At 45.5% G+C, this 67,484-nt stretch overlaps 2 protein-coding genes across 4 annotated transcripts in view; one reads left to right on the forward strand and one right to left on the reverse strand.

The window, feature by feature from the left end:
• Positions 1-2,542: 2,542 nt before the first annotated feature.
• DNAAF5 (dynein axonemal assembly factor 5) lies at positions 2,543-34,666 on the reverse strand. Its single transcript, XM_035131635.2, has 13 exons — positions 34,072-34,666; positions 29,297-29,481; positions 28,181-28,305; positions 25,343-25,458; positions 22,178-22,410; positions 19,517-19,729; positions 18,362-18,505; positions 15,103-15,271; positions 14,073-14,220; positions 9,119-9,269; positions 5,741-5,888; positions 4,169-4,360; positions 2,543-3,066 (listed from the first exon to the last, which is right to left on the reverse strand). Exons 1-13 carry the CDS (start codon positions 34,628-34,630, stop codon positions 2,921-2,923), a joined length of 2,529 nt encoding a protein of 842 aa, XP_034987526.2. The 5' UTR covers positions 34,631-34,666; the 3' UTR covers positions 2,543-2,920.
• Positions 34,667-44,554: 9,888 nt separating this feature from the next.
• The window catches only part of PRKAR1B (protein kinase cAMP-dependent type I regulatory subunit beta), a 152,572-nt gene continuing 129,642 nt past the window's right edge, over positions 44,555-67,484 (forward strand). For 2 of the 3 annotated variants that reach the window (XR_004693528.2, XM_035130525.2), the window contains exons 1-2: positions 44,555-44,778; positions 46,570-46,754. Coding sequence is in view for 2 of the 3 variants with exons in the window: in XM_035130525.2 (XP_034986416.1) it covers positions 46,578-46,754 (177 nt within the window). In the remaining variant the exon portion in view is untranslated. Of the gene's footprint in view, positions 44,779-46,550; positions 46,755-67,484 lie in introns of all 3 variants that reach the window. The other variant, XM_060282444.1, reaches the window with a different exon arrangement.

Here is a 67,484-nt window from a genome sequence, read left to right on the forward strand (position 1 = left end):
AATTCTTTCTGTAAGATTTTTATTTGATTCGCCAAATGTTTTTTTGATGGGTTTTGTGCTTGTTCTTTTTCCTTTTCTTCTATTCTCTTTTTGATTTCTTCTATCCTTGCCTTCTTCTCTCTTTGTTTCTTTCCTTTCTGTTGAATATATAGACCCCTTATGAAAGCTTTGCTAGCGTCCCAAATTGTTATTAATTTTGTCTCTCCGTTCATGTTAGACTCAAAAAATTCTTTCATCAATTGTTTCATTCTTTCTACAAATCCCTCATCTCTCAACAAATCCTCATCCAGCCTCCATCTCCTGGTACCCTCTTGTCCTTCCTCTATTCCCACCATCACTGGGTTATGGTCTGTTATCAGTTTAGGCATTATTTCACATTTTCTTATTTTTGGGACAGTACTCTTGGTCAACCATATCGCATCCAATCTCGCTGCTGATTTTTTAGCTAGGGAGTAATGTGTATATTTCTTCACCCCATTGTCTTATCTTAGAGGATAATGCACAATCATTAATCGATGCCTTGAATTGTTTAAAACTTATTTTGTACTTAAATACCCTGTTTCCCCTTTTTTAAGGCGTAGTCATAAAGTAAGACACGGCAGGATTTTTAACCTTTTGCAAAATATAAGACATACCCCAAAAATAAGACATACCCCCATGCCATGTGGAGCGAGACCGCCGAGCGCCCCAGCCATTCAGTGGGACATAGCATGCCAGCTGCGGCAGCAGCAGGACGAGGAGGCCTGCCGTCCCGCCGCCCGGAACCGGCTGCTGGAGCGGGCAGAGTGCCAGAGCCAGTGGCCTCGCCTCCGCCCGGCCAAGGAGGCCTGCCGTCCCGCCGCCCGGAAGTGGCTGCTGGAGCGTGCGGAATGCCCAGCAACGCCGGGTGGAGCGCCAGAGTCAGTGGCCTCGCTTCCACCCGGCCAAGGAGGCCTGCTGTCCCGCCACCTGAAAACGGCTGCTGGAGCACGTGGAGCGCCCAGCATCTCAAAGCACCCAGCAGTGCTGCGCGCAGTGCCCCGAACCAGCGGCCTGGCCCGGCCAAGGAGACCATAAGGTACCGTAAAAACCGTAATAACAAAATAAGACATCCCACCGAAAATAAGCCACCCTGTGGTTTTTTGAGGGGGGAAAAGTAAGACCGTGTCTTTAAAAAAGGGAAACACGGGTAGTAGATGCCACCTTCTTTTCTCCACTATTTTTAGACTTTGGCTCCTAGTGTCTGGTTTGAAATCCAGCTGCGTCACTGGCAAAGGCAGAAGCTAATATAACTGTAGAATGTTAAGCCTCTTTTCTGTTTTGCCAGTCACTTGACTCTTTTATATATATACTAGTGTTATTGAGCCCGTTAAATAAACGGGTGCTAGAACATATGTGAGAGGAGCAGCGGGGCCGCGGCCTTCCCTCCCTCTGCGCTCGGCCGCGGGGCGCACCAGGAACACAAGTAAACAAACTCGCTCTCCCGTCGTACCCCGCGGCCGAGTGTAGAGAGGGAGGGAAGGCCGCGGCCCCGCCACTCCTCTCACGGGCCAACGTGCGCTAGAACATACTCGGTATGTGAGAGGAGCGGTGGGGCCGCGGCATTCCCTCCCTCTCTGCGCTCGGCTGCGGGGCGTGCCGGGAATGAAAGTAAAGCCACTCCTCTCACGGGCCAGGGATGGTTGTGAGGAGGAGGCGGTGGCGGACCAAGATGGCGGCATTGGGCTGCAGCGGCTGCTGGAGCCGGATCGGCTCCTCGTCGTCGGGCGGGGCGCGTCATGGCTGGCTGTGTCGGCCGCGGCAGCCACCACCGCGGCATCCAAGTGTCTCTGCGTTCCAAGTCCCAACGGCTGTCCATGGGGCACATGCGCAGTAGCGCAAACCCAGGGACACAGGGACTGGACACAGAGACACTTGGACTTTGTTATATAGGATACACACACACACACACACAAAGAACAGGGACACATATGATGCATTTTATGGTAAAGTATCAAAAAACCCCAAATGACATACATTAAACATTTCATCAAAACTGCGCACTGTAAGCTAACATGAGACCAGTTATTTGCAATGGGAGTTCAGTTACTTGCAGCCCAACCAATGAAGAAAAAACAGTGGTTCATTTAATAAAGGCACTTAGACATGGAACAAAAGAAAAATGGCAACAAACCAAACTATAATGAATATCCAGAGATAAATGCAAATAATGTAATTATTATCTATAATTCATTCATTCCTTACCAAACCCCATCTATAGTTAAGACTCCCCAATTTACACACTCATCACATAGTAATCCAAAGCAATATAATGATACATGCCCAGGATATTGGGTATTTACATTACCAGAAATGTGGTAACATAAATTTAAGTGAAAGGCGATTGCACTTTCCTGCTCTTCCTGCAATGTATGCATGTTGTCATAGCCAGACACATTCAGTCTTAATTCATATGAAGACAGCCACTCCTGCTTGCAGTGATGAGTGTCTAGGTTGGGGTCTAAATGCTTCACACTTGAGAGGTCAAATAGCAATACTTTCAAAGAACTTATCAAGGTTAAAAAAATATGAATTCTATTGCTTGGTAAACCTTTAAATGTCTCCAGATCTTCATTTTGTGTCATACAGATCTTACAAACTGCATGGTAACTTGTATAATACACAGCTGAGTGACACATTGTAACATCATTCAGTAGTCTAAGGTTCACTGCAGAGATGTTAGATGTGGGATTTGCAACAATATGAAAAACAAAGCAGCTATTATTCACACATTTGTCTTTTCAAGGTTTTTTTCTGTTAAAAAAGTTTGAAATATATTGCCTGTAAGTGTTTTTATTTATATCTGTGCATGAATGTCAGTATTTGGCAGCTGAAACTTCTCCATTTATTGATGTGTCAACATTGTATGGTACAAATGAGAAGTCACAACCCACAAAGGCATTTATGATTCTGAGTATCTCCACCCCGTTGATTCAATGTGCAGCAGCAACTGATCACAGTAGGCTGGAGAGCGATGTTTGTGCACAACTGCTTCAATTTCTTTTGCCAAGCTATCTGGATAGAGAACACCTCCTTCTTTCAAAATATCTGCAAAACACAAGTTTATATACAGTTACCAAAAACAGCTTGTCCTTCACTTCCTACTGTTTGCCAAAACACAGGAGCATTCTTAGCTTAAAAAGCATGCATTTTTTCAGAAAAAATATGAAGCTGATCATACCAAATATAAATACAGTACAAAACTTTTAAAAGCACATGAACTTGAAGTACTTTCATTGTTTCTCCCTGTGTTGCAAAAATAACCCAAAATCCTCCTGAAGTTTTTTCAGGGGAAAAAAAAGATGCCTCCATGGATTCCTGTTTATTTTTATGCAGCCGACACAAGAGCCCCATATACACACCAATTTGAATATTTTGTGCAAAAAAGCTGCTTCCTCCACTGAAATGGAGGAAAGTCTTGCTGTATTAATACATTGGCGCACCTGCAAGAAGAGCTCAGTGCAATTTGAGCCTAAGGTTGCATGCTTCAGTTACAGACACAGTGCTTGGTAAAACCTATAGTCAGTGTCAAGCAAGTTAAAATGACATTTTGCACAGGTCTTAATAAGATAAACCAATCATTTGGTGGGTAGATTATGAAAGACAAAGATTGCAAGTGTGGAAAATTTATTTCCCCAACAACAGTAATAAAACCCTCCACAACAATTGGTGAAGCTATTCCTAACACAGACAAGTCAAACAAATAAAAAGGGACATTAGACAGTTTAGTCCAAATTTACAAGGAAAGTGTAAACTCATATTTTGTAGGGTTCTTCACACCTACCTCAGGCATCCATGTGTACATTTATTCAGAAATTACTTATAATTAGTATAAGCAGGACTCTTATATCTGTGCCTTTGGAAAGACAGCCTCCTTCATCCCTTCCTCTCCAGTTCCTTCCAAGTCCCTTCCTTTGATACTTGCTGCCCTAGCAAACACCTTACCTTCTCAAAGCTGACCACCTTTCACACAGAACATGATTTCCCACAAGCACTTAAGATACTTCACATTGCCAAGAGCACTCTCCTCCACCCAACCCTCTCTTTTCTGATCCTCATTTGGTGTCAAAGCTACTACTGCCCCAGAAAATAGGTGCTTAATCCAACTTTTTAAAAAACCATCAAAGCGACAACTCATTCAAAGGGTTACCTAAGACAGCAGACTGGATATTCTGGTCAGGGTCATCCAGGTGAACTAACAGTTCTTGATATAGGAACTCAATGCTGGTTTTTAATAGGACTTTCTTTTCATCATTGTTTATACATTTGAACCAGCTGAGCAAGGCATTGGCAGCTGCTAGTCGGACCTCATGCGACGAATCATCCAAACGCTTTAGGAGTTCTGAAAAATGATACAACAGCACCAAAAGTTTACTATATGGACACTATGCCATATTAAGTAACAAATGGAAATTATGTTGCAAAGAGATGGGGAACTTATTTTGTTCCTAAAATTTACACTCTGCTGACTAGGATCTACCGTAGTAGTCTCTCTCTCTCTCTCTCTCTCTCTCTCTCACACACACACACACACACACACACACACACACACACACACACAATTAAAAACATTCCATCCAATAAAATTAACACAATAAAGCAACGTGAAAATGTCTTTATTTTCTTCAACTGACTTCCTGAATAAAAACGAAAAGGTAAGGAGATTCTATGCCAGGTCTGGGCACCTGTTGTGCATCTCCAGGTTCTGTTGGGCTCGCATCCTCAACTGCTGGCCATGCTGCCTGTGGCTGATGACAAACGGAGCTTAACAATATTTGAGGGAGCACAGGTTTCCCAATTGCTCCTCTTCATACTGATCTGTCCTTCCCAGCAAAACCATGATTGTTGCCTGTGGTTAGCAGATTACATTGCGGCCCCCCCTTTTTCTTGGCTCAGTTATGTTCAAAAATATAACCCAACAGAGTCATTGCTTTAAAAAGGCACCTTCACATGTTGTGAACCACTTGTTTCTGTTCTCCATACAAGTTTGCACAGAGATCACGTTTTACACCATTTCAACCTGCAATGGTCAGCAGCAGTACTTGCTCCGACTCTCATCAAACTGCAAGTGGCTCAGGGCATAGCCACACGATGCAAAAACCTTGCTGGAGCTAATCAGCCCAGGCCTGGTCAGTGCCTATGGGAGAAACCATAGAGGAACCCCGCCTGTGCTATGTTCAGCTTCCCCAAAAGTAAGATGAGCTGTTAATGTAAGAAATCAGTGTTCTTGTGTCAGCTGTCACTGTGTAAATTTGAAATTAGTTTTAACCCTGTGAGTATTCATTTTTTAAAAAAAGAAACACACCATGTAAACTAGATGGGCAAACTGTGACATGGGTGGTACAAGTAGCAGAGGGTAAGAGGGCCTCTTCACACCTGTACATGCCCATGGGTCTGGCTATGGTAACCAGTCAGGTCCACTCTCCACTCAGACTGTCCTGCACTCTCCTGCTCCACAGTTTAGCAGGCTAGAAGCTAAAACAGGCATCCCCAAACCTCGGCCCTCCAGATGTTTTGGACTACAATCCCCATCATCCCTGACCACTGGTCCTGTTAGCTAGGGATCATGGGAGTTGTAGGCCAAAACATCTGGAGGGCCGCAGTTTGGGGATGCCTGAGCTAAAACATACCAAGGCACATACCTGTGAACTTGAGGGGCACATTCTCAAACAACAGAAGTCAGAAAGTCACCACCAGATGTCACCACCAATGGCTATCATACCTGGATAAATTTTGCTGAGTTCAAATTGTTTTATGCAACCATCTAGAAAAATGTTGATTATTCGACAAGACATTAAGCGTGTCATTTTGGAATCTTCTTCCAGTGTGGCAACTATTTTGGGCATCAGCACATCTTCAACTTTCAGCATCTAAAAACCAAGGAAAGGAACCGCCAGCTTAAGAAAAGGGGACTGCAGTTACAACCAGTTCTATTTCTGTTATTGTCTGCTATTATATTCACTGACGTCTGCAGGACGCAGGCAAATGCCAAGGACAGGGACAGATGACAATAAAGTAAATCTCTTAAGAGGAGCATTGTCTTCTTGGCTCACTGTAAACAGCTCGGCTTGTGGGGAGAGAACATGCATTCACATAGCTTGTTCTCAATTGCTTTACCCTTTTGGCTTGTTTAATTAAATTTATGGCAGATATAATAAAAATGGCCAGGTGAAAATATGAACTGCCCGGCCCTAAGAGGAGGTTATGATGAGTTTGTGTTTCCTATACAGAAGCAGACACACACAGAGAACTCATCAAACTATGATGTGGCAAACTGCTTTTGAAACTATCAAAAGCAGTTTGTGATATGGCACTGGCATCAGAGAAAGGTAGTGGGGGAAGTCCCCCTGGGCACATGCACACCTGTTTGCTGTGCCTAACCCTCTGGATCCCAGCCATGTCCTCATGGCTTTTTCATTTTCTTTGTATCTGCCGTATCAGCTCTGTGGGGTTTTTGAAAACACAATTCAAATATTTCAGGGAATTAGGCACCTATTTCAGGGAATTAGGCATCTATTTTGAAAGCTAGAGAAGCAACTCCAATGAACATATGACATGGCTGCCGCCCCCAGCACACTTTTGGAGTGAGAGATGAATTATTTAAAGTTAGCATTTCTTTAGTATTCCAGAAGATGGTGCTCATGTTCAAATTTAAGCTCTTAAACCAACAGTCTTCAACCCAAGAGCACCTTAACCCCATCTTGCAAACAATATACCCTCTACCTTTAAGCTTTTCAATTTCTAAAAAATCTTAAGACAAAAGCAGAAAGAGGACCATGGCTATAGTACTGGTGTGACACATATTCTACCAGGGTGCAAACCATGCTCTACACAACACAGCCTGCTTTTGGGTAAAGTATGCAGAAGAACATTTGCATTCTAACAAATGCAAGGATGTACATGTCTTGCATTCACCCTAGAGGGATCTTCTGAGCTATCTTCCAAACTGTTTAGTCTCTCAGTCAAGTGAGTTTTATTGTCTTGGCCATAAGCAGCCACAATATCCAAATATAGACAAACAGTAAAAGTCAAACTACATTTGTAACAGACCACCCAAATCTCGAAAGAAAAATATAGATTGTTAGGGTTCGTGCACAAGCTCTACATCAGAGATAAGGTCAGAGAATACCGTGTTTCTCATATTATAAGACATGTCTTATATTATTTTTTTCCTCCAAAAAACACGACATGGCTTATTTTCAAGGGATGTCTTATTTTTTAATAAAGTGCACGCGGGCGCTGTTTGCCGGGCTTGTCAAGCCCAGCCAACAGCGCCCGCCAATCTTCGGTGACAGGCGGGGGTGGGGGGAGAGCGGAGAACGATCTCCGCTTCCCCCCCCACCCCCGCCTGTCACACAGCACAGGTCCGAAGATCGGCGGGCGCTGTTTCCCGGGCTTGTCAAGCCCAGCAAGGAGCGCCCGCCGATCTTCGGCTCTGTCCCCCGATGCGCTACGGCTCGGGGAAGCAGGCACGGAGCTCCTGCTGGGTCCCGCGGCTTCGCCTCTCACTCGGTCGGGGCTTTGCGATAGTGCTTATTTTCGGAGTATGTCTTATTTTTCACCAACCCTTTGAAATCCTGTCATGGCTTATTTTTGGGGGATGCCTTAAAATATGAGAAACACGGTACTTGGTGTTACTCCTTTCCCAAGTTGTAGCAAACCTTTGAACAGCCATTGCCTACTTTCACCTGCCTCCTTTCTTGTTGCATAGCATCTTCTCATTCTCCAGATCTTCCACACAAACCTCTGTTACCATGTGTGGTTCCCAATTAATAACTCTCCTTGCACTTTGTTCAGTTCAGGGGTTTCCTCCATACCCTTTCATGCTCCTATATCATGTTTCTATTTCATTCTGCTACAGGGCAGTTAAGATATGTACCAGCTGGCAGCAAGCATGTAGGACAAGGATCAGGTCAGTGTCAGATCATGCAAATGGCGAAAGAATATAAGGAAAGTCCTGCTGATAAAAATTCTCTATCTAGTCTAACATATTGCTTTCTTGGTGGCCAAGCAGAAGTCTCCTGGGAGCCCACAAGAAGGGCCATAAGGCAATAGACTTCTGATGTTGTCTAACAGCAACTGATATTCAGCAGCATAGCTTCTCAAAAACTATGCTGCTGAATAAAACTCAAAACTTTTATTGAGCTATTTGGGCAATAGCTGCTGAATTTACCCCTTGAATTTGTCTAATCCTCTTTTAAAGCCCACTTTAAAAGAAACTGATCTAAGTGTCGGGCATTTTTTTTCTTTGAAAACTATGGGCTGGATCCAGACTATGTTAGTGGCACCAAGTTCCCATTAAAATCAGTATCATTTGTTAATTATTACTCACTTTTCACATTCATTTCAATGGGACCTAGGGGTGACTAACTTATTCCAGCTCCAACCCTTTATTTTTATTGTAAAACCTAAGGCCACCTTTTAAAATTATTTCATCAATACTATTTGTGAAGCAGATAGACCTGTGGGGGTAGGACAGGGGGAAAGGAACTACCCTGAAGGGGGACTTTGGAAATCAGTGGGACACAGCAAGGATCTAAATACAGGTAGCAATGCATTTAAAGTCACTTGCTAAAGGATTTGAATAAAATTAAAGATAAGGGCCAATTACTTGCCACTTAGCCAAGTGCCTTTGCTCTCTCATTTGACAGAATGCTGGAAGGTGCAAGCACATTTCCTTATTACTGAGCAATCGGACAGAATATTGCCTGCATGTGACTTCCAAGCACATGGAAAGAGGCTAGAAATTTACATATTTTAAAATAAAGCCTTCGACATTCAAAGAAGGGGTCAGCTCCCTAATAATACTTCCCCACCCCTGCAAATAGTTGCTGCCCTGTTTGCAAGTGAAGAGTTTCAGAATTTCTGCCATTTTTATTGCAGATCCCTCCCCCGCCATCAAAAATATTTATGTTAGGAGTGACCCTATGAGAAAACGCTTGCTACCCAAGTATCAATTTTCAGGCTGAACCCATATTCTAAACTTGTCTTCTTATGCTGTATTTTGGCAAGAGCTTTGATTTATAGAAAGACAGAGATGATTTGCATTTCTGGATGACAATATTCAGAATGGCTGTCAGGGGAGGAGGGGGACGTTTACCTCTTCTGGTGAAAGCAGTTCACTGTAAATAAGAGCCCAGAGGCATGATACAGCAGTCGTGCGGATGGCAGCTGCTGTTCTTCCAGCTTGCCACTGCAGATTAGGAGCCAGGATGTCTTTTATCAGGATCTCAAGGTAGTTACAAAACTGCCTGAAGCCAAGAACAAAGAGCAGCAAAATAAGAAGCTTTGCGTGAACGTGATGGAATGACTGGGAGGGTGAAAAAGCACATTTTCAGTCTTGAAAACAAGATAGCCAAAACAGGAAGAACGAAGCATGAAAAAGAAAAAGAATGAGTCTAATATGATGACAGTGTATGTTAACAATACTTCATTACTCAGATTTCTTTTGAAGGAAAGTAAGTGGACTTTGTATAAACATTTCAGGAGGAGGAGAGGCAGAAATCTTTCTCAGCTTCAGGCTCTGCAAGCTATGTTCCTTGTCATCCCAATAGGCCCCTTACTCTAGTGTCTCAGAAACAAACCACTCCAAGTTGACTTGAAGAGGCTTTAATGTTTCTCTATATAATAAAAATTTAAGAATGTTGTTGTGTAGCCCACATTGGAGGATTTGCAGTGCTGCATCACGATCCTGGATTTCCATGAAGTCAGGGCAGGGAAGGGGAGCAAAAGTGAAGATCGCTTGCACTACAGCAGTGGCTATGGCTTGAGAGCAGCACTGAGAGGGCAAAGTAGTTTTTGTTTGTTTTTTACAAAAATGACAGAAGTTTAAGGAAAACAAGGATGGAGGCACTCTGAGAGGCAATGGCAGGGGGGTTGGCAAGTGCGGCAAGCAAGGCCACAGCCCTAGTATACAAGAAGTTACCATTGTTACAAATTCATCTTGTCAATCTCAAACAATGAACTAACCATGGAGCATTTACCTGTCTCAGAACTTAATCTCAAGCATCAACATTCCTCCGTGATACAGGCCAGAATCAGGACCAACTTTTCAGATATGTTTCTATGGCAGCAGAATGGGGACATGCCATGTTTCTATGGCAGCAGATAAGGGCCAACCTCTACTGGTCAATACCTTTGGTGCAGCACTTGGGGAACTTTCAAAGTACAAAAACGGCAAAAGCTTTTAATATTAAATGCTCATTTATGCAACCATATGCCTACGTGTTGACTTCTTGCCTATCACCCAGTGGTCATGCTCAAGTGATGCCCTATGCATGATCAAATCTTGTGTGTTCCTTGGCAAATACTGGGAAAGCATTTTTGCAGTGATGTGTAAAATAACTGATTATGCACATGGTACCGGCTGCATAAACTTCATTACCCAAGGGGTGGGAGCCTACATTTTCAAGCAGCTACTGGCTACCAACTGTTATTAGTTGGCTCCCACAAGACAGATTTCCCAATCTTATGTATTGTTTTTCCTCCAGCAGGTGGCATTTAAGAATTAGTAGTGAAGACAGCAAACAGCTCTAAGCTCAAATAAAAGCCAACAGCTCAACATGCTTTCATCCCATTCTAACATTAGCTCTTTTAAAAGGGCATTTAGATGTGCCTAGTTGAGCCAGAATGAGGATTCACATTCAAATGCGCATGATACCGAAAACAATGCAATGCGGATGAATTGCAAACGACATGTGGATACACAATCTAACGCATACTGGATTTCCACCAGCAAATGAGATTTGCACACGTCTCCCAAGCACGATTTACATCTTCAAATCAAAACCAACTCAAGGTCCAAATGGGCGTACAGAAATTGCTTGAAGTTAATGTGCACACCAGCTGCCTGGAGGGAAATGGCCAACTGTGTGCCTCACATAGCTGCCAAGTTATCCCTTTTTTTAAGGGAAATTCCCTTATGCTGAATAGGCTTCCTCGTGAGAAAAGGGAAAACTTGGCAGCTATGGTGCCTCATGGCAATATTCAGGATTGTTTTTTGCATGCTACCAAGACTCCACAATGCATTGATTGTATTGTGTTAGTTGTATTTTATTTTGTGGTACAATGGCCCTGTGACTGTTGTGACAAAGGGCCACATAAAAAGACCTTAATTATATTTTTCTACGGGCTACATTAAAAAAAAAATACATACACATGACACAGCTGTGTAACATCTAGCCAGCTTGCCATTGGAGAGAGACCCACAATGCCCTACAATTTCTATAAACGCCAACAAACATGGTGGTCATGTGACCATGCCTGAATGCCCCTCTATTTTCAAAAATGTATTACTGATTGCATTTATGACAACATTACATTGTATTATTAAAAGCTATACTGTATAGCCGTTTCCTCCATCAAGTCATTTCAAACCAGTGTTTAGCTCTGAGGTGGTCTATGCTAAATGACCCCTGAGAACCTTCACGTTTTTGGTAATGGCTTCTTTTAATCCCTTAAATAAAATGTGTCAAAAACACAAAAGATGGGTTTTAGCAGAGCCACTTATTCACTGGCAAAGGAATGCTCTCTGCGAAGACGAATGTATTTAGAAATGTGTTATATTTACCGGTAATATCTTTCGAGGCAAAAGAGGAATGGCACTGCCAAATTGTTCGGCAAAATGAGATATCTGCCCAAGAGCTTTAACAAGGTACATTGCAACCTGTCAATTTGAACCATTCACACACACAGTTGCCAGAAAATAAAGTCTATTGCATGGTTAAAAGAAAGTGTACCCCTGCCTATAAAGATGTGGTAGCTGTTCCAACATGGGAATGTGCCAGGCTTTTGCTCAAAATGAGACCTAAATTGAACCCTTCTCTCCCTACTGGGGACCTGAATTGCTCTCAATATTAGTAATTATCAATAAAGCACTATTACTGTGATTGTAACAGTGGAAACATGAAGAAATCATGCCCCTTCCCCCGTGAATTGCTTACCCATAATGGATGAAGAGAACCCCCAGAAGAGCAAAGGGTAAGACAGGCCTCAAGATAGTGCTTGAAAACAGCAAATCTTGTGGATTTAAGCAGGATACTAGAACAAGAGACATGAAGTCTCTGTAACTCCACCCCCCCCCCCCGAGAAAGAAGTTGAAATGCAGCCTTCAAATACTTCATTTTTAAATTAAGCTCTCATAAAATCGATAGATTGGCTCCTATAGCTGTTCCTTTCATGCAGATCCTCTGAATGACTTTAAAAAAATGTTTCATGAAAACAAGGTTGCAAAGAAAGGTTTTTTTCCATAGAGGCACTGCAGTTACAATAACTTCAACATGGAAAATCAACAGGTGCAGCTTTTCCCAGTATGGAGATCGTAGTGTGTGTAGCTATGCCTAATTATTTTTTGCCTGTCCTACAGCTGTTGAAAGCACAGAACCACTGTCAACCCTACATAAAAATGCTGCTATATTTGGCTTATGGAATGTTCTTAAAGTAAGCAGTTCTGTTTTTGTTTCTAAATGTTCTGAAAGAGAAGGGTGGGGAGATTCTGACCATTTCTAATACAGTTAATACAGTTAATAATAATTAACTGGATAGTTTAATACAGTTTTAAGATTTCCTAGCCTCCACTTTACCAGATTAACAACAGCCCTGGGGATTTTTCTATGTGTGCCTGAAGAAGTCCAATTTAAACTATTTTTGTCTTTGGGCCAGCTTGGTTACTAAGACTGATGTACAATCGCTGACATCACTTTATTCTGGAGTGTCTCAGAATTCCTCCTTCCCTTCTCCCGCCCACCCCACAAAAAAAAAAAACTCCACCTGAGGCTGCAAAATGTCAAGGGTTACAATGCAAAAAATGGCTGCTTGCCAGGAGATTAGGCAGGTGTTGGGACTTGCAGGCTGGCTCCAGTCCAAGCACTTGAAGACTCAGAGGATGTCCAATGTGTGGCATAAGGCCGGGAGTAGCAGAAGCAGCATCTGAAAATGCCTCCTGCCTTTTCCCCAAAGCCAACCCCACCCCTTTAATCCTTATCTACCTCAGGGGTTTCCCCTAATTTCCCCATCATACATCCAGCACATGTCTACATTCGCTGCCAGAAATAAATCAAATCTCGCTATGCAATAATATTTCAACATGTTATTGCCATACATTGTGGGAATTCATAGATCAGGTGGGGGACAGCATTCTTCAGTCAAATCCACTCTGCAGTACATATGCTTTCTACAATATAAGCAAGTGTCTAGAGACACAAGGAAGGTCTCTTACTGGAAAATTCCCATCCAAGGACCTGTAAACTTAGGAAGTCCCTTTTCTACACAACAAGCTTCTAGGCATGAGTACAGTTCTAAAATCATAATGTAAGTTGGATTTACTATGGTCATAACTGGAGATGTGTTTACAGTAAGCTTTTAATTGTACCTTTGTTTTTTTTCCATTTCTGGACTTGGCCTATTGGAACATCTCATATTGTTTTTACACAATTTGTGCCAGTGCGCTATAACAACGTCCTTTGACTGGGACCATATATGAGACAGATTGAGAATAGAAACATCTGAGAGCAGGTGTTATTGTGAAGGAACCAAAGAACTGCAGAGTTGGAAGAGACCCTAAGGATCATCTAGTCAACCCCCCCCTGCAATGCAGGAATGTGCAGCTGTCCCATATGGGGATCAAACCTGCAACCTTGGCATTATCAACATTATCACGCACTACCCGCATCTTCTCTTTAAGCAGCAACTGGAAAGCACAACAGGCAATGCTAGAGTTCTCATGTCATGGTCAACCACAGTTAATAGTTTGTTATAAATGCACAAATGGCAGCCATTTCACTCCCCTCCACCCCCAAATGCAAACCAGAGCAACAAACTCTGGGCTTTTGGTTTGTCTCTCTCTGAACAAATCATGAATTGAAACTAACTTTGTTTTTGGCCTACCAATCATGGTTTGAGTTAAGCAAGCCACAATCCTGTTTTGGACATAATGCTAAGCCAAGGATCATGGTTTGTTGCCCATGCTAGGATATAAACAAAGTGAGTGAAATCAGCTAATAGCTTACTGTGAACATAATGCTTTACGCCATTATGTGCAACTGAATGGTGCTTACCCTTGAGAATTGACGGTCTCCTTTGGTTTCTGAAGCAAATGGGATAAGCTACTGAATAGTTTCAGACGCATCCTGGGATCTCTAGATGTCTGAAGACATGTTTTAAGAATGAGAATAAAATCCTGAAGAACTTTGCCTATCATGGGGCCTAAAAAATAAAAGTGGAAACACTGTGTTTTGTACTAGCAGGAATTAGTAGTATAGTACGGTATACCTTGGGACGCGGGTGGCGCTGTGGGGTAAACCACTGAGCCTAGGGCTTGCCGATCAGAAGGTTGGCGGTTCGAATCCCCGCGACGGGGTGAGCTCCCGTTGCTTGGCCCCAGCTCCTGCCAACCTAGCAGTTCGAAAGCACATCAAAGTGCAAGTAGATAAATAGGTACTGCTACAGCGGAAAGGTAAACGGCGTTTCCGTGTGCTGCTCTGGTTCACCAGAAGCAGCTTTGTCATGCTGGCCACATGACCTGGAAGCTGTACGCCGGTTCCCTCGGCCAATAATGTGTGATGAGCGCCGCAACCTGAGTCAGTCACGACTGGGCCTAATGGTCAGTGATCCCTTTACCTTTACGGTATACCTTGCATCAAAAGGCTTAGCTCTGAAGACAAACAAAAGCTGTAAAAAAAATCTCTTGAAATGGAAGAAAGCCAAAAAGAGCACAACACTTTTTCTTTTGGATTTTGGAAAGACAAGGCCTGGGAAACATACACAAACTCCAATGTGCCAGAATTTGTGAACCTACTTCAACATGAGGTTGCAAACACCAGTTTGAAGCAAACCAAGGTTAGCATGAACATTGGTCCTGATGCAATACTGCCCCATGGAAAAAATTCAAAAGAAAAGATAGAGGGAAATATGCACAATCAAAGGGAGCTGCTAGTGATCTCTTAATCATGGTTAAAAGGTGGGGAAATCTGTATTTGCATTAAGCCTATGTTATCCCTGTCACTTTAGAGGCTTCAATCCTTTTGGAATTATTGTGTTCTCCCATGATCATTGACATTCATACCAACTCTGCCAAGTCCACATTACCTGAATGAGTGGCAATCACATCAAACTGTAGTAATTCTGGAGAGAAGCAGGTCCAACGATCATGAGTTAAGGATACCCATTCCATAAGTTGAGATATATGTTGTTGATAAAGGCCAACAGCACCCTCCAAGTGCTGCACCTGAGCCAATGCATCCATTGCCTCTTCTAACTGGGGGGAGGGGGGAAGGGGGAGAGAGACAAAAAAAGTTTAGGAAGTGTTGGTTTTAACCAGCTCACTGTGTGAATCCTCATGCAACGGGCTGTTAAAAACAATGACGCCTTGAAAATATGATTTATTTATTTTTAACCAGCTGACTACAAAGAGCGTTTAGCTATGTTTTTCAGATCATGCCACACATGAAATGGTCCTTTAAACAGCCACCTTTTTATTGATCAGTTTGTCTGCCTTCAAGACACAACTGTTTAATTTTTTTAATCTAACATTCTGCAGCCCATTTATATGCTCTGATATCTCATCTTGACTCTGGTGTGCCTAAATTGTTGTAACCTGCCTTGGGACCTGCTGACGAAGGGCAGGTAAGAAATATAATTTGTTTAGTCGTTTAGTCGTGTCTGACTCTTCGTGACCCCATGGAAAAGAGCACGCCAGGCACTCCTGTCTTCCACTGCCTCCCGCAGTTTGGTCAGACTCATGTTCGTAGCTTTGAGAACACTGTCCAACCATCTCGTCCTCTGTCGTCCCCTCTCCTTGTGCCCTCAATCTTTCCCAACATCAGGGTCTATTCCAGGGAGTCTTCTCTTCTCATGAGGTGGCCAAAGTATTGGAGCCTCAGCTTCCTTCCAGTGAGCACTCAGGGCTGATTTCCTTCAGAATGGATAGGTTTGATCTTCTTGCAGTCCACGGGACTCTCAAGAGTCTCCTCCAGCACCATAATTCAAAAGCATCAATTCTTCGGCGATCAGCCTTCTTTATGGTCCAGCTCTCACTTCCGTACATCACTACTGGGAAAACCATAGCTTTAACTATACGGACCTTTGTCGCCAAGGACAATATAATATAATAAATATTATATTATAATAGTAACAACAAAAGAAAATTCCATATCCAACTGCCTGCTTAATCACTCTGTCAATTCTTCTTAGACTGCTGCTCCAGCTTTGAACACTTCTTAGATTCCTCTTCTCCTCAGTTCAACTGCCACTTTGACCTCTTTCTTCCAGCTTCTTTAGAAAGTCAGTTCCAACACCCCTGCAACAACCAGGACCTCTCTTCCCTGCACTGGTCTTGCACTGGGAACATTAAGCAAACTGAGCACATCTGCCTATCTCTGGGAGCCTTGGCTTCAGGCTGCAAAAGCAACTATATCTGGGGAGCACTGCTTGGATAATAAAGTATGCATCATCCATTTTCAGGATTTTCTCAACAACAAAAAAAGATATTAAGCAGAAAGGTGAGGTCCTTAAGGTTCAATGAATGTATCGTTCACCAGGACAAAGTCTCAATTTTCTCAAAGGACATCTATTTGGATGCTATCAGCACTGATCATTTTCTTCAAACTTGTCTAGACAACCCATTTTTCTTCAAAATCACGTTGTTCAGGAATTTATTCTTTTAAAATAAATCCAAACAGCCCCCCCCCACTGCAAAACGATATTCCTGTGACTTTGTACAAGCGTCGTGACTCCATACCTCTAAGTATTCTTTCTAGCTTTTGTGTATAAAGGTAATGCAAAATTATTACATTTACAGTTTTGAAACTAACTTTCAAAATTATGACTTTTTTTGGAAGTTGCTTGTCAGTGACAAGGGCCATAAATACCAGCTGAGATTATCATGCCTAGAGCAACAGCACAGGAAGTAAAACAGTCATTATGAAGAAGTGAAGAAGTAAATGAAGAAGCAAGTCTGGCAACAAAGCTTGCTTGGGCCACCAAAGAGCTACTATGAAAAGATGGCCGCCTGATTTATTTGGCATCCGACTTGGGAAGAAAGTGATTTATGGTTCGGAGATAGCCATCAGGAGGAAAAAAGGCCAGCCTTTATCAAAGGCATCTTTGGCTGTTGCCTCCGATTTTAAATAATGACTGAAACATTTTTAAACTTAGGATGGGTGTGGAGGTGAAAAGGGCAGCTACTGAAAAGACATTGCTGTATCCTTTGACTAAGTACAGAAAGAAAACTTTTTTTAAAAAAAACCCATATTCTGAGTTATCGCAATTGGCACAAAAAAGACTAGTATCATTAGCAGCTTATTTCTTTACGGTTTTGAGAGAATGCATAACCTTAGGCTGAAGAATACCTAGACCAACATATTCCCTGTACAAAATATATTTTGGGTTTGCTCTGACTTGCAGGTTCGTGGTTGCTTCCCCCCCCCTCTTATTTTTTAGCTAAGATCACCCCTTCTGCAGCAGTTTTGCAAAAAAAAAAAAAAAACCCATACGCTTGGGTCTTTTTTCCACAATGCTAGCTCCAAGAGATTAAAACAAATCCACCCTTTGAGACCACTTCTTTATGGATAATCTTTTCCCTTCGGGGAAGTTCCAAATAAAGGTTTTATAATGAAGCTCAGATAGTACTCTGAAATCCTGCCGTGAAACATGGTACACTGCGTAATTAGTGAGGGTAATTAAAAAGGTCTTGGTTTTCAGCTTTTTGTCTGGCGGCTTATAAGAACGGACACAGCTTGGTGATAGAGCACACGATTCGCATGCAGAACGTTCCCCAATTCAATCCCTGAAACCTCCACTACAAGGATTTTAGGTGTCCAGTTTGGGAAAGGCCCTGCTGAGGATCTTGGAGAGCTGCCATCAGGTAGACAAAACCAAATTGTACCACCGACAGAATTTGGTGCAAGGCAGCTCTGCCTTTTCTGTTTTATCATCACTTGGGGACACTACAAAGCTTCATGGGCTAAAGCAGGGAAGCCTGTGTAGACCCTTCCAAATGGTGCTGGTGCATGACCATTCACTATGCTGGTAGGTGCTGCTGGTAGGTAGAATCCAACAACACCTGGATGATGACAGGTTCAATGTCCTGATGATAAAGGACCAGCTCTGGCAGGCCAAATATGGTGCACAGGCTTAACCATGCTGAACCCGTACTTAGTACCTTTTCAGGCAGTAATTTTTATTTTTCTATTTTTCAGACTGCTTTATTTTTAGTCTTTTCTGCTCACTTGCGAGAGTCTGAAGATGCCACACCTGGAAAGAACCAGTAAGTTCAATGGCATTTGACTTAAGGAACCAAACAAAAACAAAACACAGGACCATACAGCAGTGGTTCTGTCAAGGTTACCTTCACATGCAAGGGTCCAGAAGTTGGTATTGCCGTTATCGTTACCAAAACCTTCGTTAGCTGAAGGCTTACTTCTTTACAGTCCTCTTGGCATACATCAATGAGCGCTTCCACACAGCAAAGCAGCTGCTCCATGTAAAAGACCTACCAAATATGAAGAGAAAGGAAATGCTTCCACAAGGCAATTGTTGACATTCTCGCGTTGCTCCGCCTTAAGTCACATGGCCATATCCATGCTATTTCATGATGGTGATGAAAGCCTGTTTTCTCCCATAGTTACAACTATGCTAATCACTGTGGCCAATGGCCATGAAAACACAACAGGAAACAATCATTATGTGAAAAAGACATCGGAGTCTTAGTGGACCACAAGCTTAACATGAATCATGAGTGTGATGCAGCAGCAAAAAAAGCTAATGCTATTCTAGGCTGCATCAACACAAGTATAGTTTCCCAATCATGGGAAGTAATAGTCAAGCTCTGTTCTTCCTTGGTCAGACCGCACCTGGAGCCTGCAGTTCTAGATGCCACAGTTTAAGAAAGATATTGACAAGCTGAATGTGTGCAAGGAGGGGCAACTAAGATTATCAAGGGTCTGGAAACCAAGCCTTATGAGGAACGGTTGAAGGAGCTGGGTATGTTTAGCCTGGGAAAGAGGAGGCTGAGAGGAGATATGATAGCCATCTTCTGATATCTAAAGGGCTGTCAAATGAAAGAAGGAACCAGTTTGCTTTCTCCTGCTCCAGAGGCTAGGACCTAAACCAATGGATTCAAGTTACAAGTTCCACTTAAACATCAGGAATAACTTTCAGACAGTAAGAGCTCTTTGACAGTGCAACAAACTCCCTTGGGATGTTGTGGTCTCTCCTTCATTGGAGGTTTTTAAGCAGAGGTTGGATAGCCATCTGTCATGGATGCTTTAGCTGAGAATGGACTGGGGTTGGACTAGATGACCCTAGGGGTCCCTTCCACCTTGATGATTCTGATTACTGTTACCAAAGCTGCCCTAAAAATGGTTGCGGATGAAGGGCGCTATGTAATGTAATGTAATGTAATGTAATGTAATGCAATGCATCAAACCTAAGGAACTATCTGAGACAAGACTTACAAAGACTTACAGGATCTGGACACTGTCTATAATTGCATTCTCCTTACCTCTTCAGACCGCTGTCTTATTTCAGGGCAGGCCAGTGTGCTAGCAAGGTACACCAAATGAGGCTGCAAGACTTTCCTTGGCGAACCCCTTATAACTGCCGCTAGAACCATGAGGTAGGATGGCATAGGCGCTTTTTCAAGGTCAGACGTGATTAACTTCAGAGATACCGCTGGGCTGACAAAGGCGCCAATCAGCTCTGCTGCATTCACACACTATGAAAGGGAACACAAACACGTTGCCCAGATTATGAGAGGCAAAGGACCAAACAATTTCAACGTGGCCATTTTAAAAACAAAAAACCGAGGGTGCCAGCTTGCTTGCCTTTGCTCATTTTTAAAAAAATGCTTCAGAAATTGCCTTGTAGGCCTTTCCACTCTTTCACTCACAATTTTATGGATGACAAAGTTTTCTTGACATGTATCAAAGAAGCTCAAAACGAGTGCTCAGATGCCTTCTTTCAGCACCAACCTCTCAAACAGGCATCATGGCAAATAGCATAACCACGATCTGTCAATTCAGATACCATGCCAGACCATAGTAAGCTTCCTTAACCATGGTTTGGAGCGATGCCTCAAATTGAGCCCAACTTTTTACTTTTCAGCGAGGAAGAATGGCAAGTCCTAAGAATGAAAGAAGAAGCCTACTAGATCAGACCAGAATCCCAACCAGCTGGAATCTTGTCTCCCCACAGAGGCCAAAGTGATGCCTTGGGGAAGCCCTTGGGCAGAACACAAAAAGAGTTGCCTTCTGCTGCTGCTCCCAGCAACTGATACTGACAGACATACTGCTTCTGAATCCCAGAGGTTCAATATAGCCATTGTGACTAGCAGCCATTGATAGACTTTTTCTCCATGCCATTCCTGCACATGCGAGCTTTGGATCACTACAAATGAGTAGCCATTCAAATCCAATTTGATTATTAATTTTTCAGAAATGGACAAAAATGCAATATTCTCTTCACCAACATTACCATTTGTAGTTTTGCTTGCAAGTTTTACTAACATTATGAAACGGGAAAGAAGATCCTTAAGCATTATTTTTACCCATAGGAGTGTCTTTTTTACTGTTCACATGCTGTGCTGCTAAATAAGCATGCAAGCTTTCTTAAGGTTGGGTTTTAAATGGCACCTATTGCAAATAATGTAGGGACCCAGGTGGCGCTGTGGTTAAACCACTGAGCCTAGGGCTTGCTGATCAGAAGGTCGGCGGTTCGAATCCCTGTGACGGGGTGAGCTCCCGTTGCTTGGTCCCAGCTCCTGGCAACCTAGCAGTTCGAAAGCATGTCAAAATGCAAGTAGATAAATAGGAACCGCTAAAGCGGGAAGGTAAACGGTGTTTCCATGTGCTGCTCTGGTTTGCCAGAAGCGGCTTTGTCATGCTGGCCACATGACCTGGAAGCTATACACCGGCTCCCTCGGCGAATAATGCGAGATGAGCGCGCAACCCCAGAGTCGGTCACGACTGGACCTAATGGTCAGGTGTCCCTTTACCTTTATTGCAAATAATAAAGTGGATTAATTATTGCTTCCACAAAGACAAAGGAAAACAGCAGGAAGGAAGCACAAACTTGCCATGTCTGAACACCGATTAAAGGTATCACATGGAACACACATACTTTAATATTCTGGGAGGATTATGCAGCAGAAAGAGGGAGAAAAAGATAACTTGAAATTAACTAGAAAGGGCATGAACTGCACATAGTTTTAAAATGGAATTTATCCCCCCCAAGCATTTACACTTTAATCTCCTGCTTATGATTTTTAAGAGGCTGTTAATGCTTCACTTGGCCAGCACCACAGGTGATACTTTGAACAATCTCACCATTGATCTGTATAATCGAAGAGATATACATTTAGTTCAAGAGTGCCTGTTTAAGTTTCCTATCTGCCCTGATCTAGCAAGGATGATCCACAAGTGCTTCCTGGACTGTCTTCCCACACATTCAATGCAGGAAGAAAACTATCTAGGACTTGGTTGTGCTAGGTTTACTATGGTTAACAACCATGGAGCACAATTATGTGTGGTGGAAAGGTCTCTGCAGAGAATTTACTAAAATGAAGGGGGGAAACCATTTCCAAAAAATTTCCAGCTGGATTTCTCCACGGAATTTTTTTTCACCTTTATTATTCATATCATAAAAACAAATCAATAACTAAATGAATGGACACAATCAAATCAAATTTGAATGGATACAGTATGAGTCAAATCTAAAATAAAAATTATAATTAATTTCTTTTCCTAGGAAACAAATATATTTATGCACTGCAGCATTTCAGGAATGCTAAAATTCGTATAAATAGTCCTCCCCTCCCTCTTATAATCTAAACAATGCAAGGGAAATCTGTGCTACTGAGTTATCTCTTAAAATATTTACAAATGTTCCAAGAAACGCATGTTCCAAGAAACAAATGTTGCAATAAATGTTCCAAGTAAAGCTTTGAATTTGTTTGAACCTAACATTTAAACCACACACAGTTATTTAGCTATTAGGAAAACTTTTAGTATATTTATGAAGCGTGTAACATTAAATCAACTTTTTAGTTTTACCAAAGACAAGTCAATTAATGTGCTAAACCAGGTCTCTGTCAGCCCAGAGGAGCAGAAATCTTTCTGGAAAGCGTGTTTCACAAAAGGGGTGAATTTGAAATGTGCAGACTTACATTCCTAGTCACATTACTTTCCTCATCTGAGCACACCCGGTACAGAGTTCTAAGGAGGAGTTCCATGTGCTGTGTGATGTGGTCCTCTACATGTTGCAATAAGATAACCAGAAGCTGTGACGCCTTTATTCTGGTGCCCTCAACCCAGTCAGTTATATCATGGCAGAGACCTGGGAGTATTTTGAAGATGTTTCTGACCACCAGCTCCCGACATCCCAGATCTGGACGAGTCACTAGAGTGAAATAAAAAATTAGAGAAAGAAGAGAGAGTGAGAATTCAGGGTTAGGGAAAGGCTTGTGAAACAGCTGTATGTTTTTAAGTTCTTGAGTCACAACAGATATGCCTACAATGAAACCAGAGTACGCAAGCTATACCCAAGGCACTATGCACATTTTGTTTGCGAATGCATCAAAAGGAAACGAAATAATCTCACAAAAAGAAAGGGCCAGCTCACATAGGTGGTGTTGTTACCAAACCTTCTACCTGCACACCCAACTATTTGCATGGACAAAGTAATATTGAAAAGTAGTGGTACATAGAAACGAGATGACCTGCGACTGCAGACTTTTAAATTTTAAGATACCAGGTCCTTTTTAATCTGCCCAAGCTTTTAAGAAACAACACTTTGTTATTTGATCGGCAAAGAACACTTACATAGGCCATTTTATTCATTTCAGGCTATTTTCTCATTTATTTATTTTCACTGCTCTATGCTTGCTTCTTTTTTTCAGCTTTGCAGCTTTGAGTTTTTAAATAAATTGTATTTCAAAAGGCCTTCTCGTTTTTTATTAGTATGTATTGTGCACCACTTTGAACATTTTATTTTTTAAAAAAGAAAACATAGAGGCAGGACATGCAGTTCTGAAATAAAGATAAATGAAGACAATGCTAATAGAAGGAGGGTTGTTGGCAAAATGGAATTGACTGAAGAAGCGGACTCTCACAAAAGAAAGCCCTCAAGCATACTGCAGTTTTGCATGAGGCCCTCTACTTGTGTGGCTATACAAATAATAAAAAAAACCTGATGTAAATCTTAAACAGGATGCAGAACACAGAAGTGTTTGTGAAGCACCTACTTAAAGGGAAGGATCTTCAAAGGCGCTCTGAACTACGGCTTCTTTTTGTCATGGAAGAGAGCATTTGGATTATGGAAATTGACAGCAGAAAAACAAAGAGGTCAAATTCAGAAATCCTGCCTGAGAAGACAAAGATAGAGAGTGGCATCCCATTTGACCAGAGGCATCTCCCCCCCCCCCCAAATGATTTTGACTGGTCCTTTTCAACAGTTCCCTTCATTTCTGATGCACAAATGCAGCTATTTCATCCGCATATCTCACTCCTGTCAAAGCCTTCTCAGCTGCCCCCTACCTTTTCCTAACCTGTCTGCACCCCTATCCTAAGGCAATGCTTTCTTCTTCTCAGTGGAAAGTCGCCCTATTGTCAGGGTGGCTTTCAGTTCCTTCTTTGCTTTTCACCCTGACCTGCAATCTCTGTCAACGGGAGATCAAAGCACACTGAGGCAGAGGTGTCAGGTTCATTAGCTTGCAGCTAGAAAAACTGGGGTTAGAGAGAAAAAACCAGGGGCAGGGGAGGAAGGAAACGGGTGGTCTCCATTTTGCAGGTGAAGTTCTTCAAAAACCATTTAGGCGTATCTGAAGAAGTGTGCATGCACACGAAAGCTCATACCAATGACAAACGTAGTTGGTCTCTAACGTGCTACCGGAAGGAACTTTTTTTTATTTTTTGTTTCAACTACGGCAGACCAACACGGCTACCTACCTGTAACATTTAGGTTCTGTTAGAGAGAGAAGCAGATACTGAAATATACCGGTTACATGGATGTTGGAAATTAAACTTGGTGCCTTTATAATGTTTATACTGTGTTGGCATTGGCATGATTAAGCTGTATGTCTAGCCTGGATCTAACTAACACTGTGATGTGTACATAAACCCCCATCTTGTACCCCTGCATAAATGGGGAGTTGCCTGTACTTTATGTAACTTGGTAAAGGGATTTGTTTTTGTATTATTATTATTATTTCGGAATTTTCTAATCAATTGTGCTTTACAACTTGGATAAAAAAGGGAAAAGGGGGCATAAACTGTGTCAAATATTTCCCCAACAGGTTGTTTACAGAAAACACCAAAATAAACTTTAATGAATTTCACCAGGTCCAGGAGTTCTGAAAATGCCCCAAATGTAAAATGAGGAAGCATTTGCTACTACCACTGATCACATCTGTTAAACATGTTAAATCATCAGCCGTCAGCCTGTAGCACAGGCACCACACGTTGCACAAGCTGCAGTCATTTGGGGCAAAGGTAGGAGGACCTGTAGCCCTGGCTATTGGTGTCCCAGGTGTGCTAGTCCCCAGCTCAATAAACTAAAATTACACCAGAGCACAGAAACCTCTCATGTACTGCGGTGTGCATGAAAGCAGCAATCTCTCATACTTTGGCCTCATCTTACATCACAAAAGGCTTGCCAAAAAGACTGGCCACTGTTAAGTTGTGCACAGCCAGGTAAGAGCTTGTCTCATACAATTCTGCAGTAATGGGAGAGAACAAGAACCATTCCAAAAACCAATTTTGAACTTCTTAAAAGATACAGTGAAACATTATCAGGTCAATTGTCTAAAAAGGTCCATAAATCTTTCCACAGGAGATGCAATTACAAGATGCTAGAAGGCACGATGCATGAAAAATCTCAGCTCAGCTAGGCAGTTGGGGGGTTGCCCAACCTTGTGATCTACACTTGTTTTGCAAAGAACATTGTCTCACACAGATCCCTTAATACTTGTTACCGTATTACTCACCAGCTATCTCTGCTGCATAACAACTTATCCTCCAGCACCCACTTGGCTGTTATGCCTCAAATTATTACAGTAGTCTTACCAAAGCTACTAAGCTCTAAGTATCATCACATGACCCCTAACTACAAAGAGATTATCTAATAGACAAACATTTTGTTTTTAATAATATTTCAAATTTTAAAATAACACGTTAAATTTCCAAATATTTCAAAAGGTTTGCATTTTACTTTCTCATTAAGGAACGATACTTTGTACCTGCCATATCAAATATCTGCTCATTACAGGCTTGTGGAGATACCGTAATAACGGGACAAGGAATTTGCACCCTGAACATTTTTTCATTATACTCACATCCTGGAGGATAATAAGGTGGCACAATATAGAAGTCAAGTTTATCTTTAATATCGTGCTCGTTTTCTTTTTCCCATTGCGAGCCTACTTTCTTCCAATAAGTTAGAGCCAGTTCCCTGAGTGTAAAACAAAGGCATCAAAAACACGCATTATATATATATATATCATACACAAAGTTTTTAAAAAGGTGTCACCTAAAACAACAAAATCCCTTTTCAGCACATCTGAAAAGTGCTGGTTTTATTTTAAATCATACCCTGAGGCAATCTCCACAGCTGCATTTCTGAGGTCCCGGGAATGTCACACATGTGCCACAGTCACTGAATGTAGTGTCAAAATACAATCTGCACGGGCAAATGAGCCATCACAGATTCATCATAATAGACTGACCTTTCATACTGCCTATGCCCAGTGCTTTTTTCCCCATGGGGACGCAGGGGTACGCATACCCCTAAACATTTTGTGAATCTAAGTTTGGCCTCATTGAGGGGCAGTATTTCAATATGAGTAGGAAAATGAGAGTACGCCTAACATTTTTTAAGAAAAAAAGCACTGCCTATGTCAACTCAAAGGAAATACTTTTCAGTGCAGGGACCAAAACATTCAGCTGAGAGTCATCAAGTAATGAGAGATCCTTAGGTACTTGGATGTGTAAACTAGCTTGACATGTGAAGCAGGTCCCATCAGAGAAGTGTGAACAACTGTAAGGATTGGGGCAAGCCCCTCTCTGAGCCCCCAAGGGCTACTTCTTCTGCCTTCCCTGGGTACACTGAATCAGCATCCATCTGTTTGGAAGAGTGCACCTTTGGGGATAAAGCCAAACCATTGGAGAGTTACAGAGTCTGCAATGGATGTAGAGACCAACAAGGAGAGACATGTTTTGATGCAGCTGGGGCAGATAAAAGCGTCCAGTTTTGTGGCTGGATATTCACCACGGCGTTTCTTCTCTCTGCTCTCCTCCCAGTGGTCATTCCTCCCCTGGCCACTGCTGTGGATACACAACCTGATTGTCTCCTCGTCTGCAAGGAATTCCCACAGCGCAGTGTTAATGCTGCCAGCCTTCATGTCACATCTGCCAACATCTTTGTAATGCAAAGCTGGTAGAGCACGTCTTTGGGGATCCTGTCATCTTCCATCGAATCTATCAAGCCAGCGTAGATGTCTTTGAGACAGGAGTGTGACATGATGGAAATGTGGGCTTGGGATAGTCTCTTTGCTTGAGACTCTGTCCTGCCATGTGATGCCCCAAATCCTCCTGACACAGCACATAAGGAGGGCATTGAGGTGTCACTCCTGGAAGGTGTAAGTTGCCCATGACTCATTTCCATCCAGCAGCATGCTCAACATGAAGGACCTTCATCTTGGATTTTTTGAATAGTCAAGTTAGAGCTGGTCTAATGTAAATACTGTCTGTTTAAGAGAAACAGGTGCTGGTGATTTCTGTTAATTGCCCACAGGCGTGGGCTCTGCTCCTTGTATATAAGGCTCTGCCAGAAAGCCTTCTGTATCTCTTAGTTAGATCTTTCAGTTTGATTCATCTCGTAGTAGATCACTCTCTCAGTTGTTCTCAGTTTAAGAGATTCCTTAGTTGAATCTTAGTATGATTGCTTAGTTATAATGCTGTTGTTGTTTAGTCGTTTAGTCGTGTCCGACTCTTCGTGACCCCATGGACCAGAGCACGCCAGGCACTCCTGTCTTGCACTGCCTCCCGCAGTTTGGTCAAACTCATGTTTGGTCAAACTCATGTTGGACAGGTCATAGTGGAGAGTTTTGACTAAACGTGATCCACCTGGAGAAGGAACTGGCAAGCCACTCCAGTATCCCTGCCAAGAAAACTCCATGGACAAAGACAACAGTTATAATGCTAGAATGCTGTTAATTCTCGGGTAGTTTAATGGGAGGTTTGGAATGTGGGAGAAAGCATTTATCTTTAGTTTAAAGTCTATTTAGATTCAGTTTGTTTTTCAGTTAAAGAAACCCAACCATTTGTATTTTCATCTGCATACTTTTACAAGTGTGCAGCTAGTAAGGGGTTTCACATAAGGGAGATAATACCCTACGCTCTTGGTGGTGTTTTCTTAGCCAGGTCGACTTCTGACTGCGTATACTCTGCGTGAAGCGTACTTTAAAGGGCCACTGAAAACTGGGATATATGATTTAGGTTAAGCAAGTTTCAATACACAGTTTTCTCCAATATTATTCTTATCATATATATATTATTATCCAATAATCTTGGTATTGGTCATTAGCGTCACATTCTTCCACACCCTTTTGGAGAGGCGAACCATTGCCCTAGAGGCCTTGCCAATACACCTGTCCAGCTCAGAAGTGATGGAAAGGTTATGGTGGAGCCCAGGTAGACAAAACTGCCTGCCACCTCAAGCGTGTGGTCACGAGTGCCGATGCATGGAATGCTGGCTATTTCCTGACCCAAGATGTTGGTCTTAATTTGGCTAATGCTTGAGAGACAGAGGGAAAGCAAGTATTCTGAGCCTTCATTCTCTTTTGCATAGAGCAGTAAATGTTACTGTACTTTCTGACTGGAAGCCTTTATGCATACAGCTGTATAGGTGAAGGCTTCCACCTTCTTTCATTTCAATGCACATACATTAGTGATAGATGAACACACCATTTCAGTAGTAGAGCTAGACAACATGGCACCGCTCTCTACTTTAATACATGAGCTGCAACATCCACATAGAACCATAGCTGCCAGGTTTTCCCTTTTCTCGTGAGGAAGCCTATTCAACATAAGGGAATTTCCCTTAAAAAAAGGGAGAACTTGGCAGCTATGCATAGAACATAAATTATATAAACTGGATTCTGAGTTCTGCTTACTTGTTTTCATGTATTTCGTCAGTAAGGCCACTGAGTAACAGAGGAATTAACTTGTGAAAATAAGAATATCTATCCCGCAGGTGCAATAGCCACTCTCCAGTGACACTGGTAACAGCCTCTCTAACCTAGAAATGTTTGAGAGAAAAGCAATGTATCACACATTTACATCCGTCAAATGTCAAAACATACCATTGTACTACAATTTTTTTTATAAAAAAAAACCTTAACTCATGCAATCTGATGTTTTGGTTAAACTTCTTTTAAAATTAAAGGTTCAGCTTAAGGGAAGTGGCAGTACAAAGAGGCTGAAGAAGCATTTAGAAATAGTAAGAAGGGACTAAGTTTAAATGTAAAATAATTACCAAGATTTCTAGATCCAAATGATACATTGTAATATCGGGAATGCGTGCTTAAAACGGATCAAGAAAATTTTTTATAATGAGTGCTTTAGAAGAAGAAAGGGTTTAAGAAGTAGAGAGTGCTGTATTAGTAATTAACAGAAACGTTGGAGGAGGGGGGAGGAGGAAGTCGTCAGATTAAGAATTATATATGATATTGGTAAAAAAATGTTTTTCTTTTTTCTGATGTTTTTTGTCTTGTGTTTTTTCTTTGTATTTTGTATCTCCATTTTTATACATCTTTTTTCTGTACATGTTACAAAAATTAATAAAAATATATTTTAAAAAATTAAATTAAATTAAAGGTTCAGCTTTCTTCATACATCCCTGCAAGTTCTTTGAGATGGGGGCGGGGAGAGGTTTGTTATTATGTTATGTATTTTTGTGGTTTTATACTGTAAACCACCCTGTGATTTTTGAATGAAGGGTAGTATATAAATTTAATAAATAAAAAAGAAATAAAAGGATATATAACCCAGGCAGGCTTTCACTTTATCCTTCATCATAACATGCAAAGTGGTGTTCCATAAATTTAGTTTTAAAAGCCTCATTTCAAACAGGAAAATCTTAAAACAGTCTTAGAAATCTGACAGTAAATTAACCTAAAGAGAAAAGCTGTTCAAGATTGCTGTGCTAAAATTGAATATTAAATATGGTCTCTCACATGTATCTTCAAGAAAGAACTGCCTGGATTAAAATTTAGCCAGAAGAAAGTTACCTGTGGGATCTCATCAAAACACCGCTGGGCTAGGTGAGAAAGCACATCGTCCAGAGACTTCGCATTGCCAAACTGAATCACTGCTCCTGTAGCCTGAATGACAGCAACACGGACTCTATAGTGCTGATGGGAAATTGCTTGCATTAAGGGATTGATCAAACTTTCTGACTGCATGTGAAAGGTATCTGTCAGGGGAAAATAGAGAAAAATTATGTTACTCCTGGTGAAGTAGTGTAGTTAGCTGTGTGCACTGTTTTATAATAGCACACAGAATGCTGAGCAAAGGCTTGGACACTAGATGTAGTTCTCTTTCAAAAATGTATGATAAAGCTCACCTTGGCCCCAGATTCAATGAATCTGTAATGGTGCTTTGGAATGGTAGAACAGCAATCTTAATCTTACTGAAAGATTTCATTTCAGCTGCCATTTTCTGCAGGGGGCGGCGGAAATGGGAGGTCACAGAAAGGCCAAAGTGGGGCCAAGGTGAGCTTTATCATACATTTTTGAAAGAGAACTACATATTCCGGCGTAGAAGACGACTTTTCCAGTTAAAATAGAGTTTGGGATATACTCGCCGTATAAGAAATATGACCTGGCGTATAACACGACCCCTGACTTTTGAGAACATTTTCCTGGTTTAAAAAGTAGTCTTATACGCAGGAATATACAGTATTTCACATTAATGTTCTTGTCTTAAACATGTTTCTTATGAATAAATGTTATTGATTTAAATGGCGTTTAACCTTCAAGGAAGCATAGATGAGTGCATTATTTTAATTTCCAATTTATGTGTGCAAATTGCCTTCAGATAGGGTCCAGCATACTGGTCTAGCCATTGGGGGGGGGAATTATGTCTCCTGGGGGTGACTGCCCATCCTCTTCTGACACCACCTATGACTTGGCTTCTTCAGTCTGCTGCTCTTAAAAGTCAAAAGCAACCCAGGCTGTGAAGTTTTCACTTCTCCTGTGGTCTTTTTAATAAGATGTAGTTGCCTTATTTATATACAGAAGCAGTCCTCTAGCTCAGTATTATTTGCCACACCAGGGGTCACTAACATATGCCCACAGAGGCCTTCTCTGGCACTCACAGGGTCCTCCCCACGCCCGGGGCACATATACAAATTTTTTTTTTTTTTTATGGGGCAGTGTTGTAGATTTATTATTAGGGAATTTTTTTATAAAAAAAAATATTTTTATTAATTTTCCAATTAAAACCAATTATATCACATTCAATATTTCAAATTATACACATATATATATCAATCAAACCGAATGTTATGCCAAATCATCTAAAGAATTTTTTATTTGGGTTCCCATGCTTCAAGAAATTGGGAATTCCTCGCAACTGTCCACTGCCGTCTTTTTTCTAAAGTTCAAATCGTCCTCCAAGTTCATAATAATCCAGATCTTCCCCTTACAGTCACATAGATATTTTCCACTTTCATCCGATTGTTTCCCAGCTGCTGAGATAAATATCAAACAAAGTTTCACAGATGTTCTTTCTCCTGTGTGAGTTAATCAGTCCAGCCTCCCCATAAATCTTCTTAATGGAGCTCCCTGTTGCGTCGAAGCAGCACGAAGCAGCACCATCTTAAAAAACTCAAATCACTTTCGTTTCCTCTCATAGCCATGAAGATTTACGATCATTATAGAATTTACAGCTTTTCCAGGCAGGAGACCCAAACATCAAACCATAAACTCTTGGTAAATTAATGGATCTCCTTGCCCTATAGCTGAACTTAGCTTCAGGTCGCTGCTCCAATTTAAAGTGCGTCACAGCTCATAAATCCTCCGAACGCGTCCAGAACTCCTTCCGTCCGACTAGGGGGGGGCTTTTCTCATCGGCAACTCCACATCTTTAAAAAATATGCTCAGTAACAACAGTTATAAAGTTCAACTCACACAGTCTTTTGCTTCTCTTTCACTCCAAACAAGCCAGGACATCGCGTCCGGGAAGGTACGAGGCAACAATATGAAAAATAAAAATAAAAACTCACTTCCCTTATCGCTCCGTCCCCATCAATCCTTCTTCCAGATGCTGTACAATCTTTGACTCCTCTCCCTCAGCAGCATAAATTTCTCAGCAGTAAACAGCGCTTCTTCCCCTCCTTCTGAAGTATGTCCATAGATTTAAGCCTAATTATCTTCTTTAACCATGGAAATCCCCGCCATGCAGATTAGCGTCCGGGAGTCCTGGCCCTCGTAAGTGCTCAGCCCAAGCTCCCCCCACTCCAAAAACAGTCGGAGTGGGTCTGGGGGCATCGCGGGCCAGCGGCCCCTCTCCGTAACCCCCGGAGAGGGTAGGGGGTTGCCATTTACTCCCCTAGCAACCGCCAAATTCCTTACGAAGGTCAGAGAGATGGAAAACAGGTCCGCCATTCCTGCAGGCGGAAACCGGAACCTCCGGGGCACATATACAAAATTAGGTTCGACAGCAGGTTTTAGTTGTAGATGTACTTGGTTCCAAGGTGCATATGTGGTGCCCACAGGAGTTTCTTGTTTCCAAATGTGTCCCCCAAAGTTGGGAACCCCTGGCCTATACACTGACTGGCAGCAATTCTCCAGGGTTCTAGGCTGGGTTCTTTCCCAGCCCTACCAGGAGATACCAGGGGTTGAACTTGGGACCTTCTACATGCAGAGCAGATGCTCTACCACGGAGCTGCGGCCCTTCCCCAAAGTGCATAGGTGGCTAGGAGGATCACATCCACACCATATTAATTTAAAGCACATGGCTTCCCTGAAATAGAACTACAGTGCTTTTCCAGCTGCACTGGCTCCCGGTGGAGTACAGGGTCAGGTTTAAGGTGCTGGTTTTGACCTTTAAATCCCTTTGCTGCCTAGGACCCTCGTACCTATGGGACCGCTTCTCCTGGTATGCCCTGCGGAGGACCTTAAGGTCCATAAATAGCAACTCTAGAGGTCCCAGGCCCTAAGGAAGTCAGATTAGCCTCAACCAGGGCCAGCGCCTTTTCAACACTGGCTCCAGCCTGGTGGAACGCTCTGTCTCATGAGACCAGGGCCCTGCGGGATCGGATTTCTTTCCGCAGGCCCTGTAAGACAGAGTTGTTCCACCTGGCCTTTGGCTTGGAATCAGCCTGATCCCCCCCTTTCCTTTTCCTTCTGTGATGGAACCCCTATTTGGGGACTTCCCTGGCTTTTTTCTGGCCCACATACGACCAGTCTGGATAGTTGGCCTTGGTGAAGATTTGATGTCTCCCCCCGCCCCGACAGTTTTGATTCTGGGTTTCCACTGAAATGAGGCTGCATTTTAAGTTGTATTTTAATCCTGTTTTTAAGTTGTATTTTAATCAATTGTTTTTATACCTGATGTTAGCTGCCCTGAGCCCGGTCTTGGCCGGGGAGGGCAGGTTATAAATAAATTTTTTTATTATTATTATTATTATTATTATTACAATCCCAACACCCTGAACCAACCAGAGTTCCCAGGATTCTTTTCAGAGGAGAAGCCATGTGCTTTAAACATATGGCATGGATGTGGCCAAAAACAGGGCTCCTGTTGATGAGCAGGGCTTCCTTCACACTTGATCCAGAAGCTGCAGTTAGTCTAGAATGCTGCAGCATGATTGCTGACAGGAGTAAGACCTTATCAGCATATAACACCTGTGCTCAGACAGCTGCACTGGTTGCTGATTTGCTGCTGGGCCAAGTTCAAGGTGTTACTATCAGTATATGAAGCCCCTATCGACTTGTGACCAGTTTACCTACAAGATCGCCTTACCCTGTATGTGCTCACTTGACTGCTTCAATCGAAACTGGCACTTTCACAGGTGCCATATACCAGTAATACCACAAATTCAATCACTTTGTGTGGCAGCGTCTGCACTTGGGAACTGCACTTGGGAGATCAAGCAGGTCTTGCCTTCGCTACACTCTTTTCTGGCACCTGCTATAAGCATTCCCCCTGTGGTCAAGCATACCCCGATACTTAGAAATTCGAGGCAATTCCAATCTGTTTTAGCTGGTTAACTTCTGCAGGTTTTAAAGCAGGGCTGAGATTTATTTTCTCTTGATTTTACAGTTTTACCTTTTGGTAAACCGATTTGAGATTTATTTAAAATGAAACAGGATAGCTCAGTCAGTAGAGCACGAGACTTTTCATCTCAGGGTTGTGAGTTTGGAGTCCCATGTTGGGTGAAAGATTCCTGCATGGCAGGGGTTGGATGTGCAACCCCCGCCCCCCGTGGCCCCTCCCAACTCTACAAATCTGTGATTCTGTGAATGAATTCGCGCTGTGGTCTAAACCACGGAGCCTACTGGGCTTGCTGATCAGAAGTTTGGCGTTCGAATCTCCGCGATGGGGTGAGCTCCCGTTGATCTGTCCCAACTCCTGCCAACATAGCAGTTCGAAAGCACGCCAGTGCAAGTAGATGCTGTGGCGGGAAGGTAAATGGCATTTCCGTGCGCTCTGGTTTCCGCCACAGTGTCCTGTTGCACCAGAAGTCCTGCTGGCCACATGACCCGGAAAGTTGTCTGTGGACAAACGGCAGCTCCCTCGGCCTGAAAGCGAGATGAGCACCGCAACCCCATAGTCACCTTTGACTAGACTTAACCGTCCAGGGGTCCTTTACCTTTTTTACCTTTTTTCTGTACCCTATAGCAACCCAACTCCAGCTGGAAAAAAACCCTTTTCTCCACTGCTCTTCAAAGTGCCCTGGCCCCATTTCAATCTCCCCCTGCCCCAAGCCAGGCTTCTTCTCTGCACCCTCCCCACTCGCCAGTCCACCAGGCAGCCCCTTCCCCAACCCTGCGCGCACCTGGCATGGCCTTGGCGCAGGCGGCGGCTCCCGCGCAGCCCTCTCGCTTGGCCTGCGGATACGGGTCGAGGAGGGCGCTGCGCAGGGCGCGCACCAGCTCGGGCAGGTAAGGCGCCAGGGCGTCTCCTCGGCACGCCTGCAGCAGGAGGCTGAGCAGCTGCAGGAGGCCCAGGCGCAGCTCCTCGCACGGCTCGCCTTCGCCCGGCGGGAGGCCCAGGCGCTGCGTCAGCGCCGGCACCAGGAAGGGCAGCGCCTGCTCCGGCCGGCTGCTCTGGCTCACGCCGTGGCGGGTCAGCTCCAGCGCCAGCTCCCGGCAGCGCTCGGCCGGGTCGGCCACCAGGCAGCGCGCCAGCGGCCGGACCATCGCCTTCGCGAACACCTCCTGGAGCACCGGCGACGGCAGCGGCCGCTCCAGGACCGCCGCGCGGAGGCCGGCCAGCGCCTGCAAGCGACACTGCCGGGACCCGTCCTGCAGGCGGTCGAGGTGCCGAGACACCGCTTGGTTGACCTCGGACACCCGAGGGTGGTGGTCTCCGATTGCCCCTGGCTCGTCGGCCATGCTGCCGCGTGCCCGTTGCTAAGGGAAGGCGGCGGCTAGGCCCGTTGCTAAGGGCCCCGACGCGGCTTCGCGGCGCCGGCTGGGTTTGTTTACGGCGCCTGGCGACGTGCTTTACGGCAGGGGCCGGAAAGCGAGGACGCGGCTTTGCTTTAAGAGGAGGGTGGATGGTGGGGAGGAGGGTGGATGTGTTAAAGCAGCGCTAACTATACTCAAGAAGCGAGGGTCGCTGCCTGAGCTCTTACGCTTTTCTGCTGCTAAGTTGCCGCGAAGCAGCTTACGAGAGAACCTTAAAGCAACACAATAAAATGCACTGCAATTCATAACAATTGCAAGTCAAACAATAAAAAGCACTGCAATTCATAATGTTGTCGTCGTTGTTGCTTTTTGTCTGTCTCAAGCGACAGTGCACCTCTGAGGGTGAAGGCAAACCCACCCCAAGGACTTCTGCTATTTTAGCCTGTTTCCTGGAAACAGACTAATTCATTTCTGGTTCCACCCGAGGAGAGCCCAGGGGAGTTCACCCAGTGCCAATGGTCACTGAATTCTTGTTGACATCCGGCTGTCTTGAGAGACAATGGAGTGTGCCGCTGGGGGTGAAGCCAATCCTCTGTGTTAAAGGCAGCGAAGTGACCTCCTTGGGACACAAGCTTTGGCAGTGTGTCTGGAGGTCCTGGGCCACACCAACCACAAGACCCTCAGTCTCACTGATGTGGTCCAAAGGAAAGCAGAGCAATACGTTTGGCACCGGTTTGGCTGTAGGAGTTGCTGGAAGGAGGCGTACAAGGCTCCATGCAAGGTCTTGGGACAGCAAAGCAAGCGTGTGCCTTCGCACAGCGTTTTGTGCGCCCAAGTGGGAGTGTGGTTAATGTGAGCAGCAAGTGGAACCTCAGCATTCTTACTAGTAAAGCAGAGATTCTACTAGCAAATAATAGGAGAATAACTTTACATTCAAATGACAGATGCTAAGAAAGCACTTTCCCTTGATTTTTTCACTCATTTGTTCATGATTTTATTTGCCGTTTTTCCACACACACTGACAAAAATCACCCCCCAAAGCTGCTTATGACAGAGAAAGCAGGAAGGTGTTTCAAAATCAAAACAGTGCAAAAGCAACTTCATAATGAGCAAATGTAACAACATACCAAAACACACACAAATGTAACAACATACCAAAAGCAAATGTAACAACATACCAAAACACACACACACACACACAAAATTTAAGTTCTATAAATATAACAAGATTACATTAACAACATTCCTCCACCTTTAAATTTGCAAAAGTTTTTTGCAGATAAAGTCGCTCAGATTCGGAGGGAGGTAGACTCCACCGTGGGAGCAGGGCCGGGGTGGGAGAGTGCTGGAGCCCTGTCTAGTCATGTTTCATGGGATCAATTTCAATCTGTTACCTCCGAGGATGTGGACAGGCTGCTTGGACGAGTGAAACCAACCACCTGTCTCCTTGACCCTTGCCCATCCTGGCTAATAAAAGCGAGCCGGGAAGGGCTGGGCGATGGGCTCCGCGGGGTGTTAAATGCTTCCCTCTATGAGGGAGTATTCCCAGACCCACTGAAAGAGGCGGTCATTAAACCGCTTCTTAAAAAACCATCTTTAGATGCGGCTAATATGGCCAACTATCGCCCAGTCTCAAATCTTCCATTCTTGGGCAAGGTGATTGAGCGAGTGGTTGCTGAACAACTCCAGGCACGCCTGGAAGAAGCAGACCATTTGGATCCCTTCCAGTCGGGATTCAGGCCTCATCATGGGACTGAAACTGCCCTGGTCGCAATGGTTGATGATCTCTGGCGGGCTAGGGACAAAGGTGAGAGCTGTTTCCTAGTCCTGCTGGATCTCTCAGCGGCTTTTGACACCATCGACCATAACATCCTTCTGGACCATCTAGAGGGGTTAGGACAGGGGTCCCCAGACTTACCGCGCAGTGGGCCGGAGGGCAGGGGAGTGCGCGCGCAGCGGGCCGGAGGGCGGGGGAGTGTGCGCCCGTGCGCATGCGCACACGCACACGGGCGGGGGAAAAAATCGCCGAAAATCGCTTGTGCGCATGCGTATGGGCCTCCCCCGACCCGGAAGTGCACCAGAAATGACCTCTTCCGGGTCGGGGGAGGCCCATACGCATGCGCACAAAGGATTTTCGGCGGTTTTTTTTGCCGATTTTTTAGATCGTCGCTGCGCCGCGCGCTGTGAGAGCGGGCGGCGGCAGCGGGCGGCGGGGGTCGTCGCGGGCCGGATTGGAAGGCCGATTGGGCCGCATCCAGCCCGGGGGCCGTAGTTTGGGGACCCCTGGGTTAGGAGCTGGGGGCACTGTTATACAGTGGTTTCGCTCCTTCCTCCTGAGCCGTGTTCAGAAAGTGGTGGTGGGGGATGAGTGTTCAGACCCCTGGGCTCTCACTTGTGGGGTGCCTCAGGGTTCTGTCTTCTCCCCCATGCTTTTTAACATCTACATGCAGCCCCTGGGAGAGATCATCAGGGGGGTTGGGCTGGGTGTTCATCAGTATGCGGATGATACCCAGCTCTACCTCTCTTTCAAATCAGAACCAGTGAAGGCAGTGAAGGTCCTGTGTGAGTGCCTGGAGGCGGTTGGAAGATGGATGGCAGCTAACAGATTGAGGTTGAATCCTGACAAGACAGAAGTACTGTTTGTGGGGGACAGGAGGCAGGCAGGTGTGGAGGATTCCCTGGTTCTGAATGGGGTAACTGTGCCCCTGAAGGACCAGGTGCACAGCCTGGGAGTCATTTTGGACTCACAGCTGTCCATGGAGGCGCAGGTCAATTCTGTGTCCAGGGCAGCTGTCTTATCAGCTCCATCTGGTATGCAGGCTGAGACCCTACCTGCCTGCGGACTGTCTTGCCAGAGTGGTGCATGCTCTAGTTATCTCCCGCTTGGACTACTGCAATGCACTCTACGTGGGGCTACCTTTGAAGGTGACTCGGTAACTACAACTAATCCAGAATGCGGCAGCTAGACTGGTGACTGGGAGCAGCCACCGAGACCACATAACACCAGTCTTGAAAGATCTACATTGGCTCCCAGTACGTTTCCAAGCACAATTCAAAGTGTTGGTGCTGACCTTTAAAGCCCTAAATGGCCTCGGTCTAGTATACCTGAAGGAGCGTCTCCACCTCCATCATTCTGCCCGGACATTGAGGTCCAGCACCAAGGGCCTTCTGGTGGTTCCCTCGTTGCGAGAAGCCAAGTTGCAGGGAACTAGGCAGAGGGCCTTCTCGGTGGTGGCGCCTGCCCTGTGGAACGCCCTCCCAACAGATGGCAAAGAGGAAAACAACTACCAGACTTTAAGAAGACATCTGAAGGCAGCCCTGTTCAGGGAGGCTTTTAATGTTTAATAGATTACTGTGTTTTATTTTTCTGTTGGAAGCCGCCCAGAGTGGCTGGGGAAACCCAGCCAGATGGGCGGGGTATAAATAATATATTATTATTATTATTATTATTATTATTATTATTATTATTATTATAAATAGCAAAAAAAACAAGGGAGCGGGACGGTTTCCCCTTCGTCCTAAAAACACCCATTGGTCCTAAAAACAGACCCTCTCCTGTAGCAACTTGCAAGGCTTCATAAAGGCAAGGAGTGAGATAGCTGGAAACACCTCTCCCACGCTGTCGCTTTCATGTTTAATTGCCACAACATTAGGGGTGGACAAATCCGGACACAGAAAGGGCCAACAAAGATGGGTTACTCCAGATGTTGGGCTCCAGCTGCTATTTGCCTCTGCCAGCATAGTCAGTGATGATGGGAGCTGTAGTGCAGCAATAGCTGGGAGGGTCACAGGCTCCCCATCTCTGGCTTAAAATATCAGGTATGTTGATTTGATGTACGCATTGACCATCTTTGTAAGTGAAGAAGAAGGTTGTCATTGTGGTAAGAACCACCTTTTAACCCTAGCTTAGCTTCTGTTATCCATGCCATGATAGCCTCCTGTTTGGATTACTGCAATACATTGAATATGGATGGGTCTGCTTCTGTAGAGGGCCCAGAAATTTCATTTCATTCAGAACACAGATGCAAGATTGGCAGCTGAGACAGAGTGGTAAAATTTGTTTATGTCTATGTATTTTGCAGAATGTGTAGACCGCTAACATCAAAATATCCAAGTAGTGTACAGTAAAAAAGAGAAATAACAATGAAATATAAAAACATAATGAAACAGATTTCAGACATAAGAAATGTGTTCGAAATGTAGCAAGGGCAGTGAGATCCTCAGATGGTGGATGTTTATCCTTCCAGCTAGAAGCAGAAGCCTCTCAGCAACCATATAGGCTCACAAAATATACTTTGTTGTTTTGCCATTAATCCCCATACTACAGGAATGTAATTTAAAAACTGCATGTACATTTGCCAATTTCAAGGATTTTGCCAATAAAAACCCAACCAGGATAACTTCAGACTAAAAAGAAAATATCACTGGGCATGCTCTAATCATATGCTTCAGTGAAATATTTCCAGCATTACACCTCCTATATCTTTCTGTATCACACAGTGCCTTCCTGTAAAAATATTGTGGAGGCCAATATACATTAAACCAGTGTTTCCCAACCTTGTGCCTCCAGCTGTTTTCGGACTACAATTCCCATCATTCCTGACCACTGGTCTTGCTAGCTAGGGATGATGGGAGTTGTAGTCCCAAAACATCTGGAGGCACAAGGTTGGGAAACACTGCATTAAACATCAGTTTTTGCTGGATCAGTCACAAATTTAAGTCATAAAAATGCATCCCTGTCATCCCTCTTTTCTTCAATTTGGCAGCTTGGTTTTGGGAGAAGGAGAACTGTTGCTACTGTTAAACAACAGGGAGTCAGATATCCTTGGTCATGTGCTACAAATCACGCCCCTGATGTAAGCTGTTGCCTGAGCCCTTTAAACTCATGACACCAAGAACTGAACCTGGGACCTTCCACATGAAAAGCATATGTTCTACCACTGAGCTATGGTCCTTCATGTAAGTGAAGTGTATTATAGTGCACAATCTGTTCACAAGCGACCCAGATGAGCATATGCACAATACATTAGTCTTCAGGACACATTCTAGGTCACAGCCTGACCTACGATGAGTCACAACAGCAGAACTGCCACCATACAAATGTACAGTGAAAAGGGGAAAAAATAAGTGGATGATGGGCTTGAGGGCATCCTGAGCAAGTTTGCAGATGACACCAAATTGGGAGGGGTGGCTAATACCCCAGAGGACAGGATCACACTTCAAAATGACCTTAACAGATTAGACAACTGGGCCAAAGCAAACAAGATGAATTTTAACAAGGAGAAATGTAAAGTACTACACTTGGGCAAAAAAAATATGAAAGGCACAAATACAGGATGGGTGACACCTGGCTTGAGAGCAGTACATGTGAAAATGATCTAGGAGTCTTGGTAGACCACAAACTTGACATGAGTCAACAGTGTGATGCAGCAGCTTAAAAAGCCAATGTAATTCTGAGCTGCATCAATAGGAGTATAGCATCTAGATCAAGGGAAGTAATAGTACCACTGTATTCTGCTCTGGTCAGACCTCACCTGGAGTAATGTGTCCAGTTCTGGGCACCACAGTTCAAGAAGAATACTGACAAGCTGGAACGTGTCCAGAGGAGCGCAACCAAAATGGTCAAAGGCCTGGAAACAATGCCTTACGAGGAACGGCTTAGGGAGCTGGGTATGTTTAAACTGGAGAAGAGAAGGTTAAGGGGTGATATGATAGCCATGTTCAAATATATAAAAGGATGTTGTATAGAGGAGGGCCCCTTCATGGATCAATGCCTTGTCGTGGCGAAGGGGCTTGAATAACTCAGAGAAGCTATGAGCTATGCCATGCAGGGCCACCCAAGATGGACAGGTCATAGTGGAGAGTTTTGACTAAACGTGATCCACCTGGAGAAGGAACTGGCAAGCCACTCCAGTATCCCTGCCAAGAAAACTCCATGGACAAAGACAACAGGCATATAAAAGTTATGACGCTGGAAGATGAGCCCCTCAGGTCGGAAGGCGTCCAACATGCTACTGAGGAAGAGCGGAGGACAAGTACAAGTAGATTCAGAGCTGATGAAGCGGCTGGGCCAAAGCCAAAAGGACGCTCAGTTGCGGATATGCCTGGAAGCGAAAGGAAAGTCCGATGCTGTAAAGAAAAATATTGCATAGGAACCTGGAATGTAAGAACCATGAGTGGAGGTAAGCTGGATGTGGTCAAAAATGAGATGACAAGAATAAATATCGACATCCTGGGCATCAGTGAACTAAAATGGAAGGGAATGGGCAAATTCAGTTCGGATGACTATCATATCTACTACTGTGGGCAAGAATCCTGTAGCAGAAATGGAGTGGCCCTCATAGTCAACAAAAGAGTGGCAAAAGCTGTAATGGGATGCAATCTCAAAAATGACAGAATGATCTCGATACGAATCCAAGGCAGACCTTTTAACATCACAGTAATCCAAGTTTATGCACCAACTACCGGTGCTGAAGAAAGTGAAATTGACCAATTCTATGAAGACCTACAACACCTTCTAGAAATGACACCAAAGAAGGATGTTCTTCTCATTACAGGGGACTGGAATGCTAAAGTAGGGAATCAAGAGATAAAAGGAACAACTGGCAAGTTTGGCCTTGGAGTTCAAAATGAAGCAGGGCAAAGGCTAATAGAGTTCTGTCAAGAGAACAAGCTGGTCATCACAAACACTTTATTCCAACAACACAAGAGACGACTCTACACATGGATATCACCAAATGGACAGCATCGAAATCAGATTGATTATATTCTCTGCAGCCAAAGATGGAGAAGCTCCATACAGTCAGCAAAAACAAGACCTGGAGCTGACTGTAACTCAGATCATCAGCTTCTTATAGCAAAATTCCAGCTTAAACTGAAGAAAGTAGGAAAAACCACTGGGCCAGTAAGATACAATCTGAATCAAATCCCTTATGAATACACAGTGGAAGTGAGGAACAGGTTTAAGGATTTAGATTTGGTGGACAGAGTGCCTGAAGAACTATGGATGGAGGCTCGTAACATTATACAGGAGGCAGCAATGAAAACCATCCCAAGGAAAAGGAAATGCAAGAAAGCAAAATGGCTGTCCAACGAGGCCTTACAAATAGCGGAGGAGAGGAGGCAAGCAAAATGCAAGGGAGATAGGGAAAGATACAGGAAACTGAATGCAGATTTCCAAAAAACAGCAAGGAGAGACAAGAGGGTCTTCTTAAATGAGCAATGCAAAGAAATAGAGGAAAACAATAGAATGGGGAAAACCAGAGATCTGTTCAAGAAAATTGGAGATATGAAAGGAACATTTCGTACAAAGATTACCATAATCAAGGACAAAAGTGGTAAGGACCTAACAGAAGCAGAAGACATCAAGAAGAGGTGGCAAGAATACACAGAGGAATTATACCAGAAAGATATGGAGGTCTCGTACACCTCAGGTAGTGTGGTTGCTGACCTTGAGCCAGACATCTTGGAGAGTGAAGTCAAATGGGCCTTAGAAAGCATTGCTAATAACAAGGCCAGTGGAAGTGATGATATTCCAGCTGAACTGTTTAAAATTTTAAAAGATGATGCTGTTAAGGTGCTACACCCAATATGCCAGCAAGTTTGGAAAACTCAGCAATGGCCAGAGGATTGGAGAAGATCAGTCTACATCCCAATTCCAAAGAAGGGCAGTGCCAAAGAATGCTGCAACTACCGCACAATTGCGCTCATTTCACACGCTAGCAAGGTTATGCTTAAAATTCTACAAGGCAGGCTTAGGCAGTATGTGGACCGAGAACTCCCAGAAGTGCAAGCTGGATTTCGAAAGGGCAGAGGAACCAGAGACCAAATAGCAAACATGCGCTGGATTATGGAGAAAGCTAGAGAGTTCCAGAAAAACATCTACTTCTGCTTCATTGACTATGCAAAAGCCTTTGACTGTGTCGACCACAGCAAACTATGGCAAGTTCTTAAAGAAATGGGAGTGCCTGATCACCTCATCTGTCTCCTGAGAAATCTCTATGTGGGACAAGAAGCTACAGTTAGAACTGGATATGGAACAACTGATTGGTTCAAAATTGGGAAAGGAGTACGACAAGGTTGTATATTGTCTCCCTGCTTATTTAACTTATATGCAGAATTCATCATGCGAAAGGCTGGACTAGATGAATCCCAAGCCGGAATTAAGATTGCTGGAAGAAATATCAACAACCTCAGATATGCAGATGACACAACCTTGATGGCAGAAAGCGAGGAGGAATTAAAGAACCTTTTAATGAGGGTGAAAGAGGAGAGCGCAAAATATGGTCTGAAGCTCAACATCAAAAAAACCAAGATCATGGCCACTGGTCCCATCACCTCCTGGCAAATAGAAGGGGAAGAAATGGAGGCAGTGAGAGATTTTACTTTCTTGGGCTCCTTGATCACTGCAGATGGTGACAGCAGTCACGAAATTAAAAGACGCCTGCTTCTTGGGAGAAAAGCAATGACAAACCTAGACAGCATCTTAAAAAGCAGAGACATCACCTTGCCGACAAAGGTCCGTATAGTTAAATCTATGGTTTTCCCAGTAGTGATGTATGGAAGTGAGAGTTGGACCATAAAGAAGGCTGATCACCGAAGAATTGATGCTTTTGAATTATGGTGCTGGAGGAGACTCTTGAGAGTCCCATGGACTGCAAGAAGATCAAACCTATCCATTCTTAAGGAAATCAGCCCTGAGTGCTCCCTGGGAGGACGGATCGTGAAGCTGAGGCTCCAATACTTTGGCCACCTCATGAGAAGAGAAGAATCCTTGGAAAAGACCCTGATGTTGGGAAAGATTGAGGGCACTAGGAGAAGGGGACGACAGAGGACAAGATGGTTGGACAGTGTTCTCGAAGCTACGAACATGAGTTTGACCAAACTGCGGGAGGCAGTGCAAGACAGGAGTGCCTGGCGTGCTATGGTCCATGGGGTCACGAAGAGTCGGACACGACTAAACGACTAAACAACATAGAGGAGGGAGAAAGGTTGTTTTCTGCTGCTCCAGAGAAGCGGACACGGAGCAATGGATTCAAGCTACAAGAAAGAAGATTCCACCTAAACATTAGGAAGAACTTCCAGACAGTAAGAGCTGTTCGGCAGTGGAATTTGCTACCAAGGAGTGTGGTGGAGTCTCCTTCTTTGGAGGTCTTTAAGCGGAGGCTTGACAGCCATCTGTCAGGAATGCTTTGATGGTGTTTCCTGCTTGGCAGGGGGTTGGACTGGATGGCCCTTGTGGTCTCTTCCAACTCTATGATTCTATAATTCTATGAGTCCCCAAATGTATGCTGTGGGTACCAGGTCTGAAAAGACAGACAAAGGCCAACAAAAGTCAAAGTCCAGGGGGTCACGCTGTCTATCGGCACCCTCTTCTTTAGGCTCAGGGTTACCCCTTGCAGAACCTGGGAGGTAGGAAGAGGGTGGGGAGCAAATCTAGATTCAGTGGGCTCTGCCTGCCATTGGCTCTAGTTACATCATTCATCGGCTCTGTCTCCAGCCACTGCTGGGCTCCTTGCCTTCTGCCCTACTAATCCCAACAGGCACCAAATCCTTGCTTCCTCTTAAGCCATCAGCCCAGATCCTTGCCTCTCCATCGGTGCCCCAGTTCTCCTACCTGTTCCATTTTGGGTGAGTTTAAAATAACAGCAGCAACATCATCCCCCCAAGCAAGTGACTGGACTAACGTAACCACAAGCATTGCACACGGCCTGGAGCATGTTCCTTCCCAGCCTCTGTGTGTGTGCGTGTGTGTGTGTGTTTTTCTCTCCATGCAGGAGGGAGGCTGAACTTGCCTATGACTGACAGCCAGCTGGGACTTCCTGTGTGTGTGGGTTTGCTGCTGCTAGTGCAACAGAGCTTTAACGCTTTGTGTGCAAGGGGAATAAGAAAGGGGGGGGGGGAGGGAAACAAAACACAGGCAGGCAGACAAATCTGGGGGTGGATAAGTAGCGGGGATCTCTTTTGCCGGGGCTTTTCTGAAAGCACCCGGGGGAGGGGAAAGGGGGATTCACGAGAAGCCAGCCAGCCGCTGGAGGAGGAAGAGGAGGAGGCTGCACTGCGGAATAACGGGAGCTAAAAGAGGAAGAGGTTTGTAGCTGCCGCCGCTGCTTGTCGCTAATCCAGCAACTCAGGTATTTAGCTATGGTCCCCTCTGGCATTGCACGCGAAGCCTGCTCTTGTCCCCCTAGAGCAGGCATGTCAAACCTGCGGCCCTCCAGATGTTTTGGCCTACAACTCCCATGATCCCTAGCTAGCAGGACCAGTGGTTGGGGAAGATGGGAATTGTAGTCCAAAACATCTGGAGGGCCGCAGGTTTGACATGCCTGCCCTAGAGCTATGGAGAGGGGATCTCCTCTGATCACCCCCCCTTCACCTTCCCCCCCTCTCTCTCCATCCCTCCTTCCTCCCTTGCTTGCTTGCTTGCTTTTGGCAGCTGTTCCCCCAGCAACAATGGCTGAGAGAATTAATTCAGCACAAAGGGCTGTTGCTGATGGAGACGGTGGAAGAGGAAGGGGGGAAGAGGATGAAGGATAGCCCTCCTTCTCCATCGAGAGCTAGAAAGAGGGAGGGGGGAGACCGCGATGGTGCTTTGTTGGGAGATGTAGGAGGCATTGGGAATGCTTGGGGAAACAGCCTTTCCCCATGTATAAATCAAACCCCAGCAAAAGATGAGGATGTTGGCTGACTACAACCCTCAGTCTGAATCACTCACAGCGTTAGAGATGTTGCTCTTTTGGGAATGATGCACAAGGAAGGGGAGGAGGTTTCCCTCGGCTGCACAGCTCTAAGCCTGTGCGGTTTTATTTATTTGTTGCTCCGTTTTCCAGCTTTCTCCCAAATTTTAATCTTCTTCCAGTAATTTGAGATTCAGTTTGACAAGAGATTGGACCTGCCGTTCCTCCTCTCTTAGAAGTCTTGTGGGGATCACCTTCCAAAAATATGTGATGTCAGGTCCTCCGCCAATGGGGGATCCGTGCATGCAAAACACATCCAGATCTTGGACCTACGCTTACCTAAAGAGAGGGAAACACAATCAGTGATTGACACTGCACAGTCCGCTCTCTTGTTTGCACATCCCGGTCAATCTCAGTTGCAGTTCGAACACGTGTCCTTTTATTTTGGATGAGCTTGGCGTGCAAAATACATTGACTGGAGGATTGGGTCATTCGCCCTCTTGTTTACTTTGATGAAAGAGAAGTACTGGTTGATTGTCTTTCACTAACAAATATTGTTTCCTTGAGATATTTTTTTCTGCACTAATATCTAGAACCATAAATACACACACACAAAAAGGTGTGGAGGTGCTATTCTCTGTACCACATTTGCTGGAGAATGAACTGAACAAGTTCAGAATTTGACAAAGAATAATATGTAATGGTTTGAATGGTTTCTTTGGGATTTGCAGAGAGGAGAGGAAATAGCTTTGGGGTGTTTTGTATGCCAAAAGGCCAAGCCACCAGCTCAGCAGGTCCATTAGGTAAAGATCAGTTCCCCCCAAACCAGTGTCCAGCTATTATTATGAAAAAATATTTAATAGCAAACCAGTCTAGTGCAGGCAGAGCTAGGGTATTTTTTGCTCCATGATGCAGAAGTGGCAGAAGATTATGTAGAAAGATCATTTTCACTTTGGGGTGGGGGTGGGGTGTAACCTTCTAATGAAGAGCCTACGACTTATAACACGCTGAACATTTAAGGACTGCTACATTGTAGGTTTGCTAGCCTTTTGGGTGAGAACATGCAGTGTATATTCTATGTTGCTGGCAGATGATTTGACAAGACTGAGATACTGAAACTTATTTTTCGCCCAGTACTTGAAAACTTGATTTCTGTCCAGTTTTGTACACCTGAAGACTTTGGAGAATAGCTTAAGCTTCTTTCAACACCATGCCGTTTTCTCACCCAGGTTTGTTGTCTGTTTACAGTCACAAAGATGGCTGCGTCGTCCTCTTGCAATGTGGAAGACGACGAGAGCCTGAAGGGATGCGAACGCTACGTTCAGAAGCATAATATCCAGCAGATTCTGAAAGAGTGCATTGTCAACCTCTGTATAGCAAAACCTGACCGGCCGATGAAGTTCTTGCGAGAACATTTTGAGAAACTGGAGAAGGTCAGTGATTGTCGAATATGCACAGGGGCAAAGGGCACAAATGTAACAGCAGAGCAAAATCAAAGATGCTTCCAGTATTTCGGAAGCTGCTTGTTATTGACTGAGACCCTTGGTCTGTCTAGCTCTGTGAATGTTTACATCACAGGGAAGTGTGAGGTGGCGGTGCTGTGGGCCTGAACCACAGGTCTTTCGTGGCAACCTCTATACATCCTGTTTGGGGTTGGGGGAGAAATTTTTATTCATTTTAAGGTGAATCTATCTATTCTACACTTTCTAAATCAATATATGAACAAAGCCATCCTTTGAAATTTGCATTTCTCCAAATTTTTCAGTGCAGTTTTCTGGCCAAGTAATGTGCACAAGAATGCATATGGTGGGGGTAAAGTGTGCATAGAAAGGCATATATTTGTGAAAGTAACATGCAGAATGCATTATAGTGGTACCTCGCAAGACAAATGCCTCGCGCAATGAAAAACTCGCAAGACAAAAGCGTTTTGTGATCTTTTTGTTGACTTGAAAGACGAAGTTTTCTACGGCCGTGCTTCGCAAGACGATTTTTTTTTGCTTTGCTTTGCTGACATTGGAAAACCGCAAGATGAAATTTTCACAATACAAAACAACTCGTGGAACGAATTCATTTCATCTTGCGAGGCACCACTGTATTTTGTTGAAATTGCTTGCAAAAACATATTTGGTTGTGCACCAAAAGGTGTGCATTAGGAGAAATTTCACAACAGCGCTGATGAATTTCCATGAGAGAGAAAAAGGAATTCCCAAACCGACGTGGAGATCTGGAGAACTGAAGCATTGGGAAATGAGAAACAGAGAGAAACCAAAACGGACAGATTCACCTATCCCTAACTCCTGCCCCTTCCTACTTTTTATAAACGAAAAACAAAGTGAAATATTTGCTTACAGGACGCCTGGCCGCATTATAGAGTGCAGTGCTGAAACCTCAGCCACCCACCACCCAAATTTCCCAGAGGAATCTTTACCTATAAATCAGAATATGCAAATTTCATGCAGAGTTATGTTCCTTGCTGTGCCCGATGCCAAGGACTTCCACAAGTGAGGCAATCACTGAGCCCTGTGCATACATTTACCGTGCAATGGGGTAAAACACCCTTCATAGATGGTTCTAAACTTTAGGTAGTACAGTCACCACATTATGATATTATAAGCCTCTAAGTTAGTGGGGATCAGGGATACCCACAACTTTCAGGCTCTTGTCCTAGAAACTGGGAAATGTCAGCAGACTCTCTGTTGGATGCAAGAATAGGACTGTCCTCTCTGGTGTTTGTCCAGACCTTGGGACATGATGCGGAGGAGCCTCGTGTGGGGGAGATAAAACTGCAGCAGTCTAAAAGCAACCAGCCAACCTCCAGCATTTGAAATGATAAAGAGTTTATTTCGGTAAAGAGCAGTGATTAAAGAAGGGGGGACAGAGATAAGCAGAGTACAAGATAAAATAAAAACGCAAACTTAGCATCTAGCTAGCCTAACACTTTCAGCAAACAACAGCGTTCAACTTGCAAGGCTGGCATAAGTAGGAAGGGTCGAGATGTTTATTCATTGTTTATTTGTAAGATTTCTTGCCTGCCCTTCACCGTAAGCTCCCAGCGTGTGTTGCAACAGTATAACATACAGTTACACAGATAAAACGGTTACAGGTATTATTATTTTTTTAAAAAGCCAAGAAAAAACATTCAAAAACTGAACAGCATACATCCAGCAAATGAGGAGGGTCCAACAAAGCAAAATACCCATCAGAGACCAAGGTAAAGAGGTGTCTTTGCGGCATACGGCAAAAGTGAGATGCAGGTGGTAAATGAGCCTATTTGGGGAGGGAGTGCCACCATTTAGGGTCTGCCACAGGTAATGCCCACTCCCAGACCAGCTTTCCCCACACTTCTGAGCATGGCCATAGCCAGGATTTAATTGGGGGAGGGGCAAGCTTTGTGTTTTTTTTGGGGGGGGGCAGATGTTTTGGTCTACAACTCCCATGATCCCTAGCTAAGAGGACCAGTGGTTGGGGAAGATAGGAATTGTAGTCTAAAACATCTGGAGGGCCGAAGTTTGGGGGTGCCTGGACAAGAGGGTTCAAATCCCCATTCAGCCATGGGTGACCTCAGGCCAGTCATTGCCTCTCAGCCTAACCTACCTCACAGGGTTGCTGTAGTGATTAAGGAGGGGGAAGAACCATTTATGCCACATTGATCGCCTTGGGGGGAAAGCTGGGATATTATTATTAATATTAATTAATGAGAACCATACCAAATGAGTCTTCTTTGCCCATCTTAACACCCAAGAGGGCCTGTGGGGATGAAAGTGGTTTTTCAGATATTTGGGACCTACTGTAAGTTGTTCTGGTGAGGACGAAAATGAGTTAAAATCACCTCACGTACGCTTGGGTGACAGAGGGATGGATAAAAGAAGCCCAACTCATAGAGCAGGGGTCAGCAAACTTTTTCAGCAGGGGGCCAGTTCACTGTCCCTCAGACATTGTGGGGGGGCGGACTATATTTTTGGGGGGGGGGGAATGAACGAATTCCTATGCCCCACAAATAACCCAGATATGCATTTTAAATAAAAGCACACATTCTAATCATGTAAAAACATGCTGATTCCTGGACCGGATTTAGAAGGTGATTGGGCCGGATACAGCCCTCGGGCCTTGGTTTGCCTACCCATGCCATAGAGAAAGGACTGTGGGGCAGCCTGAGGCAGACCAAGTGCACAGGAAACCTCCTGAGATACTTGCTTGGCTTGGAGGTGATCATTGCTAGGGAGTGAAAGAAGAGAAAATCAGAAGGATAATCTCTTGTGTTCCTGTTGAGCAGAGTTAACTAAAGCATTAACTAAAGGAGGGAGGGAGTGGTTGCTTGAGATGTGTCAGTGATCCAATAAGGAAAGATGCAGAAGGAGAGGTGAGATTTTGTGCAGGCCCTTTTAACACCTGAATTTGAATCTTCCTTGGATACCTCTGTGACGCTTTAACCGCAAGGTCTTTGGAATGGATTAGACCAGGCATGTCCAACAGGTAGATCATGATCTACTGGTAGATCACTAGACATCTGCAGTAGATCACTGGTAGATCATTGGCTCCCCCCAAAGAAGCTGAACAATGGGGACCCAGGTGGCGCTGTGGTTAAACCACTGAGCCTAGGGCTTGCTGATCAGAAGGTCGGTGGTTCGAATCCCTGTGACGGGGTGAGCTCCCGTTGCTTGGTCCCAGCTCCTGCCAACCTAGCAGTTCGAAAGCACATCAAAATGCAAGTAGATAAATAGGAACCGCTACAGCGGGAAGGTAAACGGCGTTTCCATGTGCTGCTCTGGTTTGCCAGAAGCGGCTTTGTCATGCTGGCCACATGACCTGGAAGCTATACGCCAGCTCCCTCGGCCAATAATGCGAGATGAGCGCGCAATCCCAGAGTCGGACACGACTGGACCTAATGGTCAGGGGTCCCTTGACCTTTACCTTTAAAGAAGCTGAACAACTGTGGCTCCCCTAAGAAAAGCTCAAAATTTTACCTCCTCCTTGAAAAAACTCAACAAATTAGGCCAGAAACCACCCCCCCCAAATGGGCCTTCCTCCTCCCTAAAAAAAGCTCAGCAACTTTTGACCTGCCAGTTTTTAACTCTGTGAGTAGATCGCAGTCTCTTGGGAGTTGGCCGCCCCTGGATTAGACAAATTCGCAGAGGGCAAGGCTATCGATGGTGCTGTAACGCTGAACTCCTGCCCCTGTCATATATGCAAAAGAACACGGGACAACAGATCCCGAGATGTGCAGTTTGACTTATATTACTGACCTAGATGAGATCATTGTTTGCCGTTTTATTCAATTTATGCTGTGCTTTTCAACTGAAGTTGATTTCCAAGAAGAATTACAATTAAAATTGGTATGTCTATATTGTATGTAGAAATGAACAGCTATATCAGTTTCAGCTCTCAGTTTCTAGTCTGAAATTTAGTTCTCCACATTTCTGCAGCAATTTGCATTTTTCTTTAAAAAAAATCCTAATTAAAATCTGTCAACGTTTGAGTGCAAAATTATTCTTAATAAACATATTTTTGTATGCGGTTTCAACTAATGTACATATTCTGGCAGGCAACTTGCCATAACATAATGCATTTTTGTATGTTATTTTTCAACAATAGATTCAGTGTGTGAGAGAGAGCTCAGTCAGTAGCCCATGAGACTCTTAATCTCACACTAGTAGGTTTGAGCCCTATGTTGGGCACAAAAATCCCGCATTGCAGGGGTTGGACTAGATGACCCTCAGGGTCCCTTCCAACTTTGCAGTTCTGTGATCCCGTGTCTTGTGGGAGAGATACATGTTCTATAACAATTTTAATGTATTTAAATCTTTGTTGGAAGCCACCCAGAGTGGCTGGGGAAACCCAGCTGGATGGGTGGGGTACAAATAATAAATTATTATTATTACAATTTTATGCACATTTTCTCCAATATAGTATATGTATTTTATATATATATAAAAACAACAACATTGCTTGTTTGGAGCACTGTACCACAACATTTGGAGAAGCTGAATTTTGAAGGATGGCGGTTTTTCACTTCTTGTATTGTTTCAGAAAGTGCAAATGAAGTTGTTTTGCCTTTAAATGTGCACTGAGCCACTGTTCTCCCCCATCCCTCTGTGTGTGGCATTCTCCTCTGGCTCCTGGCCATTGATGATTCAGTCCAGGCTTTTTGCTGGGGTGTGGGGAGAACAGAAGGAGCTGCCCCCCCCCCACAGGGCCTGGCTGATGGGTAAAGATGCTAAGGCACTTTGTCTCCGACCAGGAAGTGTGGTTGTGCAGAGACACTCAAGATGGTTGAGCAAAGACTCTAAAAGAAGTGCAGGGTTTTGAACGCAGGATCTGAAACATCATCATTTGGTCTGCCTCTTGCTTGTGTAGCTCACCTTCCCCCCTCATATGCAATGCCAATGGGCGAGTGTTTTGTATATAACGCATAATAATAATAATAATAATAATAATAATAATAATAATAATAATAATCTACTGTTCCGCTGTTTTGAAATGTGCCAAAGGCAGAGTTTCATCTTCAGTACATAAGAAAGAAGCTTTGTGTCTTAAGGCTTGGCTTCTTGTCAACAAGGAACAATGCAAGCTTGGCTAAATTATGGATACGTACTTTTAAAATATGTTATTTCCTTTTCTCCTCAGTTATTAGTATTTTCTAAAAGTGTGACGGTATGGTGGAGGTCACAAGAGAGCCCACCGCAGTTCTCTTCCAAAATCCAGCTTATAAAAAGAGGCCCATTGTGGGTCCAATGTGTAGGTTTTACACAAATTCAGGCCATACATTGAAAACACTCTTCTACAACTTTAAGAGCCATGGCTCCCCTCCCAAAGATTTGTAGGAAGTGCTGATAGCAATTCTCAGCACCTTTAACAAACCACAGTTCTCAGAATTTTTGGGGGGGAAGCCATGGCCCTTAAAATGGCATGACTGTTTCAGGATTATGGTGTGGATGTGGCCACAATGTGATGGGGGAACTAGGTCTTGAGCTTGCCTTGTCAAACTCTGAAGTTGAGAAAATTTCTTCAGTAGCACCTTAAAGACCAACTAAGTTTTTATTTTGGTATGAGTACCAGAGCCTGCAATAAACCCAGATGCCAACTTTGCTGCCACATACACCCGGACAACATCATTACTGGCCCCAACAACATCCAACATACCATCTCAGGACTATTTAATTGCTCATCTTCTAACATTGTGTATGCCATCAAATGCCAACAGTGCCCTTCAGCTCTCTATATTGGACAAACAGGCCAAATCCTACGCCAAAGGATAAATGGACATAAATCTGACATCAGGAACCAGAAGACAGAAAAACCAGTAGGAGAACACTTCAATCTCCCAGGACATTCTATACAAGATCTCAAAGTAGCTGTCTTACTACAAACTTAGTTGGTCTTTAAGGTGCTACTGAAGGAATTTTTTTATTTTACTTCGACCCAGACCAACACGGCTACCTACCTGTAATCTGAAGTTGAGGGTAGGCAGGCCGGCCTCTCAGATACCTGTGGGCTGCCAGCTGAGGGTTTTTTTTTTAAAAAAATTCTATTTATTTAATCATTTCTTCAATACAAACAACAACTGCAAAAAACCCACATACAACAGAAACCACCACCACCACAACAACACACTTTGACATTTCAGATTTAAGCAGGCTGATATATACCTATGACCCCTCCCCTTTAACAATATTTTCCCATCTCTCTCTCCTTCCCACCACTATCTGCCTTATCGCTTAAATATATGTTCCCGATTTCTTCATATTTATCCATTCTTATTTTGCGTCGACATGCACTTTGTTCGTATGTAGCTCATCTGTCCATATTATCAATCCATGTGTTCAATGGAATCTTTTTGCGGTTCTTCCAATTCATCAAAACAAGTTTTTTTGCTTCTAATATAGCACGTGTGAGGGACAGGGGATATCGCGAAGTCCCTCCCCTCCTGAGTTCAAGCCCGTCCCCGAGCAAAGGGGAAAGCAGGGAGAGTTCCGATTCCAGTGGGGAAGCAGGAAGTCGGGTCCGAGGCTCAGGCAAGGTAGAGGAGCCAGGGTCCCAGGTGGGACAGGAAGGGGCAAGCAAGGGGGGAAGACCCATCCCTCCAACTCCAGAATTACGCAGGAAGAGGAGGGGCAAGAGGATGGGTCTGCCAAAGCTTTTGTGTTGGAGAAAGACGCGCCAAAAGCCATTAGGAGGTTCTGAAACCGACTGACAACATCGCTCCGTGTAAATAGCAATGACTTGAGCACTGTAAATACGCAGCACCAATAAAAGAATAAAATGCAGAGCTGCGTAGCGTCGTTACTCTGAAGTAGTCCACTCCGGCCACTGTGACAGCAACCTCCTAATCATTTTTGGGCTACTTCGGAGTTGCCGGGATGAGCGTGTCCGAGGCGGAGAAGTGGCGGCAGATCGCTGAGCAAGCCCAGCTAGAACTGCAACAGCTGTCGCTGCAGGCGCAGGGAGAATTGAAGGCAGCTAAAGAGGAGACTAAGAAGGTCCAGGACGACCGGCTACAACTTGCGGAACAGGTGAGAGAGCTCCAGGAAAAAGAGCAGCATTTAAGGGCGGTGGCGGTAGACCTCCAAAACAAGCTGGATGCAGAGAAAAACAAGGCGGGAGGGGCTCCCCAAGTCCAAGTGCTGCCAGGAAGGAGAGCAGGGACCCTTGTAAGCAAGTTCAATGGAGACCCGAAGGAGTTTCAGGGCTTTGAGACTGAGATCGTGTATGCTCTTGAGCTGCACCAGAATGAGTTCCCCGATGATGAGCACAGAGTAGCGTTTATTGTGGAACATCTCACCGGAGCAGCCAGGGAGTGGCTAAGACCATTAATCGCAACCAAGAATCCTTGCATGAAAAATGTCCAACAATTTCTAGAAGGTTTGAGGACGATGTATTCGTCCGATAGTCATTTGGACCAGACTAAGGAGGAACTGCATAATTTACGCCAAGGAAATATGACAGTTCGCGCATATTGGGCGAAATTCACCATGCTGGTGCACAGACTGGGGTGGGTTTTGGATTCGCCTCCCATGCAAGCTGCGTTTTACTTGGGTTTGAGCGAGGAGGTGAAGGATGAACTCTCGAGAGGTCCAAAGCCCAGTACTATGGATCAGTTGAGCAAAGCAGCTCTGGCGGTGGGGGTGAGGCAGGAATCCCGGTGGAACGACAAGCAAGCGACGCGCGCAAAGCGGGCTTGGTTCCCACGGTCGCAGGAGAAGCCACTCCCTCAACAACCCTTTCAGGCCACGCCTGGAGCCAGCCAGGACCAGGAGCCCATGCAGATTGATAGCGCGCGCGCGCGGGCTTTTCAAACCCCAGCGGCGCCAAGACGCAAGGAGGGAAGGGGCGGGAATTGCTTTCTCTGCAACTCACCCCAGCATCTCGTCAGAGACTGCCCACATCGCAGGGAGTGGCAAGGAAAGGCGGGAACGGTGGTGCCCTCCCCCACTGACGCAGCACCACAGCAGGGAAACGGGAAAGCCTGGCTGCAGGAGACAAGGGGCAGCAGCCAGGCACAGTCAGCAGACAACAGCCCCAGCCCGCCCACCCGCACAGAGAGGTGCAGAGCCAGCCCACCCCTCCCAGAGCAGGAGTGGTTCTAGAAGTGACGCTAACGCTCCCAAATGGCTATCCCCTGACGGTCATCGCCTTAATTGACAGTGGGGCGTCCGCCAACTTCTTCTCGAGAAGCTTTGCAGAAGAGCACCAAATCCAGCTTTTGCAGTTGGATTTTCCTCTGCACGTAGCAACCATTGACGGCAGGGAGCTGCTGGGAGGGGCCATCACACATCAAACCCCCCCCATGAGAATGACGGTGGGAAGGCACTCAGAGACACTGGCGTTCAACGTCACCACCATCTCAGACCCCCCCATCGTCTTGGGCATGAGCTGGCTGGCGCGCCACGACCCCTCCATCAGTTGGCACCAGAGGTGCATCACGTTTGGGTCAGACTTTTGTCTGGAACATTGCATGCAGCGCCAACCAGGGGAGGGGCCTCCGATAGCCACGGTGGCCACCATGCATATCAAAGGGGGTGAGGCAATACCCAAGCAGTACTGGGACCTGCAGGAGGTCTTCAGCGAAGCGGAGTCCGACCACCTACCCCCGCACAGGCCTTTTGACTGCCAGATCAACCTGGTGCCAGGGGCGACGATACCCCCAGCCAAGCTGTACGCCATGTCAGACCAGGAGCTGGAGGATCTGCGCGCTTTCATCGACAAGAACCTCAAGCGGGGGTTCATAAGGGAAAGCAAGGCAGCAGGGGGCAGCCCGGTCTTCTGGGTGGACAAGAAAGACACGCAACAGCGCCGTCTTGTGGTGGACTTTAGACGGCTGAATTCGGTGACAGAGCCCGTGGCTTTCCCCATGCCCAGAGTGGATGATCTCCTGACAGCGGCACGCAGGGGCAAGATTTTCACCAAGCTGGACCTAAGGGGGGCGTACAACTTGATCAGGATCCGGGAAGGAGATGAATGGAAAACCACGATGTTCACGCCTCTGGGCTCTTTTGAATATCTGGTGATGCCCTTCGGTTTGCAAGGGGGCTCAGCATGCTTCCAGGCCTTCATGCACCACGTCCTGGGGTCCCTCCTCTTCAGGAAATGCTTGGTCTTCCTAGATGACATCCTTATCTACTCGAATGACCCAGTGCAGCATGTGAAAGATGTCAGAGAGGTGTTGCAACGCCTGAAGGAGAACCACCTGTATGTGAAGCTGGAGAAGTGCAAGTTTCACACCAAAGAGGTGGACTTCCTGGGCTACAAGCTGTCAGACAAGGGGCTGGCGATGGACAAGGACAAGGTGCAGGCCATCCTGGACTGGCACAGCCCCAGGACGCGCAAAGATGCCCAACGCCTACTAGGCTTCGCTAACTTCTACAGGAAGTTCATCAAGAACTTCTCTCGCGTTACGGCTCCCATCACGGACTGCCTGAGAGGCAAGCAGAAGTTCAAGTGGACACCAGAGGCGCAAGCAGCGTTCGAAAGCCTCAAGAGAGTGTTCGCCTCAGACCAAAACCTGTTCCATGTGGTGCAGGACGCGCCCCTACGCATTGAGACAGATGCTTCTGAAAAAGCTGTGGGCGCAATTTTGTTGCAACTGGACGCCAACAGGGAGTGGAGACCCTGTGCCTTCTTCTCCAGGAAGCTGACACAGCCTGAACGCAACTACACAGTGTTTGATAGGGAACTTCTTGCGATCTACGCTGCGTTCCAGCACTGGCGACACTTCCTGGTGGGCGCGAAGCACCCCATCCAGGTGTGCACAGACCACAAGAACCTGGAGTTCTGGAGAACTGCCAGGGTGCTCAACCAGCGGCAGATACGGTGGGCAGAGTTCTTCTCGAACTTCAACTTCTCCATCCACTACATCCCGGGGGAGCAGAATGTCAGGGCGGATGCCCTCTCCCGCAAGCCAGAGTACATGGAGGAGGAGGCGCCACCAGCCCCAAGGCACATTTTCCCCCCGTCGGCATGGTCCTGCGGAGCAGCTGTGGTGAGCGAGGCAGAACTCACAGCACTGACGGCAGCGGATGAATTTGCCAACCGCATCTTCAGAGAACTGAGAGGGGGGAGGGAGCAGGCAAAAGACTTTGCAGAACGCAGAGGGCTGCTTTTCTACAAGGGTGCGCTGTACCTACCCACCACCCAGCTTCGACGTACGGTCCTCAAGCAGATGCACGACAACCCTACAGCGGGGCATTTTGGAAGGGACAAAACCGCTCACCTAGTCATGAGACACTTCTGGTGGCCAGGGGTGCGGGAAGAGGTTCGAGACTATGTAAGGGGCTGTACCACCTGCCAGCGGGCGAAGGTGGTCAGAGCAGCGCCACCAGGGTTGCTGGAGCCCTTAGCCACACCACACAGGCCGTGGGAAGTGGTGTCCATGGACTTCATCACAGATCTGCCTTCGTCCAGGGGTAAGACTGCAGTGTTGGTGGTGGTGGACCTTATGTCCAAAATGTGTCACTTTATACCGTGTGCCAGGGCAGTCTCGGCAGAAGAGACAGCCAAACTGTTTGTTGATCACATTTTCAGACTGCATGGATTACCTTTAAGGGTTATTTCGGATCGTGGCCGCCAATTTGTTTCCAGGTTCTGGCGGCGGCTCATGAACCTCCTGCAGGTGGAGGTCAGCTTGTCGACGGCTAGACACCCGCAGACCAACGGACAAGCGGAGAGGGTCAACGCCATTCTGCAGCAGTACCTGAGATGCTACGTCAGCCAGCGGCAAACGGACTGGGTGGATCGCTTGCCACTAGCAGAATTTGCCTACAACAATGCAGTGCACGTCTCCACAGGGGTGTCGCCCTTTAAGGCCAATTACGGGCGCGACCTCAGATCTTTCCCAGAGAGGGAGAGGGAGGAGGAGGAGGAGGAGGGCCCACAGGCTGAGGATTGGGCAGAGGAACTGGAGACGGTGCACCAGCAGCTCAGAGAACACTTGGAGAGGGCCAAGGAAGCGTACAAAAAGGGGGCAGATCGCCACAGGCGACAAGGGGAGGTCATCAGGGTGGGGGACAAGGTGTGGTTGTCCTCGGAGGGCCTTCCCACCAGAGGGAGGTGCAAAAAGCTGGCACCCAAAAGGCTGGGCCCCTTCACGGTCACGCAACAGGTAAACCCGGTGGCATACAGGCTAGCACTGCCAGAGGACATGAGGGTGCATCCAGTGTTTCATAGATCGCTGCTGTCGCCGTACAGGGAAAGCAGCAGGCTCCGAGACGGCGAACAAACCCCCGAGGGAGGGGGGGAGAGGGAAGGCAGGGAGCAACTCAATGAGGCCACGGCCATCCTGGATTCAAGGTGGGGGGTGGGGGGACTGGAGTACCTCATGGCATGGGAGGATGCTCCACCGTCCCAGAATGAATGGGTCCCAGCCACTCAGATACAGGAGGAATTCTTGGTGGAAGAATTTCACGCCCTCTTTCCCCACAGACCCAAGCCCTGGCACATGGAAAGGGAGGGGGAGGAGGAGGAGGCACGGGAGAGCAGCTCACCATGGCGCTGGGAAGCGGAGTTTGAGGAACCAGAGGATGAGGTATGGGTGTCACCGAGATCCACCCAGTCAGAGGAAGGAGCAGATTGGCAGAACGTTTTTACCCCCACCAGCTCTGACGCCACGGACTTTTTGGGATTCCCGTCCGCCCAGGCGGAAGGGGGGGGCTCGCAGGACTGGGGGGAGGTATTCACACCAACGGGCTCGGAGAGCACTGAGTTCTTAGGCTTCCAGTCGTCACCGACACATGGGGGGGGCCTGGGGAGGGGTGAAGGAGAGCTTGGGAGGGGGGTGGATGTGAGGGACAGGGGATATCGCGAAGTCCCTCCCCTCCTGAGTTCAAGCCCGTCCCCGAGCAAAGGGGAAAGCAGGGAGAGTTCCGATTCCAGTGGGGAAGCAGGAAGTCGGGTCCGAGGCTCAGGCAAGGTAGAGGAGCCAGGGTCCCAGGTGGGACAGGAAGGGGCAAGCAAGGGGGGAAGACCCATCCCTCCAACTCCAGAATTACGCAGGAAGAGGAGGGGCAAGAGGATGGGTCTGCCAAAGCTTTTGTGTTGGAGAAAGACGCGCCAAAAGCCATTAGGAGGTTCTGAAACCGACTGACAACATCGCTCCGTGTAAATAGCAATGACTTGAGCACTGTAAATACGCAGCACCAATAAAAGAATAAAATGCAGAGCTGCGTAGCGTCGTTACTCTGAAGTAGTCCACTCCGGCCACTGTGACAGCACGGTACATCCATTTATTTATTTTTGGCCCCTTGAAATCCCCCTCGTTTCCGGAATATAATTTAGAATTAAATTCAGTTCCCCTAGATAACAATTTCTTTTTATTACGGTCCTCTTGCTATAAATATCCTCACCTCGCACCAGAATGATCTTACCATGGGGCAGTTAATCAAGTTTGCATTTTTTACTCCCACACCTCCAGCAGTTATCTACACTTGTTATTTTCTTCTGATATGATTTTGCTGGAGTCCAGTGGACTCTGAATATTATCTTCTGTGGAATAAGTCCTAGTCTTAGATCCAGGTGAGTTAAAACATGCACAGAGACAGGCCAGCCCAAAGCCAGAAATTTGACTGAGCAGAGGAAGAAACAGGTGGACTTCCCCATAACAACTTCGAGTCAGGAGTGGCTGGTGCCCATTGATACTGGTAGGGAAGAAGGCAAGGAGGCCAACAGTAGGGGGAGCTAAAGCCAATGACAGAAAAGCCAACTAATTCTAGCTAGGTCCCCATTTTCCCGCCTGCTCAGTTCTATAAGTGCTCAGGGAAGGAAGGGAAGGGCTTCTGAGACCCAATTCCGCTGGCCACCATTTGCATAGACTTCCTTGCCTAACAGTCACTCTCTGATTGAGTACTGGGATTTTTCTGTGTTTTATTGCTATGTTCTTGCTTTTACCTGGTTTTTTATGAAGGTACTGACACCTCTCTCTCTCTCTCTCTTTCTCTATTTTTTCTGCCCATGGCAGCCATTTTGCACGTTAATCAAGATACAAGTACTGGCACCTCATTTTGTACCCCTCCCCCCAAAAGCATTGGTTGCATGTGTTGCTGTTTCACGCCTTCCTTGAGTGTTATTTCCTGACTGGCAAATGTCCTTGAACTTTGATCTTGCTTGTCCGGATGGGCGACAGAGAGGAGTGTGTGAATGTATGTAGAAACCAATCTACCACACAGAGATGAAATTTACGTTAGTTGCGTTTCCCACTTTTGCATCTGTCCCCATTGATGACTGTCATGTGCCCCTCAGAAGGGAATGTGACCCTCAGGCTGAAAAAGGTTCTGTGCTCCTGAGCACTAGGACATCTGGTGCTTCATTTGGGCTGCTTGGCCCATTTTCAACGCAACACCCACTTGCAGCACTTGTTGGACCTGGAATTGGAGTCTCTGGCCCAGAGATCTGTGGCATCTTGGGCTTCAGGAGCTCTGGTTCAGTGGTAGACCACTGACCCTCAGCCTCTAGTCCAGTTTTCTTCAACCTCGGATACCTAGGCACTGGTGGACTACAACTCCCATCATCCCCAGCCAGTTTAGCCAATGGTCAGGGATGATGGGACTGCTTTACGTCCTGGAAATTGCCAGACTCTTGGGCTATGACTAGGGTGTCCTATCTTCTGTTTGAAAAATGTTGGACAACTGCCTTCTATTTGAAGGGTGTCTACTCCGAGTTCAGCTTAAAGTCAAACTCCCCTAAGAAGGGAGAGCAGGTGTGGGACCTTGAAATTAGCAGCACCTGGATAGCAGGTACACAGGTTACCTGGTCACAGTGATAACAACAACAACAACAACAGCAGCAGCAGCAGCAACAACATAATGCTTTACTATTCATACCCCACCACCACCACCACCAACAACAACAATTTATTATTTATACCCCGCCCATCTGGCCGGGTTCCCCCAGCCACTCTGGGCGGCCTCCAACAAAATATCAAAATACAGAAAACCATCAAACATTAAAAGCTAAAAAGGGCTGCCTTGAGATGCCTTCTAAAGGTCTGGTAGTTGTTGTTCTCTTTGACCTCTGGTGGGAGGGCATTCCACAGGGTGGGTGCCACTACCGAGAAGGCCCTCTGCCTGGTTCCCTGTAACTTGGCTTCTCCTAGCGAGGGAACCGCCAGAAGGCCCTCGGCGCTGGACCTCAGTGTCCGGGCAGAACGATGGGGGAGGAGACGCTCCTTCAGGTATACTGGTCCGAGGCCGTTTAGGGCTTTAAAGGTCAGCACCAACACTTTGAATTGTGCTCGGAAACATACTGGGAGCCAATGTAGGTCTTTCAGGACCGGTGTTATGTGGTCTCAGCGGCTGCTCCCAGTCACCAGTCTAGCTGCCGCATTCTGGGTTAGTTGTAGTTTCTGGGTCACCTTCAAAGGTAGCCCCACATAGAGCGCATTGCAGTAGTCCAAGCGAGAGATAACTAGAGCATGCACCACTCTGGCGAGACAGTCCGCGGGCAGTTAGGGTCTCAGCCTGCGTACAACAACAACAACAAGAACAACAACATAATGCTTTACTATTCATACCCCACCCATCTGGTTGGGTTTCCCCAACCACTCTGGGAGGCTCCCAACAGAATATGAAAAACACAATAAAACACCAAACATTAAAAACTTCCCTAAACAGATGTCTTCTAAAAGTCAGATAGTTGTTTATTTCCTTGACATCTGATGGGAGGGTGTTCCACAGGGCGGGTGCCACTACCGAGAAGACCCTCTGCCTGGTTCCCTACTAGGATGGGGTGTATTGAATGTCTATCTGAAGAAGTGTGCATGCACACGAAAGCTCATACCAAAATATAAACTTAGTTGGTCTTTAAGGTGCTACTGAAGGAATTTTTTTATTTTGCTTCGACTCAGACCAACACGGCTACCTACCTGTATTTAAATTATAGTAATTCTTTCCAATTATCTTCATCTTTACATATAAACTAGTGCATGCAATTGATAAGCAAACTGGTGTCCTGTTTTGTTCTCTCTGTTTTTGGAAATGGCTAAGTGGCCACCTTAGTCGTCAGGACATGCAGCCAGATTGGTCCCTGGGTGAGTCAGGAGGACTCTGGATTTTGGTGCCAAGTATCTTAGTTTGCTGTGGTGCTGTGGGTTAAACCACCATTAGGTCACGACTGGACCTAAAGGTCAGGGGTCCCTTTACCTTTACCTTATCCTGTTTGATATCCCAGCAGTTCCCTTTCCCATCCAGCGGATGCTGGTGGCACAGTGAATCAGCATAGGATTCTGACTCTGAAGCTCATGGTGTCTGGCATGTAGTCACGGGAGGCTGCTCCACTGTAGGGCAAAGGGGGCACTACCCCACCGACTTCAGCCTGCCCTCAGCTAGCCAGCACCTACCTGCCTGTTTTCTTAATTGCAATCAGTCAGCTCCGCCTATCAATGGTTCTGGCTCCGCCTCCTGTTGGTCATTTGCCTTCCGCCTTACCATTTCTAAGAGGCACCAGCCACCAAGGCATTTCTTTGCTAACTTTTTTCCCTGTTGGAGTTATTGGCCATAGCTGCCAAGTCTCCCGTATTCCCTGGGGAACCCCTGTTTTTCCAGCCGTTTCCCGCTGGCAGCCCGGATTTTTTTTTAAAAAAACCCGTAAATCTCCCGGATTCTTACCGGCCCGGGGACGCTCCTTCTGCGCATGTCTGGAGTCTCTGGCCATGCACAGAAGTGATTTCTGGTGCTGCGGCCATTTTGGAAATGGGCAGAGCATGCGTAGAAGCGACTTCCGGTGCTGCTCTGCCCCGTTCAAAAATGGCTGCAGCGCAACTTGCGGTGTCGTGCCGCGCCGATCCCGGATTTTTCAATCTGGGAGTTGGCACCTATGGTTATTGGCATCAGCTGAACTCAGACCCACCAACCTCTAAACTCAAGAGGGGACGGGTGATGTGTTGTTGTACAATACTGCTTCAATCTTCAGCACAGCCAGAGTAGATTTGCCCCCCCCCCAATCCTAATAGTTGCCACCTCCCCTTATTAGTATATTGACGTTTTGCAGAGCAAGCGTAGCCGTGTTTGCAGCTTAGCTTGACGTTACAGCTTAATGCATCATAAAAGCCATGTCTGCAGAGATGTGGGTATGAATTTTGCATGAAAAGCTTGCGTTTCAGGATGACGGCAGCTCTGTTCAGCTAAACGAGCTTTGAAGGATGGCGAATGTGCCTCCTTTGTGCTCGACAGCGAAGCAGTCGAGAGAAAACGGGGATGGAGGCTTTGAGAAGGTCACTGCTTGTGAAGGAAAGTGAGGATGGAAGCAGGAATGGAGTAAGAATATTCGCTAAGTAGATTTCACTAGAATCCTTGATAAGATGTGTGAGCAGATCGTTTCGGGGGCAAGCAAGGCCTGGTTTTATTCATTTGTTCAACAAAATTTGTACACTGCTTGATTGTAACAAAACCTTTAAGTGATTTGCAAGAGATATTAAAATTACCAGCAAAAGCAGCTAAAAACAAGTTAAAAGCATTTGTCTAAAAAGATATATATCTTCGTCTAAAAACAATATTAAAACCAGCAACCAACTACTAAAGAGAGTTTAAAACATGTAAACATCTACGTGTCTGGATAGTTTTGCCCAGGCATAGGCAAACTCGGCCCTCCAGATGTTTTGGGACTACAACTCCCATCATCCCTAGCTAGCAGGACCAACGGTCAGGGATAATGGGAATTGTAGTCTCAAAACACCTGGAGGGATGAGTTTGCCTATGCCTGGTATTGCCCAATGTTTTAAGCAGGGGCCAAAACAACAACAACAACCCACCACAGTATTGTGCAGATGGGGGCAAATGTGGCAGCACTGGGGAAGCATCATACAGCAAACTAAAGCAGAAGGAATCCATCAAGAATGCACTATGATTGTGCTAATGGCATCTTGCAGAATACACCCACAATAAAACGCCAGTCTGGGGCGAGTGGGAGCTCGCGGTTCCCTCACTGCGAGAAGCAAAGTTACAGGGAACCAGGCAGAGGGCCTTCTCGGTAGTGGCACCCGCAATGTGGAACGCCCTCCCATCAGATGTCAAAGAAATAAATAATTATATGACATTTAGAAGACATCTGAAGGCAGCCCTGTTTAGGGAAGTTTTTAATGACTGATGTTTTAATGTATTTTTAATCTTTTGTTGGAAGAGTGGCTGGAGAAACCCAGCCAGATGGGCGGGGTAGAAATATTATTATTATTATTATTATTATTAGATACCTGCACAGGCATTGTCATATTTGGAAGTATGCAGCACAAGACATTTGAACCAGAGCAATGTGGCTATAGTCCAGGGAAATTAAGAAATAAATGCCAGCCCTGGTTAGAAACCCCAAATATATTGCACAAACCACAGCAGAGTAATCCAGGCTTGTTACAAAGATGGTGTTGATGATGAGCTGAAAGTTAATATATGAAGACAACCAATCCTGTTCCTGGCCAATATGGCCAACCAGGAGCATGTGCAGAAGGGTGCCTTAGCTTTGTGAGGAGTTCCATGACCTCACAAGGCAAGAACACCATCTTTGCCTGCAAGAGAACGTAATTCCCATAGAGCTCTTTCCCAAGCATTTGAGTCCTTATGTTCATTTAGGGTTGGATTGCCAAGGCTAAGGGTAATTCTCTTGAAAAGTTTACAGGAATTGATAATGGCTCATGTTCTTATAAGGGAAAGAATATTGTGGGACAAGAAGTAGAGCCGGGAGGAACATAGAGAGATATGAGGTTGTTATTATCACGTGAAGCAGAGATAGGAGACCTGTGCTCCTCCAGACCTTGCGGGACTACAGCTCCCTTCATCCCTGACAGTTGGCTAGGCTGATGGGAGTTGGAGTTGAACAACATCTGAAGGACCACATAGACTACCCATCCCTGCTGTAAAGGATGCTGGCGTTGCATTTATTATTATTATTATTATTATTATTATTTATATACACCCATCATCTAAAGATCTGGGGTGCTTTACAACAAAACATACAAAATGAAAACAAAACAGAGGAGGAGGAGGAGGAGGAGGAGGAGGAGGAGAAGTCCTGAGTGTCCTGAACTCCCCGGTCCACCTAGCAGCATGTCCTGCTGGTGTATTGTTGTTTAGTCGTGTCTGACTCTTCGTGACCCCATGGACCATAGCACGCCAGGCACTCCTGTCTTGCAGTGCCTCCCGCAGTTTGGTCAGACTCATGTTCGTAGCTTCAAGAACACTGTCCAACCATCTTGTCCTCTGACGTCCCCTTCTCCTAGTGCCCTCCATCTTTCCCAACCTCAGGGTCTTTTCCAGGGAGTCTTCTCTTCTCATGAGGTGGCCAAAGTATTGGAGCCTCAGCTTCACGATCTGCCCTTCCAGTGAGCACTCAGGGCTGATTTCCTTCAGAATGGATAGCTTTGATCTTCTTGCAGTCCATGGGACTCTCAAGAGTCTCAGTATGTCAAATCTAAAGTCAGAAAACACAGTCCAAAGCCAAAACCGAAGCACAGTCCCATAGAGGTGCCAGAGCATCCAAGCTGAGGTCCGTCAACATTGTCAGTTGAGCAGAACCAGCACCTCAGCTCTGCTTCCCGTTTATACCTTGCATGTTGATTGCAGCATCTGCGCTTGACAAGGCATGCGATTCCTCACCTGTTCTGAGCCTACTCCACCTGGGCTGTGGGGCCTTGCCTGCCTCGGCCTCCCCAAGCATACCTCCCACTGCTCCCTCTGCCTCAGAGCCCACCTTGTTCATGGAGATGGGGGCCTCTCTGGCTCTGAGTAGGGGTCCTGCTCTTCTGGTCCCTGCACACTGACCCCCATCCCCTTGCCGGCATCTGTCATCCCATGTGTACCTTTCCCAACCCCGACTTGCTCCAATGGGTCCCAGTCATGGCTGCACCCCTCACTGGGATGTTCTTCCTCCTCCCCATTGTCCTGCCAGTTCAGGACCGCATGCATGACAGGACTGGTCCTCCATTTGATGGGCTGTCCAGTCCAAGGCTCATTTTAAGATAAAGAACTCTAAGATGGGAGAGCACTTCCCCCCTGTTTACAGTCAGCACAGGCCAGCTGGTCAGTCTTTACCACTATGGGAAAATGTATTGTATTTCTTATAACTTACAATAATTGTTTCTAAATTTGCATCGGTGCATACAAGCAATCATATACAAATCCTGTGCAAATTGGCATCCTCCTTTGTCTGCTTTTTTGGTGATGTACATCCACTTTTGGGTGTTGGGTAAGAGGCCAGCCTAGGCACAGTGGAAACGCTGGAAATAAATAAAACAAACTACCTCTGGAGAAATGGGCATGGAATTATACCTAGGCTGGGGACAGTGGTCCTCCAGATGTCTCTGGAATAAATATCACATCGTCCCTAAATATTGGCGATGCTAGCTGAGGCCAGTGAAAATAGGGGTTGTGTTCTGGTCCAGTTCCAAAGCCTACGGAGAAAGAAGCAAAGCTGCCTGAAGGTTTCTGGACCATGGACAGCCCTGAGTGAGCAACTTTCTCCATCAATGGTTGGGAGCAGACTAAAGCCTCTTATGCCCTCCTCTTTCTCCAGATGCCTTTTATGCCTCTCTTTCCATAGAAAGCTCCAAGCAAGCAACTTTCTCCAACAAAGGTGGGGAGCAGACTGAGGCCTCTTATGCCTCTCGCTCCAGACTTCCTCCCCACACCTTGAGAAAACTTAAGGGCCAACCCTCTGACCTGAAGACTCCTCCTTTGTTCCATAACCGATGCAGCTGTCTAGCAGACCAGTGATGTGTGGTGGGAGGCAACTGGTTCTTCAGGCTCAGGGGAGGTTGCCTTTGAGAGTCCAAGCTCTGGCTTTGGTGGTCTAGGAGAGTCCTCTCTAAGTTCTTGTCCAACTGCTTCAGGCACATGAAAGCTCATACCTATGACAAACTTGTTGTTGTTGTTTAGTTGTTTAGTCATGTCTGACTCTTTGTGACCCCATGGACCAGAGCACACCAGGCACTCCTGTCTTCCCGCAGTTTGGTCAAACTCATGTTCGTAGCTTCGAGAACACTGTCCAACCATCTCATCCTCTGTCGTCCCCTTCTCCTTGTGCCCTCCATCTTTCCCAACATCAGGGTGTTTTCCAGGGAGTCTTCTCTTCTCATGATGTGGCCAAAGTATTGGAGCTTCAGCTTCACGATCTGTCCTTCCAGTGAGCACTCAGGGCTGATTTCCTTCAGAATGGATAGGTTTGATCTTCTTGCAGTCCATGGGACTCTCAAGAGTCTCCTCCAACACCAAACTTAGTTGGTCTCTAAGGTGCTAGTATTGGTACTTTGGCCACCTCTTTTATACTTGTTTATACTCTATAATTAATTAGCAACAACAGTGATGCATATCACTCTGGATAATTTCAAGGACAACCAGAAAAGAGTTTTGAAGTTTTGTTTCGTTTTGTAGATGAAATGGTTTTCAGGGCAACTTGGGTGGTGTTTCTTAGGATCAATCCTGATGAAAAGAAAGGAATGGAATAATTTATTTGGAACATGCTCCATGCTGTTATTTTTCAGAATGCTGCGAGAGGTGGAAGAGAACAAATGGAGAGCACTTAGGTGGTATTTAATAGCTTAGCTTTTGCTTTAGAAGCCCTTCCCGGAAAAATCCATATACTGTAGTCAATTTGAGTCTAGTGCTTACAAGCTGAAACCGATGATGGAGGAGGTCAACAGATGTAATGACAAGGAAGAAAATGCTATTTTCTTGGAAATAAAGAATCACTGAAAT

This window comes from Zootoca vivipara, chromosome 14 (genome assembly GCF_963506605.1).
Source record: "Zootoca vivipara chromosome 14, rZooViv1.1, whole genome shotgun sequence".
Taxonomy (NCBI): domain Eukaryota; kingdom Metazoa; phylum Chordata; class Lepidosauria; order Squamata; family Lacertidae; genus Zootoca; species Zootoca vivipara.

Coding starts and splice junctions, on each gene's coding strand:
- DNAAF5 (XM_035131635.2), bottom strand. CDS start 34,630: ATGGCCGACGAGCCAGGGGCAATCGGAGACCACCACCCTCGGGTGTCC. Junction 18,506..19,516: donor TAAGACAGCGGTCTGAAGAG/GTAAGGAGAATG, acceptor CATATTTGGTAG/GTCTTTTACATGGAGCAGCT. Junction 4,361..5,740: donor ACTCAGCAAAATTTATCCAG/GTATGATAGCCA, acceptor ATCATTTTTCAG/AACTCCTAAAGCGTTTGGAT.